This window comes from Xylocopa sonorina, unplaced genomic scaffold (assembly GCF_050948175.1).
Source record: "Xylocopa sonorina isolate GNS202 unplaced genomic scaffold, iyXylSono1_principal scaffold0255, whole genome shotgun sequence".
NCBI lineage: Eukaryota > Metazoa > Arthropoda > Insecta > Hymenoptera > Apidae > Xylocopa > Xylocopa sonorina.
In genome coordinates, this window is record NW_027490326.1 from 127,903 (window position 1) to 199,991 (window position 72,089).

Consider the following 72,089-nt stretch of genomic DNA (forward strand, 5'->3'; position numbering starts at 1 on the left):
ATAGCGTTTGCAGTTGTCTACGTATCGTAGCAATAGAGTTCTTATGATTCTTAAAACGCGATATCGCATCTCATTTCTATGTTTCATGGTAAGACATTATATGATTTGCGAAGTGTTATGTATTCCTCGTCTACACTTCAAAAGAATGTAAATGCGGCACTTCCTTGCTAGGAAATAGCGTCTGCAGATGTCTAGGTATCGTAGCAATAGAGTTCAAATGCTTCTTAAAACGAGATATAGCCTCTCATATCTATGTTTCATGATAAGATATAATATTCATTGCGAAGTGTTATACATTCCTCGTCTACGATTCAAATGAATGTAAATGCGACACTTCCTTCCAAGGAAATAGCGTTTGTAGCTGTCTACGTATCGTAGCAATAGAGTTCATATGATACTTAAGACGCGATATCGCATCTCATTTCTATGTTTCATGGTAAGATATAATATGATTTGCGAAGTGTCATGTATTCCTCGTCTACACTTCAAATGAATGTAAATGCGACACTTCCTTGCAAGGAAATAGCGTTTGCAGATGTCTACCTATCGTAGCAACAGAGTTCTAATGCTTCTTAAAACGCGATATCGCATCTCATTTTTATGTTTCATGGTAAGATATTATATGATTTGCGAAGTGTTATGTATTCCTCGTCTACACTTCAAATGAATGTAAATGCGACACTTCCCCGCTAGGAAATAGCGTTTGCAGATATCTACGTATCGTAGCAATAGAGTTCTTATAATACTTAAGACGCGATATCGCATCTCATTTCTATGTTTCATGGTAAGATATAATATGATTTGCGAAGTGTCATGTATTCCTCGTCTACACTTCAAATGAATGTAAATGCGACACTTCCTTGCTAGGAAATAGCGTCTGCAGATGTCTAGGTATCGTAGCAATAGAGTTCTAATGCTTCTTAAAACGCGATATCGCATCCCATTTTTATGTTTCATGGTAAGATATTATATGATTTGCGAAGTGTTATGTATTCCTCGTCTACACTTCAAATGAATGTAAATGCGACACTTCCTCGCTAGGAAATAGCGTTTGCAGATATCTACGTATCGTAGCAATAGAGTTCTTATGATTCTTAAAACGCGATATCGCATCTCATTTCTATGGTTCATGGTAAGATATAATATGATTTGCGAAGTGTTATGTATTCCTCGTCTACACTTCAAATGCATGTAAATGCCACACTTCCTTGCAAGGAAATAGCGTTTGCAGATGTCTACCTATCGTAGCAATAGAATTCTAATGCTTCTTAAAACGCGATATCGCATCTCATTTCTATATTTCATGGTAAGATATAATATGATTTGCGAAGTGTTATGTATTCCTCGTCTACACTTCAAATGAATGTAAATGCGACACTTCCTCGCAAAGAAATAGCGTTTGCAGACGTCTACGTATCGTAGCAATAGATTTATAATGCTTGTTAAAACGCGATATCGCATCTCATTTCTATGCTTCATGGTAAGATATAACATGATTTGCGAAGTGTCATGTATTCCTCGTCTACACTTCAAAAGAATGTAAATGCGGCACTTCCTTGCTAGGAAATAGCGTCTGCAGATGTCTAGGTATCGTAGCAATAGAGTTCAAATGCTTCTTAAAACGAGATATAGCATCTCATATCTATGTTTCATGATAAGATATAATATTCATTGCGAAGTGTTATGCATTCCTCGTCTACGATTCAAATGAATGTAAATGCGACACTTCCTTCCAAGGAAATAGCGTTTGCTGTTGTCGACGTATCGTAGCAATATAGTTCTTATGATTCTTAAGACGCGATATCGCATCTCATTTCTATGTTTCATGGTAAGATATAATATGATTTGCGAAGTGTCATGTATTCCTCGTCTACACTTCAAATGAATGTAAATGCGACACTTCCTTGCTAGGAAATAGCGTCTGCAGATGTCTAGGTATCGTAGCAATAGTGTTCTAATGCTTCTTAAAACGCGATATCGCATCTCATTTTTAAGTTTCATGGTAAGATATTATATGATTTGCGAAGTGTTATGTATTCCTCGTCTACACTTCAAATGAATGTAAATGCGACACTTCCTTGCTAGGAAATAGCGTCTGCAGATGTCTAGGTGTCGTAGCAATAGAGTACTAATGCTTCTTAAAACGCGATATCGCATCTCATTTTTATGTTTCATGGTAAGATATTATATGATTTGCGAAGTGTTATGTATTCCTCGTCTACACTTCAAATTAATGTAAATGCGACACTTCCTCGCTAGGAAATAGCGTTTGCAGATATCTACGTATCGTAGCAATAGAGTTCTTATGATTCTTAAAACGCGATATCGCATCTCATTTCTATGTTTCATGGTAAGACATTATATGATTTGCGAAGTGTTATGTATTCCTCGTCTACACTTCAAATGAATGTAAATGCGACACTTGCTCGCTAGGAAATAGCGTTTGCAGATGTCTACGTATCGTAGCAATAGATTTCTAATGCTTCTTAATACGCGATATCGCATCTGATTTCTTTGTTTCATGGTAAGATATAATATGATTTGCGAAGTGTCATGTATTCCTCGTCTACACTTCAAATGAATGCAAATGCGACACTTCCTTGCTAGGAAATAGCGTCTGCAGATGTCTTGGTATCGTCGCAATAGGGTTCAAATGCTTCTTAAAACGAGATATTGCTTCTCATACCTATGTTTCATGATAAGATATAATATCCATTGCGAAGTGTTATGCACTCCTCGTATACGATTCAAATGAATGTAAATGCGACACTTCCTTCCAAGGAAATAGCGTTTGCCCTTGTCTACGTATCGAAGCAATAGGGTTCTTATGATTCTTAAAACGCGATATCACATTTCATTTCTATGTTTCATGGTAGGATATAACATGATTTGCGAAGTATTATGTATTCTTCGTCTACACTTCAAATGAAAGTAAATGCGACACTTCCTTGCAAGGAAATAGCGATTGCAGATGTCTACGTATCGTAGCAATAGAGTTCATATGATTCTTAAAACGCGATATCGCATCTCATATTTATGTTTCATGATAAGATATAATATTCATTGCGAAGTGTTATGCATTCCTCGTCTACGATTCAAATGAATGTAAATGCGACACTTCCGTACAAGGAAATAGCGTTTGCAGATGTCTACGTATCGAAGCAATAGAGATCAAATGCTTCTTAAAACGCGATATCGCATCTCATTTCTGTGTTTCATGGTAAGATAGAATATGATTTGCGAAGTGTCACGTATTCCTCGCCTACACTTCAAATGAATGTAAATGCGACACTTCTGTACAAGGAAGTAGCGTTTGCAGATGTCTACGTATCGTAGCAATAGATTTCTAATGCTTCTTAAAGCGCGATATCGCATCTCATTTCTATGTTTCATGGTAAGATATAACATGATTTGCGAAGTGTTATGTATTCCTCGTCTACACTTCAAATGAATGTGAATGCGATACTTCCTCGCTAGGAAATAGCGTTTGCAGATGTCTACGTATCGTAGCAATAGCTTTCTAATGCTTCTTAAAACGCGATATCGCATCTCATTTCTATGCTTCACGGTAAGATATAATATGATTTGGGAAGTGTTATGTATTCCTCCTCTACACTTCAAATGAATGTAAATGCGACACTCCCTTGCAAGGGAATAGCGTTTGCTGATGTCTACGTATAGAAGCGATAGAGTTCAAATGCTTCTTAAAACGAGATATTGCATCTCATATCTATGTTTCATGATAAGATATAATATTCATTGCGAAGTGTTACGCACTCCTCGTCTACGATTCAAATGAATGTAAATGGGACACTTCCTTTCAAGGAAATAGCGTTTGCAGATGTCTACGTATCGTAGCAATAGAGTTCTTATGATTCTTAAAACGCGATATCGCATCTCATTTCTATGTTTCATGGTAAGATATAATATGATTTGTGAAGTGTTATGTATTCCTCGTCTACACTTCAAATGAATGTGAATGCGACACTTCCTCGCTAGGAAATAGCGATTGCAGATGTCTACGTATCGTAGCAATAGATATATAATGCTTTTTAAAACGCGATATCGCATCTCATTTCTATGTTTCATGGTAAGATATAACATGATTTGCGATGTGTTATGTATTCCTCGTCTACACTTCAAATGAATGTGAATGCGACACTTCCTCGCTAGGAAATAGCGTTTGCAGATGTCTACGTATCGTAGCAATAGAGTTCTTATGATTCTTAAAACGCGATATCGCATCTCATTTCTATGTTTCATGGTAAGATATAATATTCATTGCGATGTGTTATGCATTCCTCGTCTACGATTCAAATGAATGTAAATGCGACACTTCCTTGCAAGGAAATAGCGTTTGCAGATGTCTACGTATCGTAGCAATAGATTTCTAATGCTTCTTAAAACGCGATATCGCATCTCATTTCTATGTTTCATGGTGAGATATAATATGATTTGCGAGGAGTTATGTATTCCTCGTCTACACTTCAAATGAATGTAAATGCGACACTTCCTTGGAAGGAAATAGCGTTTGCAGATTTCTACGTATCGTAGCAATAGAGTTCTTATGATACTTAAAACACGATATCGCATCTCATTTCTATGTTTCATGGTAAGATATAATATGATTTGCGACGTGTTATCTACTCCTCGTCTACACTTCAAATGAATGTAAATGCGACACTTCCTTGAAAGGAAATAGCGTTTGCAGATGTCTACGTATCGTAGCAATAGATTTCTAATGCTTCTTAAAACGCGATATCGCATCTGATTTCTTTGTTTCATGGTAAGATGTAATATGATTTGCGAAGTATCATGTATTCCTCGTCTACACTTCAAATGAATGCAAATGCGACACTTCCTTGCTAGGAAATAGCGACTGCAGATGTCTAGGTATCGTAGCAATAGAGTTCAAATGCTTCTTAAAACGAGATATTGCATCTCATATCTATGTTTCATGATAAGATATAATATCCATTGCGAAGTGTTATGCACTCCTCGTATACGATTCAAATGAATGTAAATGCGACACTTCCTTCCAAGGAAATAGCGTTTGCCCTTGTCTACGTATCGAAGCAATAGGGTTCTTATGATTCTTAAAACGCGATATCACATTTCATTTCTATGTTTCATGGTAGGATATAACATGATTTGCGAAGTATTATGTATTCTTCGTCTACACTTCAAATGAAAGTAAATGCGACACTTCCTTGCAAGGAAATAGCGATTGCAGATGTCTACGTATCGTAGCAATAGAGTTCATATGATTCTTAAAACGCGATATCGCATCTCATATTTATGTTTCATGATAAGATATAATATTCATTGCGAAGTGTTATGCATTCCTCGTCTACGATTCAAATGAATGTAAATGCGACACTTCCGTACAAGGAAATAGCGTTTGCAGATGTCTACGTATCGAAGCAATAGATTTCTAATGCTTCTTAAAACGCGATATCGCATCTCATTTCTATGTTTCATGGTGAGATATAATATGATTTGCGAGGAGTTATGTATTCCTCGTCCACACTTCAAATGAATGTAAATGCGACACTTCCTTGGAAGGAAATAGCGTTTGCAGATTTCTACGTATCGTAGCAATAGAGTTCTTATGATACTTAAAACACGATATCGCATCTCATTTCTATGTTTCATGGTAAGATATAATATGATTTGCGACGTGTTATCTACTCCTCGTCTACACTTCAAATGAATGTAAATGCGACACTTCCTTGAAAGGAAATAGCGTTTGCAGATGTCTACGTATCGTAGCAATAGATTTCTAATGCTTCTTAAAACGCGATATCGCATCTGATTTCTTTGTTTCATGGTAAGATGTAATATGATTTGCGAAGTATCATGTATTCCTCGTCTACACTTCAAATGAATGCAAATGCGACACTTCCTTGCTAGGAAATAGCGACTGCAGATGTCTAGGTATCGTAGCAATAGAGTTCAAATGCTTCTTAAAACGAGATATTGCATCTCATATCTATGTTTCATGATAAGATATAATATTCTTTGCGAAGTGTTATGCACTCCTCGTATACGATTCAAATGAATGTAAATGCGACACTTCCTTCCAAGGAAATAGCGTTTGCAGTTGTCTACGTATCGTAGCAATAGATATATAATGCTTTTTAAAACGCGATATCGCATCTCATTTCTATGTTTCATGGTAAGATATAACATGATTTGCGAAGTGTTATGTATTCCTCGTCTACACTTCAAATGAATGTGAATGCGACACTTCCCCGCTAGGAAATAGCGTTTGCAGATGTCTACGTATCGTAGCAATAGAGTTCTTATGATTCTTAAAACGCGATATCGCATCTCATTTCTATGTTTCATGGTAAGATATAATATTCATTGCGAAGTGTTATGCATTCCTCGTCTACGATTCAAATGAATGTAAATGCGACACTTCCTTGCAAGGAAATAGCGTTTGCAGATGTCTACGTATCGTAGGAATAGAGTTCAAATGCTTCTTAAAACGAGATATTGCATCTCATATCTATGTTTCATGATAAGATATAATATTCATTGCGAAGTGTTATGCATTCCCCGTCTACGAATCAAATGAAAGTAAATGCGACACTTACTTGCAAGGAAATAGCGTTTGCAGATGTCTACGTATCGTAGCAATAGAGTTCTTATGATACTTAAAACACGATATCGCATCTCATTTCTATGTTTCATGGTAAGATATAATATGATTTGCGAAGTGTTATGTATTCCTCGTCTACAATTCATATGAATGTAAATGCGACACTTCCTTGCAAGGAAATAGTGTTTGCAGATGTCTACCTATCGTAGCAATAGAGTTCTAATGCTTCTTAAAACACGATATCGCATCTCATTTCTATGTTTCATGGTAAGATATAATATGATTTGCGAAGTGTTATGTATTCCTCGTCTACACTTCAAATGAATGTGAATGCGACACTTCAGCGCTAGGAAATAGCGTTTGCAGATGTCTACGTATCGTAGCAATAGTGTTCCTATGATTCTTAAAACGCGATATCGTATCTCATTTCCGTTTCATGGTAAGATATAATATGATTTGCGAAGTGTTATGTATTCCTCGTCTACACTTCTAATGAATGTAAATGCGACACTTCCTTGCTAGGAAATGGCGTTTGCAGTTGTCTACGTATCGAAGCAATAGGGTTCTTATGATTCTTAAAACGCGATATCGCATCTCATTTCTATGTTTCATGGTAAGATATAACATGATTTGCGAAGTGTTATGTATTCCTCGTCTACACTTCAAATGAAAGTAAATGCGACACTTCCTTGCAAGGAAACAGCGATTGCAGATGTCTACGTATCGTAACAATAGAATTCTAATGCTTCTTAAAACGCGATATCGCATCTCATTTCTATGTTTCAGGGTAAGATATAATATGATTTGCGAAGTGTCACGTATTCCTCGCCTACACTTCAAATGAATGTAAATGCGACACTTCTGTACAAGGAAGTAGCGTTTGCAGATGTCTACGTATCGTAGCAATAGATTTCTAATGCTTCTTAAAGCGCGATATCGCATCTCATTTCTATGTTTCATGGTAAGATATAATATGATTTGCGAAGTGTTATGTATTCCTCGTCTACACTTCAAATGAATGTGAATGCGACACTTCAGCGCTAGGAAATAGCGTTTGCAGATGTCTACGTATCGTAGCAATAGTGTTCCTATGATTCTTAAAACGCGATATCGTATCTCATTTCCGTTTCATGGTAAGATATAATATGATTTGCGAAGTGTTATGTATTCCTCGTCTACACTTCTAATGAATGTAAATGCGACACTTCCTTGCTAGGAAATGGCGTTTGCAGTTGTCTACGTATCGAAGCAATAGGGTTCTTATGATTCTTAAAACGCGATATCGCATCTCATTTCTATGTTTCATGGTAAGATATAACATGATTTGCGAAGTGTTATGTATTCCTCGTCTACACTTCAAATGAAAGTAAATGCGACACTTCCTTGCAAGGAAACAGCGATTGCAGATGTCTACGTATCGTAACAATAGAATTCTAATGCTTCTTAAAACGCGATATCGCATCTCATTTCTATGTTTCAGGGTAAGATATAATATGATTTGCGAAGTGTCACGTATTCCTCGCCTACACTTCAAATGAATGTAAATGCGACACTTCTGTACAAGGAAGTAGCGTTTGCAGATGTCTACGTATCGTAGCAATAGATTTCTAATGCTTCTTAAAGCGCGATATCGCATCTCATTTCTATGTTTGATGGTAAGATATTACATGATTTGCGAAGTGTTATGTATTCCTCGTCTACACTTCAAATGAATGTGAATGCGATACTTCCTCGCTAGGAAATAGCGTTTGCAGATGTCTACGTATCGTAGCAATAGCTTTCTAATGCTTCTTAAAACGCGATATCGCATCTCATTTCTATGCTTCACGGTAAGATATAATATGATTTGCGAAGTGTTATGTATTCCTCCTCTACACTTCAAATGAATGTAAATGCGACACTCCCTTGCAAGGGAATAGCGTTTGCTGATGTCTGCGTATCGAAGCGATAGAGTTCAAATGCTTCTTAAAACGAGATATTGCATCTCATATCTATGTTTCATGATATGATATAATATTCATTGCGAAGTATTATGCATTCCCCCTCTACGATTCAAATGAATGTAAATGCGACACTTCCTTACAAGGAAATAGCGTTTGCAGATGGCTAGGTATCGTAGCGATAGAGTTCAAATGCTTCTTAAATCGAGATATTGCATCTCATATCTATGTTTCATGATAAGATATAATATTCATTGCGAAGTGTTATGCACTCCTCGTCTACGATTCAAATGAATGTAAATGCGACACTTCCTTTCAAGGAAATAGCGTTTGCAGATGTCTACGTATCGTAGCAATAGAGTTCTTATGATTCTTAAAACGCGATGTCGCATCCCATTTCTGTGTTTCATGGTAAGATATAATATTCATTGCGAAGTGTTATGCATTCCTCGTCTACACATCAAATGAACGTGAATGCGACACTTCCTCGCTAGGAGATAGCGTTTGCAGATGTCTACGTATCGTAGCAATAGATTTCTAATGCTTCTTAAAGCGCGATATCGCATCTCATTTCTATGTTTCATGGTGAGATGTAATATTCATTGCGAAGTGTTATGCATTCCTCGTCTACGATTCAAATGAAAGTAAATGCGACACTTCCTTGCAAGGAAATAGCGATTGCAGATGTCTACGTATCGTAGCAATAGAGTTCATATGATCCTTAAAACGCGATATCGCATCTGGTTTCTATGTTTCATGGTAAGATATATCATGATTTGCGAAGTGTTATGTATTCCTCGTCTACACTTCAAATGATTGTGAATGCGATACTTCCTCGCTAGGAAATAGCGTTTGCAGATGTCTACGTATCGTAGCAATAGCTTTCTAATGCTTCTTAAAACGCGATATCGCATCCCATTTCTATGTTTCATGGTAAGATATAATATGATTTGCGAAGTGTCATGTATTCCTCGTCTACACTTCAAATGAATGTAAATGCGACACTTCCTTGCAAAGAAATAGCGTTTGCAGATGTCTACGTATCGAAGCAATAGAGTTCAAATGCTTCTTGAAACGAGATATTGCATCTCATTTCTATGTTTCATGGTAAGATATAACATGATTTGCGAAGTGTTATGTATTCCTCGTCTACACTTCAAATGAATGTGAATGCGATTCTTCCTCGCTAGGAAATAGCGTTTGCAGATGTCTACGTATCGTAGCAATAGCTTTCTAATGCTTCTTAAAACGCGATATCGCATCTCATTTCTATGATTCATGGTTAGATATAATATGATTTGCGAAGTGTCATGTATTCCTCGTCTACACTTCAAATGAATGTAAATGCGACACTTCCTTGCAAAGAAATAGCGTTTGCAGATGTCTACGCATCGAAGCAATAGAGTTCAAATGCTTCTTAAAACGAGATATTGCATCTCATTTCTATGCTTCATGGTAAGATATAACATGATTTGCGAAGTGTTATGTATTCCTCGTCTACACTTCAAATGAATGTGAATGCGATTCTTCCTCGCTAGGAAATAGCGTTTGCAGATGTCTACGTATCGTAGCAATAGCTTTCTAATGCTTCTTAAAACGCGATATCGCATCTCATTTCTATGTTTCATGGTAAGATATAATATGATTTGCGAAGTGTCATGTATTCCTCGTCTACACTCCAAATGAATGTAAATGCGATACTTCCTTGCTAGGAAATAGCGTCTGCAGATGTCTAGGTATCGTAGCAATAGAGTTCTAATGCTTCTTAAAACGAGATATTGCATCTCATATCTATGTTTCATGATAAGATATAATATTCTTTGCGAAGTGTTATGCACTCCTCGTATACGATTCAAATGAATGTAAATGCGACACTTCCTTCCAAGGAAATAGCGTTTGCAGTTGTCTACGTATCGTAACAGTAGAGTTCTTATGATTCTTAAAACGCGATATCGCATCACATTTCTATGTTTCATGGTAAAATATAATATGATTTGCGAAGTGTTATGTATTCCTCGTCTACACTTCAAATGAATGTGAATGCGACACTTCCTCGCTAGGAAATAGCGATTGCAGATGTCTACGTATCGTAGCAATAGATATATAATGCTTTTTAAAACGCGATATCGCAACTCATTTCTATGTTTCATGGTAAGATATAACATGATTTGCGAAGTGTCATGTATTCCTTGTCTACACTTCAAAAGAATGTAAATGCGGCACTTCCTTGCTAGGAAATAGCGTCTGCAGATGTCTAGGTATCGTAGCAATAGAGTTTAAATGCTTCTTAAAACGAGATATAGCATCTCATATCTATGTTTCATGATAAGATATAATATTCATTGCGAAGTGTTATGCATTCCTCGTCTATGATTCAAATGAATGTAAATGCGACACTTCCTAGCAAGGAAATAGCGTATGCAGATGTCTACGTATCGTAGCAATAGAGTTCTAATGCTTCTTAAAACGCGATATCGCATCTCATTTCTATGTTTCATGGTAAGATATAATATGATTTGCGAAGTGTTATGTATTCCTCGTCTACACTTCAAAGGAATGTGAATGCGACACTTCCTCGCTAGGAAATAGCGTTTGCAGATGTCTACGTATCGTAGCAATAGAGTTCTTATGATTCTTAAAACGCGATATCGCATCTCATTTCTATGTTTCATGGTAAGATATAATATTCATTGCGAAGTGTTATGCATTCCTCGTCTACGATTCAAATGAATGTAAATGCGACACTTCCTTGCAAGGAAATAGCGTTTGCAGATGTCTACGTATCGTAGGAATAGAGTTCAAATGCTTCTTAAAACGAGATATTGCATCTCATATCTATGTTTCATGATAAGATATAATATTCATTGCGAAGTGTTATGCATTCCCTGTCTACGAATCAAATGAATGTAAATGCGACACTTCCTTGCAAGGAAATAGCGTTTGCAGATGTCTACGTATCGTAGGAATAGAGTTCAAATGCTTCTTAAAACGAGATATTGCATCTCATATCTATGTTTCATGATAAGATATAATATTCATTGCGAAGTGTTATGCATTCCCCGTCTACGAATCAAATGAATGTAAATGCGACACTTCCTTGCAAGGAAATAGCGTTTGCAGATGTCTACGTATCGTAGCAATAGATTTCTAATTCTTCTTAAAACGCGACATCGCATCTCATTTCAATGTTTCATGGTAAGATATAATATGATTTGCGAAGTGTTATGTATTCCTCGTCTACACTTCAAATGAATGTGAATGCGACACTTCAGCGCTAGGAAATAGCGTTTGCAGATGTCTACGTATCGTAGCAATAGTGTTCCTATGATTCTTAAAACGCGATATCGTATCTCATTTCTATGTTTCATGGTAAGATATAATATGATTTGCGAAGTGTTATGTATTCCTCGTCTACACTTCAAATGAATGTAAATGCGACACTTCCTTGCTAGGAAATAGCGTTTGCAGTTGTCTACGTATCGAAGCAATAGGGTTCTTATGATTCTTAAAACGCGATATCGCATCTCATTTCTATGTTTCATGGTAAGATATAACATGATTTGCGAAGTGTTATGTATTCCTCGTCTACACTTCAAATGAAAGTAAATGCGACACTTCCTTGCAAGGAAACAGCGATTGCAGATGTCTACGTATCGTAACAATAGAGTTCTAATGCTTCTTAAAACGCGATATCGCATCTCATTTCTATGTTTCAGGGTAAGATATAATATGATTTGCGAAGTGTTATGTATTCCTCGTCCACACTTCAAATGAATGTAAATGCGACACTTCCTTGCAAAGAAATAGCGATTGCAGATATCTACGTATCGTAGCAATAGAGTTCATATGATTCTTAAAACGCGATATCGCATCTCATATTTATGTTTCATGATAAGATATAATATTCATTGCGAAGTGTTATGCATTCCTCGTCTACACTTCAAAGGAATGTGAATGCGACACTTCCTCGCTAGGAAATAGCGTTTGCAGATGTCTACGTATCGTAGCAATAGATTTCTAATGCTTCTTAAAACGCGATATCGCATCTCATTTCTATGTTTCATGGTAAGATATAATATGATTTGCGAAGTGCCATGTATTCCTCGTCTACACTTCAAATGAATGTAAATGCGACACTTCCTTGCAAAGAAATAGCGTTTGCAGATGTCTACGTATCGAAGCAATAGAGTTCAAAGGCTTCTTAAAACGAGATATTGCATCTCATTTCTATGTTTCACGGTAAGATATAACATGATTTGCGAAGTGTTATGTATTCCTCGTCTACACTTCAAATGAATGTGAATGCGATACTTCCTCGCTAGGAAATAGCGTTTGCATATATCTACGTATCGTAGCAATAGCTTTCTAATGCTTCTTAAAACGCGATATCGCATTTCATTTCTATGATTCATGGTAAGATATAATATGATTTGCGAAGTGTTATGTATTCCTCGTCTACACTTCATATGAATGTAAATGTGACACTTCCCTGCAAGGAAATAGCGTTTGCAGATGTCTACCTATCGTAGCAATAGAGTTCTAAAGCTTCTTAAAACGCGATATCGCATCTCATTTCTATGATACATGGTAAGATATAATATGATTTGCGAAGTGTTATGTATTCCTCGTCTACACTTCAAATGAATGTGAATGCGATACTTCCTCGCTAGGAAATAGCGTTTGCAGATGTCTACGTATCGTAGCAATAGCTTTCTAATGCTTCTTAAAACGCGATATCGCATCTCATTTCTATGTTTCATGGTAAGATATAATATGATTTGCGAAGTGTCATGTATTCCTCGTCTACACTTCAAATGAATGTAAATGCGACACTTCCTTGCTAGGAAATAGCGTCTGCAGATGTCTAGGTATCGTAGCAATAGAGTTCTAATTCTTCTTAAAACGCGATATCGCATCTCACTCATATGCTACATGATAATATATAATGCTCATTGCGATGTGTCATGTATACCTCGTATTCACCTCCAAATAATGTAAATGCGAATCTTCCTTGCTAGGAAATAGCGCTTGCAGATGTCCACGTCTCGTAGCAATGGTGTTCTAATGCTTCTCAAAACGCGATATCGCATCTCATTTCTATGCTTCATGATAAGATATAGTATTCATTGCGAAGTGTCATGTCTACCTCGTATTCACATCAAAAGAATGTAAATGCGACTATTCCTTGCTAGGGCATAGCGTTTGCAGATGCCTACGTATCATAGCAATGGAGTTCTAATGCTACTTAAATTGCGATATCACATCTCATTTATATGTTTCGTGATAAGATATAATATTCATTGCGAAGTGTCATGTATACCTCGTATTCAATTCAAAAGTATGTAAATGCGACTATTCCTTGCTAGGAAATAGCGTTTGCAGATGTCTACGTATCGTAGCAACAGCGTTCTAATGCTACTTAAATCGCGATTTCGTATCTCATTTCTATGTTTCGTGATAAGATATAATATTCATTGCGAAGTGTCATGTATACCTCGTATTCACTTCAAAAGAATGTAAATCCGACTATTCCTTGCTAGGAAATGGCGTTTGCAGATGTCTACGTATCGTAGCAATAGCGTTCTAATGCTACTTAAATTGCGATATCACATCTCATTTGTATGTTTCGTGATAAGATATGATATTCATTGCGAAGTGTCATGTATACCTCGTATTCAATTCAAAAGTATGTAAATGCGACTATTGCTTGCTAGGAAATAGCGTTTGCAGATGTCTACGTATCGTAGCAATAGAGTTCTAATGCTTCTCAAAGCGCGATATCGCATCTCATTTCTATGTTTCCTGATAAGATATAGTATTGATTGCGAAGTGTCATGTACAGCTCGTATTGACTTCAAAAGAATGTAAATGCGACACTTCCATGCTGGGGAATAGCCTCTGCAGATGTCTACGCGTCGAGGCAATAGAGTTCTAATGCTTCTTAAAACGCGATATCGCATCACACACCTATGTTTCATGATAAGATATAATATTCATTGCGAAGTGTCATGAATACCATCGTATTCACTTCAAAAGAATGTAAGTGCGACACTTTCATGCTAGGAAATAGCGTTTGCAGATGTCTACGTATCGTAGCAATAGCGTTCTAATGGTTCCTAGATCGCGATACCGCATCTCATTTCTATGTTTCATTATAAGATATAATATTCATTGCGCAGTGACATGTATACCTCGTATTCACATCAAAAGAATGTTAATGCGACTATTCCTTGCTAGGGCATAGCGTTTGCAGATGCCTACGTATCGTAGCAATGGTGTTCTAATGCTACATAAATCGCGATTTCGTATCTCATTTCTATGTTTCGTGATAAGATATAATATTCATTGCGAAGTGTCATGTATACCTCGTATTCACTTCAAAAGAATGTAAATCCGACTATTCCTTGCTAGGAATTAGCGTTTGCAGATGTCATCGCATCGAGGCCATAGGGTTCTAATTCTTCATAAAACGCGATATCGCATCTCTCTTCTATGTCTCATGATAAGATATAATATTCATTGCGAAGTGTCATGTATACCTCGTATTCACTTCAAAAGAATGTAAGTACGACACTTTCGTGCTAGGAAATAGCGTTTGCAGATGTCTACGTATCGTAGCAATAGAGTTCCAATGCTACTCAAAACGCGATATCGCATCTCATTTCTATGCTTCATGATAAGATATAATATTCATGCCGAAGTGTCATGTATACCTCGTATTCACTTCAAAAGAATGTAAGTGCGACACTTTCATGCTAGGAAATAGCGTTTGCCGATGTCTACGTATCGCAGCAATAGAGTTCTAATGCTTCTTAGATCGCCATACCGCATCTCATTTCTATGTTTCCTGATAAGATATAGTATTCATTGCGAAGTGTCATGTACACCTCGTATTGACTTCAAAAGAATGTAAATGCGACACTTCCATGCTGGGGAATAGCCTCTGCAGATGTCTACGCGTCGAGGCAATAGAGTTCTAATGCTTCTTAAAACGCGATATCGCATCACACATCTATGTTTCATGATAAGATATAATATTCATTGCGAAGTGTCATGAATACCATCGTATTCACTTCAAAAGAATGTAAGTGCGACACTTTCATGCTAGGAAATAGCGTTTGCAGATGTCTACGTATCGTAGCAATTGCGTTCTAATGGTTCCTAGATCGCGATACCGCATCTCATTTCTATGTTTCATTATAAGATATAATATTCATTGCGCAGTGTCATGTATACCTCGTATTCACATCAAAAGAATGTTAATGCGACTATTCCTTGCTAGGGCATAGCGTTTGCAGATGCCTACGTATCGTAGCAATGGTGTTCTAATGCTACATAAATCGCGATTTCGTATCTCATTTCTATGTTTCGTGATAAGATATAATATTCATTGCGAAGTGTCATGTATACCTCGTATTCACTTCAAAAGAATGTAAATCCGACTATTCCTTGCTAGGAATTAGCGTTTGCAGATGTCATCGCATCGAGGCCATAGGGTTCTAATTCTTCATAAAACGCGATATCGCATCTCTCTTCTATGTCTCATGATAAGATATAATATTCATTGCGAAGTGTCATGTATACCTCGTATTCACTTCAAAAGAATGTAAATCCGACTATTCCTTGCTAGGAAGTAGCGTTTGCAGATGTCTACGTATCGTAGCAATAGAGTTCTAATGCTTCTCAAAGCGCGATATCGCATCTCATTTCTATGTTTCCTGATAAGATATAGTATTCATTGCGAAGTATCATGTACACCTCGTCTTGACTTCAAAAGAATGTAAGTGCGACACTTCCATGCTGGGGAATAGCCTCGATACTTCCTTGCTAGGAAATAGTGTCTGCAGATGTCTAGGTATCGTAGCAATAGAGTTCTAATGCTTCTTAAAACGCGATATCGCATCTCATTTCTATGTTTCATGGTAAGATGTAATATGATTTGCAAAGTGTTATGTATTCCTCCTCTACACTTCACATGAATGTAAATGCGACACTCCCTTGCAAGGGAATAGCGTTTGCTGATGTCTACGTATCGAAGCGATAGAGTTCAAATGCTTCTTAAAACGAGATATTGCATCTCATATCTATGTTTCATGATAAGATATAATATTCATTGCGAAGTGTTATGCATTCCTCGTCTACGATTCAAATGAATGTAAATGCGACACTTCCTTGCAAGGAAATAGCTTTTGCAGATGTCTACGTATCGCAGTAATAGAGTTCTTATGATTCTTAAAACGCGATATTGCATCTCATATCTATGTTTCATGATAAGATATAATATTCATTGCGAAGTGTTATGCATTCCTCGTCCACGATTCAAATGAATGTAAATGCGACACTTCCTCGCTAGGAGATAGCGTTTGCAGATGTCTACGTATCTTAGCAATAGATCTCTAATGCTTCTTAAAGCGCGATATCGCATCTCATTTCTATGTTTCATGGTAAGATATAATATTCATTGCGAAGTGTTATGCATTCCTCGTCTACGATTCAAATGAAAGTAAATGCGACACTTCCTTGCGAGGAAATAGCGTTTGCAGATGTCTACGTATCGTAGCAATAGAGTTCACATGATTCTTAAAACGCGATATTGCATCTCATTTCTATGTTTCATGGTAAGATATAATATGATTTGCGAAGTGTTATGTATTCCTCGTCTACACTTCAAATGAATGTGAATGCGACACTTCCTCGCTAGGAAATAGCGTTTGCAGATGTCTACGTATCGTAGCAATAGCTTTCTAATGCTTCTTAAAACGCGATATCGCATTTCATTTCTATGTTTCATGGTAAGATATAATATGATTTGCGAAGTGTTATGTATTCCTCGTCTACACTTCATATGAATGTAAATGTGACACTTCCCTGCAAGGAAATAGCGTTTGCAGATGTCTACCTATCGTAGCAATAGAGTTCTAAAGCTTCTTAAAACGCGATATCGCATCTCATTTCTATGATTCATGGTAAGATATAATATGATTTGCGAAGTGTTATGTATTCCTCGTCTACACTTCAAATGAATGTGAATGCGATACTTCCTCGCTAGGAAATAGCGTTTGCAGATGTCTACGTATCGTAGCAATAGCTTTCTAATGCTTCTTAAAACGCGATATCGCATCTCATTTCTATGTTTCATGGTAAGATATAATATGATTTGCGAAGTGTCATGTATTCCTCGTCTACACTTCAAATGAATGTAAATGCGACACTTCCTTGCTAGGAAATAGCGTCTGCAGATGTCTAGGTATCGTAGCAATAGAGTTCTAATGCTTCTTAAAACGCGATATCGCATCTCACTCATATGCTACATGATAATATATAATGCTCATTGCGATGTGTCATGTATACCTCGTACTCACCTCCAAATAATGTAAATGCGAATCTTCCTTGCTAGGAAATAGCGCTTGCAGATGTCCACGTCTCGTAGCAATGGTGTTCTAATGCTTCTCAAAACGCGATATCGCATCTCATTTCTATGCTTCATGATAAGATATAGTATTCATTGCGAAGTGTCATGTATACCTCGTATTCACATCAAAAGAATGTAAATGCGACTATTCCTTGCTAGGGCATAGCGTTTGCAGATGCCTACGTATCATAGCAATGGAGTTCTAATGCTACTTAAATTGCGATATCACATCTCATTTATACGTTTCGTGATAAGATATAATATTCATTGCGAAGTGTCATGTATACCTCGTATTCACTTCAAAAGAATGTAAATCCGACTATTCCTTGCTAGGAAATAGCGTTTGCAGATGTCTACGTATCGTAGCAACAGCGTTCTAATGCTACTTAAATCGCGATTTTGTATCTCATTTCTATGTTTCGTGATAAGATATAATATTCATTGCGAAGTGTCATGTATACCTCGTATTCACTTCAAAAGAATGTAAATCCGACTATTCCTTGCTAGGAAATAGCGTTTGCAGATGTCTACGTATCGTAGCAATAGCGTTCTAATGCTACTTAAATTGCGATATCACATCTCATTTATATGTTTCGTGATAAGATATGATATTCATTGCGAAGTGTCATGTATACCTCGTATTCAATTCAAAAGTATGTAAATGCGACTATTGCTTGCTAGGAAATAGCGTTTGCAGATGTCTACGTATCGTAGCAATAGAGTTCTAATGCTTCTCAAAGCGCGATATCGCATCTCATTTCTATGTTTCCTGATCAGATATAGTATTCATTGCGAAGTGTCATGTACACCTCGTATTGACTTCAAAAGAATGTAAATGCGACACTTCCATGCTGGGGAATAGCCTCTGCAGATGTCTACGCGTCGAGGCAATAGAGTTCTAATGCTTCTTAAAACGCGATATCGCATCACACATCTATGTTTCATGATAAGATATAATATTCATTGCGAAGTGTCATGAATACCATCGTATTCACTTCAAAAGAATGTAAGTGCGACACTTTCATGCTAGGAAATAGCGTTTGCAGATGTCTACGTATCGTAGCAATGGTGTTCTAATGCTTCTCAAAACGCGATATCGCATCTCATTTCTATGCTTCATGATAAGATATAGTATTCATTGCGAAGTGTCATGTATACCTCGTATTCACATCAAAAGAATGTAAATCCGACTATTCCTTGCTAGGAAATAGCGTTTGCAGATGTCTACGTATCGTAGCAATAGCGTTCTAATGCTACTTAAATTGCGATATCACATCTCATTTATATGTTTCGTGATAAGATATGATATTCATTGCGAAGTGTCATGTATACCTCGTATTCAATTCAAAAGTATGTAAATGCGACTATTGCTTGCTAGGAAATAGCGTTTGCAGATGTCTACGTATCGTAGCAATAGAGTTCTAATGCTACTCAAAACGCGATATCGCATCTCATTTCTATGCTTCATGATAAGATATAATATTCATGCCGAAGTGTCATGTATACCTCGTATTCACTGCAAAAGAATGTAAGTGCGACACTTTCATGCTAGGAAATAGCGTTTGCCGATGTCTACGTGTCGCAGCAATAGAGTTCTAATGCTTCTTAGATCGCCATACCGCATCTCATTTCTATGTTTCCTGATAAGATATAGTATTCATTGCGAAGTGTCATGTACACCTCGTATTGACTTCAAAAGAATGTAAATGCGACACTTCCATGCTGGGGAATAGCCTCTGCAGATGTCTACGCGTCGAGGCAATAGAGTTCTAATGCTTCTTAAAACGCGATATCGCATCACACATCTATGTTTCATGATAAGATATAATATTCATTGCGAAGTGTCATGAATACCATCGTATTCACTTCAAAAGAGTGTAAGTGCGACACTTTCATGCTAGGAAATAGCGTTTGCAGATGTCTACGTATCGTAGCAATAGCGTTCTAATGGTTCCTAGATCGCGATACCGCATCTCATTTCTATGTTTCATTATAAGATATAATATTCATTGCGCAGTGTCATGTATACCTCGTATTCACATCAAAAGAATGTTAATGCGACTATTCCTTGCTAGGGCATAGCGTTTGCAGATGCCTACGTATCGTAGCAATGGTGTTCTAATGCTACATAAATCGCGATTTCGCATCTCATTTCTATGTTTCATTATAAGATATAATATTCATTGCGAAGTGTCATGTATACCTCGTATTCACATCAAAAGAATGTAAATGCGACTATTCCTTGCTAGGGCATAGCGTTTGCAGATGCCTACGTATCATAGCAATGGAGTTCTAATGCAACATAAATCGCGATTTCGCATCCCATTTCTATGTTTCGTGATAAGATATAATATTCATTGCGAAGTGTCATGTATACCTCGTATTCACTTCAAAAGAATGTAAATCCGACTATTCCTTGCTAGGAAATAGCGTTTGCAGATGTCTACGTATCGTAGCAATAGAGTTCTAATGCTTCTCAAAGCGCGATATCGCATCTCATTTCTATGTTTCATGATAAGATATAATATTCATTGCGAAGTGTCATGTATACCTCGTATTCACTTCAATAGAATGCAAGTGCGACACTTTCATGCTAGGAAATAGCGTTTGCAGATGTCTACGTATCGTAGCAATAGCGTTCTAATGCTACTTAAATTGCGATATCACATCTCATTTATATGTTTCGTGATAAGATATAATATTCATTGCGAAGTGTCAGGTATACCTCGTATTCACATCAAAAGAATGTAAATGCGACTATTCCTTGCTAGGGCATAGCGTTTGCAGAAGTCTACGTATCGAAGCAATAAAGTTCTAATGCTTCTTAGAACGAAATATCGCATCTCATTTCCATGTCTCTTGATAAGGTATAATATTCATTGCGAAGTGTCATGAATACCTCGTATTCACTTCAAAAGAAGGTAAATGCGACACTTCCTTGCCAGGAAATAGCGTTTGCAGATGTCTATGTATCGAAGCAATAGATATCTGATGCTTCATAAATCGCCATATCACATCTCATTTCTATGTTTCATGATAAGATATAATATTCATTGCGAAGTGGCACCTATACCTCACATTCCTTTCAAAAGAATGTAAATACGACACTTCCTTGCTAGGAAGTAGCGTTTGCAGATGTCTACGTATCGTAGCATTAGAATTCTAATGCTCCTCTATACGCGATATCGCTACACATTACTGTGTTTCATGATAATATATAATATTCATTGTGGAGTGTTATGTATACCTCGTATTCACTTCAAAATAATGTAAATGCGACACTTCCTTGCCAGGAAGTAGCGTTTGCAGATGTCTACGTATCGTGGCATTAGAGCTCTAATGCTTCTCAAAACGCGATATCGCTTCTCATTTCTTTGTTTCATGATAGTATATAATATTCATTGCGAAGTGTCATGTATACCTCGCAAACACTTAAGGTGAATGCAAATGCGACACTTCCTTGCTAGGAAATAGCGTTTGCAGATGTCTACTCATCGAAGCAGTAGATATCTGATGCTTCATAAATCGCCATATCACATCTCATTTCTATGTTTCATGATAAGATATAATATTCATTGCGAAGTGCCACGTATACCTCGCATACACTTCAATTGAATGTAAATGCGACACTTCCTTGCTAGGAAATAGCGTTTGCAGAAGTCTACGTATCGAAGCAATAAAGTTCTAATGCTTCTTAAAACGAAATATCGCATCTCATTTCCATGTCTCTTGATAAGGTATAATATTCATTGCGAAGTGTCATGAATACCTCGTATTCAATTCAAAAGAAGGTAAATGCGAATCTTCCATGCCAGGAAATAGCGTTTGCAGATGCCTATGTATCGAAGCAATAGATATCTGATGCTTCATAAATCGCCATATCACATCTCATTTCTATGTTTCATGATAAGATATAAAATTCATTGCGAAGTGGCACCTATACCTCACATTCCTTTCAAAAGAATGTAAATACGACACTTCCTTGCTAGGAAGTAGCGTTTGCAGATGTCTACGTATCGTAGCATTAGAATTCTAATGCTCCTCTATACGCGATATCGCTACACATTACTGTGTTTCATGATAATATATAATATTCATTGCGGAGTGTCATGTATACCTCGTATTCAATTCAAAAGTATGTAAATGCGACACTTCCTTGCCAGGAAATAGCGTTTGCAGATGTCTATGTATCGAAGCAATAGATATCTGATGCTTCATAAATCGCCATATCACATCTCATTTCTATGTTTCATGATAAGATATAATATTCATTGCGAAGTGGCACCTATACCTCACATTCCTTTCAAAAGAATGTAAATACGACACTTCCTTGCTAGGAAGTAGCGTTTGCAGATGTCTACGTATCGTAGCATTAGAATTCTAATGCTCCTCTATACGCGATATCGCTACACATTACTGTGTTTCATGATAATATATAATATTCATTGTGGAGTGTTATGTATACCTCGTATTCACTTCAAAATAATGTAAATGCGACACTTTCTTGCCAGGAAGTAGCGTTTGCAGATGTCTACGTATCGTGGCATTAGAGCTCTAATGCTTCTCAAAACGCGATATCGCTTCTCATTTCTTTGTTTCATGATAGTATATAATATTCATTGCGAAGTGTCATGTATACCTCGCAAACACTTAAGGTGAATGCAAATGCTACACTTCCTTGCTAGGAAATAGCGTTTGCAGATGTCTACTCATCGAAGCAATAGATATCTGATGCTTCATAAATCGCCATATCACATCTCATTTCTATGTTTCATGATAAGATATAATATTCATTGCGAAGTGCCACGTATACCTCGCATACACTTCAATTGAATGTAAATGCGACACTTCCTTGCTAGGAAATAGCGTTTGCAGAAGTCTACGTATCGAAGCAATAAAGTTCTAATGCTTCTTAAAACGAAATATCGCATCTCATTTCCATGTCTCTTGATAAGGTATAATATTCATTGCGAAGTGTCACGAATACCTCGTATTCACTTCAAAAGAAGGTAAATGCGAATCTTCCATGCTAGGAAATAGCGTCTGCAGATGTCTGCGTACCGTAGCAATATAGTTCTAATGCTTCTTCAAACGCGATATGGCATCTCATTTCTATGTTTCATGATAAGTTATGATATTCACTGCGTCATGTGTACCTCGTATTCACGTCAAAAGAATGCAAATGCGACACTTCCTTGCTAGGAAGTGGCGTTTGCAGATGTCTACGTATCGTAGCATTAGAGTTCTAATGCTTCTTAAATCGCGATATCGAATCTCATCTCTATGTTTCATGATAAGATGTAATATTCATTGCGAAGTGTCATGTGTGCCTCGTATTCACTTCAAAAAGATGTAAATGCGACAATTCCTTGCAAGGAAGTAGCGTTTGCAGATGTCTACGTATCGTAACATTGGATTTCTAATGCTTCTTATATAGCGATATCGCATCCCATTTCTAAGTTACATGATAAGATATAATATACATTGTGCAGTGTTTTGTATACCTCGTATTCACTTCAAAGGAATGAAAATGCGACACTTCCTTGCTAGGAAATATTGTTCTCAGATGTCTTGGTATCGAAGCAATAGAGTTCTAATGCTCCTTAAAACGCGAAATCGCTACTCATTACTATGTTTCATGATAATATATAATATTCATTGTGGAGTGTTATGTATACTTCATATTCACTTCAAAAGAATGCAAATGCGACACTTCCTTGCTAGGAAACAGCGTTTGCAGATGTCTACGTATCGATGCAATAGAGTTCAAATTCTTCCTTTAAAAACGCGATATCAATACACATTATTATGCTTCATGATAATATATAATATTCTTTACGAACTTTCATGTATGCCTCGCATTCACTTCAAATGAATGTAAATGCGACACTTCCTTGCTAGGAAATAGCGTTTGCAAATGTCTACGTATCGTGGCATTAGAATTCTAATGCTTCACAAAACGCGAAATCGCTTCTCATTTCTATGTTTCATGATAATATATAATATTCATTGCGAAGTGTCATGTATACCTTGCATACACTTCAAGTGAATGTAAATGCGACACTTCCTTGCTAGGAAATAGCGTTTGCAGAAGTCTACGTATCGAAGCAATAAAGTTCTAATGCTTCTTAAAACGAAATATCGCATCTCATTTCCATGTCTCTTGATAAGGTATAATATTCATTGCGAAGTGTCACGAATACCTCGTATTCACTTCAAAAGAAGGTAAATGCGAATCTTCCATGCTAGGAAATAGCGTCTGCAGATGTCTGCGTACCGTAGCAATATAGTTCTAATGCTTCTTCAAACGCGATATGGCATCTCATTTCTATGTTTCATGATAAGTTATGATATTCACTGCGTCATGTGTACCTCGTATTCACGTCAAAAGAATGCAAATGCGACACTTCCTTGCTAGGAAGTGGCGTTTGCAGATGTCTACGTATCGTAGCATTAGAGTTCTAATGCTTCTTAAATCGCGATATCGAATCTCATCTCTATGTTTCATGATAAGATGTAATATTCATTGCGAAGTGTCATGTGTGCCTCGTATTCACTTCAAAAAGATGTAAATGCGACAATTCCTTGCAAGGAAGTAGCGTTTGCAGATGTCTACGTATCGTAACATTGGATTTCTAATGCTTCTTATATAGCGATATCGCATCCCATTTCTAAGTTACATGATAAGATATAATATACATTGTGCAGTGTTTTGTATACCTCGTATTCACTTCAAAGGAATGAAAATGCGACACTTCCTTGCTAGGAAATATTGTTCTCAGATGTCTTGGTATCGAAGCAATAGAGTTCTAATGCTCCTTAAAACGCGAAATCGCTACTCATTACTATGTTTCATGATAATATATAATATTCATTGTGGAGTGTTATGTATACTTCATATTCACTTCAAAAGAATGCAAATGCGACACTTCCTTGCTAGGAAACAGCGTTTGCAGATGTCTACGTATCGATGCAATAGAGTTCAAATTCTTCCTTTAAAAACGCGATATCAATACACATTATTATGCTTCATGATAATATATAATATTCTTTACGAACTTTCATGTATGCCTCGCATTCACTTCAAATGAATGTAAATGCGACACTTCCTTGCTAGGAAATAGCGTTTGCAAATGTCTACGTATCGTGGCATTAGAATTCTAATGCTTCACAAAACGCGAAATCGCTTCTCATTTCTATGTTTCATGATAATATATAATATTCATTGCGAAGTGTCATGTATACCTTGCATACACTTCAAGTGAATGTAAATGCGACACTTCCTTGCAAGGAAATAGCGTTTACAGATGTCTACGTATCGAAGCAATAGTGTTCCAATGCTTCTTCGAACGCGAGATCGAAACTCATATCTATGTTTCATGATAAGATATAATATTCATTGCGAAGTGTCATGTATACCTCGTATTCACTTGAGAAGAATGTAAATGCGACACTTCCTTCCTAGGAAATAGCGTTGGTAGATTTCTGCGAATCGAAGCAATAGAGTTCTAATGCTTCTTAAACCGCCATATCGCATCTAATTTCTATGTTTCACGATAAGATATAATATTCATTGTGCAGTGATATGTATACCCCGTATTCACTTAAAAAGAATGCAAATGCGACACTTCCTTGCTAGGGAATAGCGTTTGCAGATATCTACGGATCGAAGCAATAGAGTTCTAATGCTTCTCAAAACGCGATATCGCTTCTCATTTCTATGTTTCATGACAATATATAATATTCATTGCCAAGTGTCATGTATACCTCGCATACACTTTAATTGAATGTAAATGCGACACTTCCTTGCTAGGAAATAGCGTTCGCAGATGTCTACGTATCGAAGCAATGGAATTCTAATGCTTCTTAAATCGTCATATCGCATCATATTTCTATGTTTCATGATAAGATATAATATTCATTTCTAAGTGTCATGTATACCTCGTATTCCTTTCAAAAGAATGTAAATGCGACACTTCCTTGTTAGGAAGAAGCGTTTGCAGATGTTTACTTATCGAAGCAATAGAGTTCTAGTGCTTCTTAAATAGCCATATCGCATCTCATTTCTATGTTTTATGATAAGATATAATATTCATTGTGCAGTGTTATGTATATCTCGTCTGTACTTCAAATGAATGTAAATGCGGCACTTCCTTGCTAGGAAATAGCGTTTGCAGATGCCTACGAATCGAAGCAATAGAATTCTAGAGCTTCTTAAATCGTCATATCGCATCTCATTTCTATGTTTCATGATGAGATATAATATTCATTGCGAAGTGCTATGTATACCTCGCATTCCTTTCAAAAGAATGTAAATGCGACTCATCCTTGTTAGGAAGTAGCGTTAGCAGATGTCTACGTATCGAAGCAATAGAGTTCTAGTGCTTCTTAAATCGCCATATCGCATCTCATTTCTATATTTCATGATAAGATATAATATTCATTGTGCAGTGTCATGTATACCTCGTATTCACCTCAAACGAATGTAAATGCGACACTTCCGTGCTAGGAAGTTGCGTTTGGAGATGTCTACGTATCGAAGCAATAGAATTCTAATGCTTCTTAAATCGTCGTATCGCATCTCATTTCTATGGTTCATGATAAGATATAATATTCATTGCGAAGTGCTATGTATACCTCGCATTCCTTTCAAAAGAATGTAAATGCGACTCATCCTTGTTAGGAAGTAGCGTTAGCAGATGTCTACGTATCGAAGCAATAGAGTTCTAGTGCTTCTTAAATCGCCATATCGCATCTCATTTCTATATTTCATGATAAGATATAATATTCATCGTGCAGTGTTATGTATACCTCGTATTCACCTCAAAAGAATGTAAATGCGACTCTTCCTTGCTAGGAAATAGCGTTTGCAGATGTCTACGTATCGAGGCAATAGAGTTCTAAACTTGTTAATTCGCGATATTGCATCTCATTTCTATGTTTCATGATAATATATAATATTAATTGCGAAGTGCTATGTATACCTCGCATATACTTCAAATGAATGTAAATGCGACACTTCCTTGCTAGGAAATACCGTTTGCAGATGTCTACGTATCGTAGCAATAGAGTTCTAATGCTTCTCAAATCGCGATGTCGCTTCTCATTTCTGTGTTTCATGATAAGATATAACATTCAATGTGCAGTGTTATGTACTCCTCGTATTCACTTCAAAAGGTAGTAAGTGCGACAATACCTTGCTAGGACATAGCGTTTGTGTGTCGTATTTACATTCATTTGAAGTGTAGACGAGGAATACATAACACATCGCAAATCATATTATATCTTACCATGAAACATAGAAATGGGATGCGATATCGCGTTTTAAGAATCACAAGAACACTATTGCTACGATAGGTAGACATCTGCAAACGTTATTTCCTTGCAAGGAAGTGTCGCATTCACATTCATTTGAAGTGTAGACGAGGAATACATAACACTTCGCAAATCATATTATATCTTACCATGAAACATAGAAATGGGATGCGATATCGCGTTTTAAGAAGCATTAGAACTCTATCGCTACGATACCTAGACATCTGCAGACGCTATTTCCTAGCAAGGATGTGTCGCATTTACATTCATTTGAAGTGTAGACGAGGAATACATAACACTTCGCAACTCATATTATATCTTACCATAAAACATAGAAATGAGATGCGATATCGCGATTTAAGAATCACAAGAACACTATTGCTACGATAGGTAGACATCTGCAAACGCTATTTCCTAGCGAGGAAGTGTCGCATTCACATTCATTTGAAGTGTAGACGAGGAATACATAACACTTCGCAAATCATATTATATCTTACTATGAAACATAGAAATGAGATGCGATATCGCGTTTTAAGAAGCACTAGAACCCTATCGCTACGATACCTAGACATCTGCAAACGTTATTTCCTTGCAAGGAAGTGTCGCATTTACATTCATTTAAAGTGCAGACGAGGAATACATAACACTTCACAAATCATATTATATCTTACCATGAAACATAGAAATGAGATGCGATATCGCGTTTTAAGAAGCATTAGAACTATATTGCTACGATACCTAGACATCTGCAAACGTTATTTCCTTGCAAGGAAGTGTCGCATTTACATTCATTTGAAGTGTAGACGAGGAATACATCACAATTCGCAAATCATATTATATCTTACCATGAAACATAGAAATGAGATTCGATATTGTGTTTTGAGAAGCATTAGAACTCTATCGCTACGATACCTAGACATCTGCAGACGCTATTTCCTTTCAAGGAAGTGTCGCATTTACATTCATTTGAAGTGTAGACGAGGAGTACATAACACTTCGCAAATCATATTATATCTTACCATGAAACATAGAAATGAGATGCGATATCGCGTTTTAAGAAGCATTAGAAATCTATTGCTACCATACTTAGACATCTGCAAACGCTATTTCCTTGCTAGGAAGTGTCGCATTTACATTCATTTGAAGTGTAGACGAGGAATACATAACACTTTGCAAATCATATTATATCTTACCATGAAACATAGAAATGAGATGCGATATCGCGTATTAAGAAGCATTAGATATCTATTGCTACGATACGTAGACATCTGCAAACGCTATTTCTTTGCAAGGAAGTGTCGCATTTACATTCATTTAAAGTGTAGACGAGGAATACATAACACTTCGCAAATCATATTATATCTTACCATGAAACATAGAAATGAGATGCGATATCGCGTTTTAAGGATCATAAGAACACTATTGCTACGATACGTAGACATCTGCAAACGCTATTTCCTAGCGAGGAAGTATCGCATTCACATTCATTTGAAGTGTAGACGAGGAATACAGAACACTTCGTAAATCATGTTATATCTTACCATGAAACATAGAAATCAGATGCGATATCGCGTTTTAAGAATCATATGAACTCTATTGCTACGATACGTAGACATCTGCAATCGCTATTTCCTTGCAAGGAAGTGTCGCATTTTCTTTCATTTGAATCGTAGACGAGGAATGCATAACACTTCGCTATGAATATTACATCTTACCATGAAACATAGAAATGAGATGCGATATCGCGTTTTAAGAAGCATTAGAACTCTATTGCTACGATACCTAGACATCTGCAAACGCTATTTCATTGCAAGGAAGTGTAGCATTTACATTCATTTGAATCGTAGACGAGAAATGCATAACACTTCGCAATGAATATTATATCTTATCATGAAACATAGATATGAGATGCGATATCGCGTTTTAAGAAGCATTAGAAAGCTATTGCTACGATACGTAGACATCTGCAAACGCTATTTCCTAGCGAGGAAGTATCGCATTCACGTTCATTTGAAGTGTAGACGAGGAATACATAACACTTCGTAAATCATGTTATATCTTACCATGAAACATAGAAATCAGATGCGATATAGCGTTTTAAGAATCATATGAACTCTATTGCTACGATACGTAGACATCTGCAATCGCTATTTCCTTGCAAGGAAGTGTCGCATTTAATTTCATTTGAAGTGTAGACGAGGAATACATAACACTTCGCAAATCATGTTATATCTTACCATGAAACATAGAAATGAGATGCGATATCGCGTTTTAAGAATCATATGAACTCTATTGCTACGATACGTAGACATCTGCAAACGCTATTTCCTTGCAAGGAAGTGTCGCATTTACTTTCATTTGAATCGTAGACGAGGAATGCATAGCACTTCGCAATGAATATTACATCTTACCATGAAACATAGAAATGGGATGCGATATCGCGTTTTAAGAAGCATTAGAACTATATTGCTACGATACCTAGACATCTGCAAACGTTATTTCCTTGCAAGGAAGTGTCGCATTTACATTCATTTGAAGTGTAGACGAGGAATACATAACACTTCCCAAATCATATTATATCTTACCATGAAACATAGAAATGAGATGCGATATCGCGTTTTAAGAAGCATTAGATATCTATTGCTACGATACGTAGACATCTGCAAACGCTACTTCTTTGCAAGGAAGTGTCGCATCTACATTCATTTGAAGTGTAGACGAGGAATACATAACACTTCGCAAATCATATTATATCTTACCATGAAACATAGAAATGAGATGCGATATCGCGTTTTAAGAAGCACTAGAACTCTATCGCTACGATACCTAGACATCTGCAGACGCTATTTCCTAGCAAGGAAGTGTCGCATTTACATTCATTTGAAGTGTAGACGAGGAATACATAACACTTCGCAAATCATATTATATCTTACCATGAAACATAGAAATGAGATGCGATATCGCGTTTTAAGAAGCATTAGATATCTATTGCTACGATACGTAGACATCTGCAAACGCTATTTCTTTGCAAGGAAGTGTCGCATTTACATTCATTTGAAGTGTAGACGAGGAATACATAACACTTCGCAAATCATATTATATCTTACCATGAAACATAGAAATGAGATGCGATATCGCGTTTTAAGAATCACAAGAACACTATTGCTACGATAGGTAGACATCTGCAAACGCTATTTCCTAGCGAGGAAGTGTCGCATTCACATTCATTTGAAGTGTAGACGAGGAATACATAACACTTCGCAAATCTGCAGACGCTATTTCCTAGCAAGGAAGTGTCGCATTTACATTCATTTGAAGTGTAGACGAGGAATACATGACACTTCGCAAATCATATTATATCTTACTATGAAACATAGAAATGAGATGCGATATCGCGTTTTAAGAAGCATTAGAAAGCTATTGCTACGATACGCAGACATCTGCAAACGCTATTTCCTAGCGAGGAAGTATCGCATTCACATTCACTTAAAGTGTAGACGAGGAATACATAACACTTCGCAAATCATGTTATATCTTACCATGAAACATAGAAATGAGATGCGATATCGCGTTTTAAGAATCATATGAACTCTATTGCTACGATACGTAGTCATCTGCAAACGCTATTTCCTTGCAAGGAAGTGTCGCATTTACTTTCATTTGAATCGTAGACGAGGAATGCATAACACTTCGAAATGAATATTATATCTTATCATGAAACATAGATATGAGATGCAATATCTCGTTTTAAGAACCATTAGAACTCTATTGCTACGATACCTAGACATCTGCAGACGCTATTTCCTAGCAAGGAAGTGTCGCATTTACATTCATTTGAAGTGTAGACGAGGAATACAGAACACTTCGTAAATCATGTTATATCTTACCATGAAACATAGAAATCAGATGCGATATCGCGTTTTAAGAATCATATGAACTCTATTGCTACGATACGTAGACATCTGCAATCGCTATTTCCTTGCAAGGAAGTGTCGCATTTTCTTTCATTTGAATCGTAGACGAGGAATGCATAACACTTCGCAATGAATATTATATCTTATCATGAAACATAGATATAAGATGCATTATCTCGTTTTAAGAAGCATTTGAGCTCTATTGCTACGATACCTAGTCATCTGCAGACGCTATTTCCTAGCAAGGAAGTGTCGCATTTACATTCATTTGAAGTGTAGACGAGGAATACATGACACTTCGCAAATCATATCATATCTTACCATGAAACATAGAAATGAGATGCGATATCCCGTTTTAAGAATCATAAGAACTCTATTGCTACGATACGTAGACATCTGCAAACGCTATTAATTGCAAGGTAGTGTCGCATTTACATTCATTTGAAGTGTAGACGAGGAATACATAACACTTCGCAAATCATATTATATCTTACCATGAAACATAGAAATGAGATGCGATATCGCGTTTTAAGAATCATAAGAACTCTATTGCTACGATACCTAGTCATCTGCAGACGCTATTTCCTAGCGAGGAAGCGTCGCATTCACATTCATTTGAAGTGTAGACGAGGAATACGTGACACTTCGCAAATCATATTATATCTTACCATGAAACATAGAAATGAGATGCGATATCGCGTTTTAAGAAGCATTTGATCTCTATTGCTTCGATACGTAGACATCTGCAAACGCTATTTCCTTGTAAGGAAGTGTCGCATTTACATTCATTTGAATCGTAGACGAGGAATGCATAACACTTCGCAAATCATATTATATCTTACCATGAAACATAGAAATGAGATGCGATATCGCGTTCTAAGAAGCGTTAGAACTCTATTGCTACGATACCTAGACATCTGCAGACGCTATTTCCTAGCAAGGAAGTGTCGCATTTACATTCATTTGAAGTGTAGACGAGGAATACATGACACTTCGCGAATCATATTATATCTTACAATGAAACATCGAAATGAGATGCGAAATCGCGTTTTAAGAAGCATTAGAAAGCTATTGCTACGATACGCAGACATCTGCAAACGCTATTTCCTAGCGAGGAAGTATCGCATTCACATTCACTTGAAGTGTAGACGAGGAATACATAACACTTCGGAAATCATGTTATATCTTACCATGAAACATAGAAATGAGATGCGATATCACGTTTTAAGAATCATATGATCTCTATTGCTACGATACGTAGACATCTGCAAACGCTATTTCCTAGCGAGGAAGTATCGCATTCACGTTCATTTGAAGTGTAGACGAGGAATACATAACACTTCGTAAATCATGTTATATCTTACCATGAAACATAGAAATCAGATGCGATATCGCGTTTTAAGAATCATATGAACTCTATTGCTACGATACGTAGACATCTGCAATCGCTATTTCCTTGCAAGGAAGTGTCGCATTTAAATTCATTTGAAGTGTAGACGAGGAATACATAACACTTCGCAAATCATGTTATATCTTACCATGAAACATAGAAATGAGATGCGATATCGCGTTTTAAGAATCATATGAACTCTATTGCTACGATACGTAGACATCTGCAAACGCTATTTCCTTGCAAGGAAGTGTCGCATTTACTTTCATTTGAATCGTAGACGAGGAATGCATAACACTTCGCAATGAATATTACATCTTACCATGAAACATAGAAATGAGATGCGATATCGCGTTTTAAGAAGCATTAGAACTATATTGCTACGATACCTAGACATCTGCAAACGTTATTTCCTTGCAAGGAAGTGTCGCATTTACATTCATTTGAAGTGTAGACGAGGAATACATCACAATTCGCAAATCATATTATATCTTACCATGAAACATAGAAATGAGATTCGATATTGTGTTTTGAGAAGCATTAGAACTCTATCGCTACGATACCTAGACATCTGCAGACGCTATTTCCTTTCAAGGAAGTGTCGCATTTACATTCATTTGAAGTGTAGACGAGGAGTACATATCACTTCGCAAATCATATTATATCTTACCATGAAACATAGAAATGGGATGCGATATCGCGTTTTAAGAATCATAAGAACTCTATTGCTACGATACGTAGAAATCTGCAAACGCAATTTCCTTGCAAGGAAGTGTCGCATTTACATTCATTTGAAGTGTAGACGAGGAATACATGACACTTCGCAAATCATATTATATCTTACCATGAAACATAGAAATGAGATGCGATATCGCGTTTTAAGAAGCATTAGAAATCTATTGCTACCATACTTAGACATCTGCAAACGCTATTTCCTTGCTAGGAAGTGTCGCATTTACATTCATTTGAAGTGTAGACGAGGAATACATAACACTTCGCAAATCATATTATATCTTACCATGAAACACAGAAATGAGATGCGATATCGCGTTTTAAGAAGCATTACATATATATTGCTACGATACGTAGACATCTGCAAACGCTATTTCTTTGCAAGGAAGTGTCGCATTTACATTCATTTGAAGTGTAGACGAGGAATACATAACACTTCGCAAATCATATTATATCTTACCATGAAACATAGAAATGAGATGCGATATCGCGTTTTAAGAAGCACTAGAACTCTATCGCTACGATACCTAGACATCTGCAGACGCTATTTCCTAGCAAGGAAGTGTCGCATTTACATTCATTTGAAGTGTAGACGAGGAATACATAACACTTCGCAACTCATATTATATCTTACCATAAAACATAGAAATGAGATGCGATATCGCGTTTTAAGAATCACAAGAACACTATTGCTACGATAGGTAGACATCTGCAAACGCTAATTCCTAGCGAGGAAGTGTCGCATTCACATTCATTTGAAGTGTAGACGAGGAATACATAACACTTCGCAAATCTGCAGACGCTATTTCCTAGCAAGGAAGTGTCGCATTTACATTCATTTGAAGTGTTAACGAGGAATACATGACACTTCGCAAATCATATTATATCTTACCATGAAACATAGAAATGAGATGCGATATCGCGTTTTAAGAAGCATTAGAAAGCTATTGCTACGAAACGCAGACACCTGCAAACGCTATTTCCTAGCGAGGAAGTATCGCATTCACATTCACTTAAAGTGTAGACGAGGAATACATAACACTTCGCAAATCATGTTATATCTTACCATGAAACATAGAAATGAGATGCGATATCGCGTTTTAAGAATCATATGAACTCTATTGCTACGATACGTAGACATCTGCAAACGCTATTTCCTTGCAAGGAAGTGTCGCATTTACTTTCATTTGAATCGTAGACGAGGAATGCATAACACTTCGCAAATCATATTATATCTTACCATGAAACATAGAAATGAGATGCGATATCGCGTTTTAAGAATCATAAGAACTCTATTGCTACGATACGTAGACATCTGCAAACGCTATTTCCTTGCAAGGAAGTGTCGCATTTACATTCATTTGAAGTGTAGACGAGGAATACATAACACTTCGCAAATCATATTATATCTTACCATGAAACATAGAAATGAGATGCGATATCGCGTTTTAAGAATCATATGAACTCTATTGCTACGATACGTAGACATCTGCAAACGCTATTTCCTTGCAAGGAAGTGTCGCATTTACTTTCATTTGAATCGTAGACGAGGAATGCATAACACTTCGAAATGAATATTATATCTTATCATGAAACATAGATATGAGATGCAATATCTCGTTTTAAGAACCATTAGAACTCTATTGCTACAATACCTAGACATCTGCAGACGCTATTTTCTTGCAAGGAAGTATCGCATTTACATTCATTTCAAGTGCAGACGAGGAATACATAACACTTCGCAAATCATATTATATCTTACCACGAAACTTAGAAATGAGATGCGATATCGCCTTTGAAGAAGCATTAGAACACTATCGCTACGATACCTAGACATCTGCAGACGCTATTTCCTAGCAAGGATGTGTCGCATTTACATTCATTTGAAGTTTAGACGAGGAATGCATAACACATCGCAAATCATATTATATCTTACTATGAAACATAGAAATGAGATGCGATATCGCGTTTTAAGAATCATAAGAACACTATTGCTACGATACGTAGACATCTGCAAACGCTATTTCCTAGCGAGGAAGTATCGCATTCACATTCATTTGAAGTGTAGACGAGGAATACAGAACACTTCGTAAATCATGTTATATCTTACCATGAAACATAGAAATCAGATGCGATATCGCGTTTTAAGAATCATATGAACTCTATTGCTACGATACGTAGACATCTGCAGACGCTATTTCCTAGCAAGGAAGTGTCGCATTTACATTCATTTGAAGTGTAGACGAGGAATACATGACACTTCGCAAATCATATTATATCTTACCATGAAACATAGAAATGAGATGCGATATCGCGTTTTAAGAAGCATTAGAAATCTATTGCTACTGTACGTAGACATCTGCAAACGCTATTTCCTTGCAAGGAAGTGTCGCATTTACATTCATTTGAAGTGTAGACGAGGAATAAATAACACTTCGCAAATCATATTATATCTTACCATGAAACATAGAAATGAGATGCGATATCGCGTTTTAAGAATCATAAGAACTCTATTGCTACGATACGTAGACATCTGCAAACGCTATTTCCTTGCAAGGAAGTGTCGCATTTACATTCATTTGAAGTGTAGACGAGGAATACATAACACTTCGCAAATCATATTATATCTTACCATGAAACATAGAAATGAGATGCGATATCGCGTTTTAAGAAGCATTAGAAATCTATTGCTACGGTACGTAGACATCTGCAAACGCTATTTCCTAGCGAGGAAGTGTCGCATTTACTTTCATTTGAAGTGTAGACGAGGAATACATAACACTTCGCAAGGAATATTATATCTTATCATGAAACATAGATATGAGATGTAATATCTCGTTTTAAGAAGCATTTGAACTCTATTGCTACGATACGTAGACATCTGCAAACGCTATTTCCTTGCAAGGAAGTGTCGCATTTACATTCATTTGAATCGTAGACGAGGAATGCATAACACTTCGCACACCATATTATATCTTACCATGAAACATAGAAATGAGATGCGATATCGCGTTTTAAGAATCATAAGAACCCTATTGCTACGATACGTAGACATCTGCAGACGCTATTTCCTAGCAAGGAAGTGTCGCATTTACATTCATTTGAAGTGTAGACGAGGAATACATGACACTTCGCAAATCATATTATATCTTACCATGAAACATAGAAATGAGATGCGATATCGCGTTTTAAGAAGCATTAGAAAGCTATTGCTACGATAAGTAGACATCTGCAAACGCTATTTCCTAGCGAGGAAGTATCGCATTCACATTCATTTGAAGTGTAGACGAGGAATACATAACACTTCGCAAATCATATTATATCTTACCATGAAACATAGAAATGAGATGCGATATCGCGTTTTAAGAAGCATTAGAAATCTATTGCTACTATACGTAGACATCTGCAAACGCTATTTCCTTGCTAGGAAGTGTCGCATTTACATTCATTTGAAGTGTAGACGAGGAATACATGACACTTCGCAAATCATATTATATCTTACCATGAAACATAGAAATGAGATGCGATATCGCGTTCTAAGAAGCATTAGATATCTATTGCTACGATACGTAGACATCTGCAAACGCTATTTCCTAGCAAGGAAGTGTCGCATTTACATTCATTTGAATCGTAGACGAGGAATGCATAACACTTCGCAAGGAATATTATATCTTATCATGAAACATGGATATGAGATGTAATATCTCGTTTTAAGAAGCATTTGAACTCTATTGCTACGATACGTAGACATCTGCAAACGCTATTTCCTTGCAAGGAAGTGTCGCATTTACATTCATTTGAATCGTAGACGAGGAATGCATAACACTTCGCACACCATATTATATCTTACCATGAAACATAGAAATGAGATGCGATATCGCGTTTTAAGAATCATAAGAACTCTATTGCTACGATACGTAGACATCTGCAAACGCTATTTCCTAGTGAGGAAGTGTCGCATTCACATTCATTTGATGTGTAGACCAGGAATACATAACACTTCTCAAATCATATTATACCTTACCATGAAACATAGAAATGAGATGCGATATCGCGTTTTAAGAATCATAAGAACCCTATTGCTACGATACGTAGACATCTCCAGACGCTATTTCCTAGCAAGGAAGTGTCGCATTTACATTCATTTGAAGTGTAGACGAGGAATACATGACACTTCGCAAATCATATTATATCTTACCATGAAACATAGAAATGAGATGCGATATCGCGTTTTAAGAAGCATTAGAAATCTATTGCTACTATACGCAGACATCTGCAAACGCTATTTCCTTGCAAGGAAGTGTCGCATTTACATTCATTTGAAGTGTAGACGAGGAATAAATAACACTTCGCAAATCATATTATATCTTACCATGAAACATAGAAATGAGATGCGATATCGCGTTTTAAGAATCATAAGAACTCTATTGCTACGATACGTAGACATCTGCAAACGCTATTTCCTTGCAAGGAAGTGTCGCATTTACATTCATTTGAAGTGTAGACGAGGAATACATAACACTTCGCAAATCATATTATATCTTACCATGAAACATAGAAATGAGATGCGATATCGCGTTTTAAGAATCATAAGAACCCTATTGCTACTATACGTAGACATCTGCAAACACTATTTCCTTGCTAGGAATTGTTGCATTTACATTCATCTGAAGTGTAGACGAGGAATACTTGACACTTCGCAAATCATATTATATCTTACCATAAAACATAGAAATGAGATGCGATATCGCGTTTTAAGAAGCATTAGATATCTATTGCTACGATACGTAGACATCTGCAAACGCTATTTCCTTGCAAGGAAGTGTCGCATTTACATTCATTTGAAGTGTAGACGAGGAATACATAACACTTCGCAAATCATATTATATCTTACCATGAAACATAGAAATGAGATGCGATATCGCGTTTTAAGAATCATAAGAACTCTATTGCTACGATACGTAGACATCTGCAAACGCTATTTCCTTGCAAGGAAGTGTCGCATTTACATTCATTTGAAGTGTAGACGAGGAATACATAACACTTCGCAAATCATATTATATCTTACCATGAAACATAGAAATGAGATGCGATATCGCGTTTTAAGAATCATAAGAACCCTATTGCTACGATACGTAGACATCTGCAAACGCTATTTCCTTGCAAGGAAGTGTCGCATTTACATTCATTTGAAGTGTAGACGAGGAATACATAACACTTCGCAAATCATATTATATCTTACCATGAAACATAGAAATGTGATGCGATATCGCGTTTTAAGAAGCATTAGAAATCCATAGCTACGATACGTAGACATCTGCAAACGCTATTTCCTTGCAAGGAAGTGTCGCATTTACATTCATTTGAATCGTATACGAGGAATGCATAACACTTCGCAATGAATATTATATCTTATCATGAAACATAGATATGAGATGCAATATCTCGTTTTAAGAAGCATTTGAACTCTATTGCTACGATACGTAGACAACTGCAAACGCTATTTCCTTGGAGGGAAGTGTTGCATTTACATTCATTTGAATCGCAGACGAGGAATGCATAACACTTCGCAATGAATATTATATCTTATCATGAAACATAGATATGAGATGCTATATCTCGTTTTAAGAAGCATTTGAACTTTATTGCTACGATACCTAGACATCTGCAGACTCTATTTCCTAGCAAGGAAGTGCCGCATTTACATTCTTTTGAAGTGTAGACGAGGAATACATGACACTTCGCAAATCATGTTATATCTTACCATGAAACATAGAAATGAGATGCGATATCGCGTTTTAAGAAGCATTATAAATCTATTGCTACGATACGTAGACGTCTGCAAACGCTATTTCTTTGCGAGGAAGTGTCGCATTTACATTCATTCGAAGTGTAGACGAGGAATACATAACACTTCGCAAACCATATTATATCTTACCATGAAAAATAGAAATGAGATGCGATATCGCGTTTTAAGAAGCATTAGAATTCTATTGCTACGATAGGTAGACATCTGCAAACGCAATTTCCTTGCAAGGAAGTGTCGCATTTACATTCATTAGAAGTGTTGGCGAGGAATACATAACACTTCGCAAATCATATTATATCATACCATGAAACATAGAAATGAGATGCGATATCGCATTTTAAGAAGTATTAGAACTCGATCGCTACGATACCTAGACATCTGCAGACGCTATTTCCTAGCAAGGAAGTGTCGCATTTACATTCATTTGAAGTGTAGACGAGGAATACATAACACTTCGCAAATCATATTATATCTTACCATGAAACATAGAAATGAGATGCGATATCGCGTTTTAAGAATCATAAGAACCCTATTGCTACGATACGTAGACATCTGCAAACGCTATTTCCTTGCAAGGAAGTGTCGCATTTACATTCATTTGAAGTGTAGACGAGGAATACATAACACTTCGCAAATCATATTATATCTTACCATGAAACATAGAAATGTGATGCGATATCGCGTTTTAAGAAGCATTAGAAATCCATAGCTACGATACGTAGACATCTGCAAACGCTATTTCCTTGCAAGGAAGTGTCGCATTTACATTCATTTGAATCGTATACGAGGAATGCATAACACTTCGCAATGAATATTATATCTTATCATGAAACATAGATATGAGATGCAATATCTCGTTTTAAGAAGCATTTGAACTCTATTGCTACGATACGTAGACAACTGCAAACGCTATTTCCTTGGAGGGAAGTGTTGCATTTACATTCATTTGAATCGCAGACGAGGAATGCATAACACTTCGCAATGAATATTATATCTTATCATGAAACATAGATATGAGATGCTATATCTCGTTTTAAGAAGCATTTGAACTTTATTGCTACGATACCTAGACATCTGCAGACTCTATTTCCTAGCAAGGAAGTGCCGCATTTACATTCTTTTGAAGTGTAGACGAGGAATACATGACACTTCGCAAATCATGTTATATCTTACCATGAAACATAGAAATGAGATGCGATATCGCGTTTTAAGAAGCATTATAAATCTATTGCTACGATACGTAGACGTCTGCAAACGCTATTTCTTTGCGAGGAAGTGTCGCATTTACATTCATTCGAAGTGTAGACGAGGAATACATAACACTTCGCAAACCATATTATATCTTACCATGAAAAATAGAAATGAGATGCGATATCGCGTTTTAAGAAGCATTAGAATTCTATTGCTACGATAGGTAGACATCTGCAAACGCAATTTCCTTGCAAGGAAGTGTCGCATTTACATTCATTAGAAGTGTTGGCGAGGAATACATAACACTTCGCAAATCATATTATATCATACCATGAAACATAGAAATGAGATGCGATATCGCATTTTAAGAAGTATTAGAACTCGATCGCTACGATACCTAGACATCTGCAGACGCTATTTCCTAGCAAGGAAGTGTCGCATTTACATTCATTTGAAGTGTAGACGAGGAATACATAACACTTCTCAAATCATATTATATCTTACCATGAAACATAGAAATGAGATGCGATATCGCGTTTTAAGGATCATAAGAACCCTATTGCCACGATATGTAAGACATCTGCGAACGCTATTTCCTTGCAAGGAAGTGTCGCATTTACATTCATTTGTAGTGTAGACGAGGAATACATAACACTTCGCAAATTATATAATAACTTACCATGAAACATAGAAATGAGATGCGATATCGCGTTTTAAGAAGCATTAGAAATCTATTGCTACGCTACGTAGACATCTGCAAACGCTATTTCCTAGCGAGGAAGTGTCGCATTTACATTCATTTGAAGTGTAGACGAGGAATACATAACACTTCGCACATCATATTATATCTTACCATGAAACATAGAAATGAGATGCGATATCGCGTTTTAAGAATCATAAGAACTCTATTGCTACGATACGTAGACAACTGCAAACGCTATTTCCTTGGAGGGAAGTGTCGCATTTACATTCATTTGAATCGTAGACGAGGAATGCATAACACTTCGCAATGAATATTATATCTTATCATGAAACATAGATATGAGATGCTATATCTCGTTTTAAGAAGCATTTGAACTCTATTGCTACGATACCTAGACATCTGCAGACTCTATTTCCTAGCAAGGAAGTGCCGCATTTACATTCTTTTGAAGTGTAGACGAGGAATACATGACACTTCGCAAATCATGTTATATCTTACCATGAAACATAGAAATGAGATGCGATATCGCGTTTTAAGAAGCATTATAAATCTATTGCTACGATACGTAGACGTCTGCAAACGCTATTTCTTTGCGAGGAAGTGTCGCATTTACATTCATTTGATGTGTAGACGAGGAATACATAACACTTCGCAAACCATATTATATCTTACCATGAAAAATAGAAATGAGATGCGATATCGCGTTTTAAGAAGCATTAGAATTCTATTGCTACGATAGGTAGACATCTGCAAACGCTATTTCCTAGCGAGGAAGTGTCGCATTTACATTCATTTGAAGTGTTGGCGAGGAATACATAACACTTCGCAAATCATATTATATCTTAAAATGAAACATAGAAATGAGATGCGATATCGCATTTTAAGAAGCATTAGAACTCGATCGCTACGATACCTAGACATCTCCAGACGCTATTTCCTAGCAAGGAAGTGTCGCATTTACATTCATTTGAAGTGTAGACGAGGAATACATAACACTTCGCAAATCATATTATATCTTACCATGAACCATAGAAATGAGATGCGATATCGCGTTTTAAGATGCATTAGAATTCTATTGCTACGATAGGTAGACATCTGCAAACGCTATTTCCTTGCAAGGAAGTGTCGCATTTACATTCAATTGAAGTGTTGGCGAGGAATACATAACACTTCGCAAATTATATAATATCTTACCATGAAACATAGAAATGAGATGCGATATCGCGTTTTAAGAATCATAAGAACTCTATTGCTACGATACGTAGACAACTGCAAACGCTATTTCCTTGGAGGGAAGTGTCGCATTTACATTCATGTGAATCGTAGACGAGGAATGCATAACACTTCGCAATGAATAATATATCTTATCATGAAACATAGATATGAGATGCTATATCTCGTTTTAAGAAGCATTTGAACTCTATTGCTACGATACCTAGACATCTGCAGACTCTATTTCCTAGCAAGGAAGTGCCGCATTTACATTCCTTTGAAGTGTAGACGAGGAATACATAACACTTCGCAAATCATATTATATCTTACCATGAAACATAGAAATGAGATGCGATATCGCGTTTTAAGAATCATAAGAACTCTATTGCTACGATACGTAGACATCTGCAAACGCTATTTCCTTGCAAGGAAGTGTCGCATTTACATTCACTTGAAGTGTAGACGAGGAATACATAACACTTCGCAAATCATATTATATCTTACCATGAAACATAGAAATAAGATGCGATATCGCGTTTTAAGAACCATAAGAACCCTATTGCTACGATACGTAGACATCTGCAAACGCTATTTCCTTGCAAGGAAGTGTCGCATTTACATTCATTTGTAGTGTAGATGAGGAATACATTACACTTCGCAAATTATATAATATCTTACCATGAAACATAGAAATGAGATGCGATATCGCGTTTTAACAAGCATTAGAAATCTATTGCTACGATAGGTAGACATCTGCAAACGCTATTTCCTTGCAAGGAAGTGTCGCATTTACATTCAATTGAAGTTTTGGCGAGGAATACATAACACTTCGCAAATCATATTATATCTTACCATGAAACATAGAAATGAGATGCGATATCGCGTTTTAAGAAGCATTAGAACACTACAGCTACGATAGGTAGACATTTGCAAACGCTATTTCCTTGCAAGGAAGTGTCGCATTTACATTCATTTGAAGTGTAGACGAGGAATACATAACACTTCGCAAATCATATTATATCTTACCATGAAACATAGAAATGAGATGCGATATCGCGTTTTAAGAATCATAAGAACTCTATTGCTACGATACGTAGACATCTGCAAACGCTATTTCCTTGCAAGGAAGTGTCGCATTTACATTCATTTGAATCGTAGACGAGGAATGCATAACACTTCGCACACCATATTATATCTTACCATGAAACATAGAAATGAGATGCGATATCGCGTTTTAAGAATCATAAGAACTCTATTGCTACGATACGTAGACATCTGCAAACGCTATTTCCTAGTGAGGAAGTGTCGCATTCACATTCATTTGTTGTGTAGACCAGGAATACATAACACTTCTCAAATCATATTATATCTTACCATGAAACATAGAAATGAGATGCGATATCGCGTTTTAAGGATCATAAGAACCCTATTGCTACGATATGTAGACATCTGCGAACGCTATTTCCTTGCAAGGAAGTGTCGCATTTACATTCATTTGTAGTGTAGACGAGGAATACATAACACTTCGCAATGAATATTATATCTTATCATGAAACATAGATATGAGATGTAATATCTCGTTTTAAGAAGCATTTGAACTCTATTGCTACGATACCTAGACATCTGCAGACTCTATTTCCTAGCAAGGAAGTGCCGCATTTACATTCTTTTGAAGTGTAGACGAGGAATACATGACACTTCGCAAATCATGTTATATCTTACCATGAAACATAGAAATGAGTTGCGATATCGCGTTTTAAGAAGCATTATAAATCTATTGCTACGATACGTAGACGTCTGCAAACGCTATTTCTTTGCGAGGAAGTGTCGCATTTACATTCATTTGAAGTGTAGACGAGGAATACATAACACTTCGCAAACCATATTATATCTTACCATGAAAAATAGAAATGAGATGCGATATCGCGTTTTAAGAAGCATTAGAATTCTATTGCTACGATAGGTAGACATCTGCAAACGCTATTTCCTTGCAAGGAAGTGTCGCATTTACATTCATTTGAAGTGTTGGCGAGGAATACATAACACTTCGCAAATCATATTATATCTTACCGTGAAACATAGAAATGAGATGCGATATTGCATTTTAAGAAGCATTAGAACTCGATCGCTACGATACCTAGACATCTGCAGACCCTATTTCCTAGCAAGGAAGTGTCGCATTTACATTCATTTGAAGTGTAGACTAGGAATACATAACACTTCGCAAATCATATTATATCTTATCATGAAACATAGATATGAGATGCTATATCTCGTTTTAAGAATCATAAGAACTCTATTGCTACGATACGTAGACATCTGCAAACGCTATTTCCTCGCGAGGAAGTGTCGCACTCACATTCATTTGAAGTGTAGACGAGGAATACATAACACTTCGCACATCATGTTATATCTTACCATGAAACATAGAAATGAGATGCGATATCGCGTTTTAAGATGCATTAGAATTCTATTGCTACGATAGGTAGACATCTGCAAACGCTATTTCCTAGCGAGGAAGTGTCGCATTTACATTCATTTGAAGTGTAGACGAGGAATACATAACACTTCGCAAATCATATCATATCTTACCATGAAACATAGAAATGAGATGCGATATCGCGTTTTAAGAATCATAAGAACTCTATTGCTACGATACGTAGACATCTGTAAACGCTATTTCCTAGCGAGGAAGTGTCGCATTTACATTCATTTGAAGTGTAGACGAGGAATACATAACACATCGCACATCATATTATATCTTACCATGAAACATAGAAATGAGATGCGATATCGCGTTTTAAGATGCATTAGAATTCTATTGCTACGATAGGTAGACATCTGCAAACGCTATTTCCTAGCGAGGAAGTGTCGCATTTACATTCATTTGAAGTGTAGACGAGGAATACATAACACTTCGCAAATCATATCATATCTTACCATGAAACATAGAAATGAGATGCGATATCCCGTTTTAAGAATCATTAGAACTCTATTGCTACGATACGTAGACATCTGCAAACGCTATTAATTGCAAGGTAGTGTCGCATTTACATTCATTTGAAGTGTAGACGAGGAATACATAACACTTCGCAAATCATATTATATCTTACCATGAAACATAGAAATGAGATGCGATATCGCGTTTTAAGAATCATAAGAACTCTATTGCTACGATACCTAGACATCTGCAGACTCTATTTCCTAGCAAGGAAGTGCCGCATTTACATTCTTTTGAAGTGTAGACGAGGAATACATGACACTTCGCAAATCATGTTATATCTTACCATGAAACATAGAAATGAGATGCGATATCGCGTTTTAAGAAGCATTATAAATCTATTGCTACGATACGTAGACGTCTGCAAACGCTATTTCCTTTGCGAGGAAGTGTCGCATTTACATTCATTTGAAGTGTAGACGAGGAATACATAACACTTCGCAAACCAAATCATATCTTACCATGAAAAATAGAAATGAGATGCGATATCGCGTTTTAAGAAGCATTAGAATTCTATTGCTACGATAGGTAGACATCTGCAAACGCTATTTCCTTGCAAGGAAGTGTCGCATTTACATTCATTTGAAGTGTTGGCGAGGAATACATAACACTTCGCAAATCATATTATATCTTACCATGAAACATAGAAATGAGATGCGATATCGCATTTTAAGAAGCATTAGAACTCGATCGCTACGATACCTAGACATCTGCAGACGCTATTTCCTAGCAAGGAAGTGTCGCATTTACATTCATTTGAAGTGTAGACGAGGAATACATAACACTTCGCAAATCATTTTATATCTTACCATGTACCATAGAAATGAGATGCGATATCGCATTTTAAGAATCATAAGAACTCTATTGCTACGATACGTAGACATCTGCAAACAATATTTCTTAGCGAGGAAGTGTCGCATTCACATTCATTTGAAGTGTAGACGAGGAATACATAACACTTCGCACATCATATTGTATCTTACCATGAATCATAGAAATGAGATGCGATATCGCGTTTTAAGATGCATTAGAATTCTATTGCTACGATGGGTAGACATCTGCAAACGCTATTTCCTAGCGAGGAAGTGTCGCATTTACATTCATTTGAAGTGTAGACGAGGAATACATAACACATCGCACATCATATTATATCTTACCATGAAACATAGAAATGAGATGCGATATCGCGTTTTAAGATGCATTAGAATTCTATTGCTACGATAGGTAGACATCTGCAAACGCTATTTCCTAGCGAGGAAGTGTCGCATTTACATTCATTTGAAGTGTAGACGAGGAATACATAACACTTCGCAAATCATATCATATCTTACCATGAAACATAGAAATGAGATGCGATATCCCGTTTTAAGAATCATAAGAACTCTATTGCTACGATACGTAGACATCTGCAAACGCTATTAATTGCAAGGTAGTGTCGCATTTACATTCATTTGAAGTGTAGACGAGGAATACATAACACTTCGCAAATCATATTATATCTTACCATGAAACATAGAAATGAGATGCGATATCGCGTTTTAAGAATCATAAGAACTCTATTGCTACGATACCTAGACATCTGCAGACTCTATTTCCTAGCAAGGAAGTGCCGCATTTACATTCTTTTGAAGTGTAGACGAGGAATACATGACACTTCGCAAATCATGTTATATCTTACCATGAAACATAGAAATGAGATGCGATATCGCGTTTTAAGAAGCATTATAAATCTATTGCTACGATACGTAGACGTCTGCAAACGCTATTTCCTTTGCGAGGAAGTGTCGCATTTACATTCATTTGAAGTGTAGACGAGGAATACATAACACTTCGCAAACCATATCATATCTTACCATGAAAATAGAAATGAGATGCGATATCGCGTTTTAAGAAGCATTAGAATTCTATTGCTACGATAGGTAGACATCTGCAAACGCTATTTCCTTGCAAGGAAGTGTCGCATTTACATTCATTTGAAGTGTTGGCGAGGAATACATAACACTTCGCAAATCATATTATATCTTACCATGAAACATAGAAATGAGATGCGATATCGCGTTTTAAGAAGCACTAGAACTCGATCGCTACGATACCTAGACATCTGCAGACGCTATTTCCTAGCAAGGAAGTGTCGCATTTACATTCATTTGAAGTGTAGACGTGGAATACATAACACTTCGCAAATCATTTTATATCTTACCATGAACCATAGAAATGAGATGCGATATCGCGTTTTAAGAATCATAAGAACTCTATTGCTACGATACGTAGACATCTGCAAACAATATTTCTTAGCGAGGAAGTGTCGCATTCACATTCATTTGAAGTGTAGACGAGGAATACATAACACTTCGCACATCATATTGTATCTTACCATGAATCATAGAAATGAGATGCGATATCGCGTTTTAAGATGCATTAGAATTCTATTGCTACGATGGGTAGACATCTGCAAACGCTATTTCCTAGCGAGGAAGTGTCGCATTTACATTCATTTGAAGTGTAGACGAGGAATACATAACACATCGCACATCATATTATATCTTACCATGAAACATAGAAATGAGATGCGATATCGCGTTTTAAGATGCATTAGAATTCTATTGCTACGATAGGTAGACATCTGCAAACGCTATTTCCTAGCGAGGAAGTGTCGCATTTACATTCGTTTGAAGTGTAGACGAGGAATACATAACACTTCGCAAATCATATCATATCTTACCATGAAACATAGAAATGAGATGCGATATCGCGTTTTAAGAATCATAAGAACTCTATTGCTACGATACGTAGACAACTGCAAACGCTATTTCCTTGGAGGGAAGTGTCGCATTTACATTCATTTGAATCGTAGACGACGAATGCATAACACTTCGCGATGAATATTATATCTTATCATGAAACATAGATATGAGATGCTATATCTCGTTTTAAGAAGCATTTGAACTCTATTGCTACGATACCTAGACATCTGCAGACTCTATTTCCTAGCAAGGAAGTGCCGCATTTACATTCTTTTGAAGTGTAGACGAGGAATACATGACACTTCGCAAATCATGTTATATCTTACCATGAAACATAGAAATGAGATGCGATATCGCGTTTTAAGAAGCATTATAAATCTATTGCTACGATACGTAGACGTCTGCAAACGCTATTTCTTTGCGAGGAAGTGTCGCATTTACATTCATTTGAAGTGTAGACGAGGAATACATAACACTTCGCAATCCATATTATATCTTACCATGAAAAATAGAAATGAGATGCGATATCGCGTTTTAAGAAGCATTAGAATTCTATTGCTACGATAGGTAGACATCTGCAAACGCTATTTCCTTGCAAGGAAATGTCGCATTTACATTCATTTGAAGTGTTGGCGAGGAATACATAACACTACGCAAATCATATTATATCTTACCATGAAACATAGAAATGAGATGCGATATCGCATTTTAAGAAGCATTAGAAATCGATCGCTACGATACCTAGACATCTGCAGACGCTATTTCCTAGCAAGGAAGTGTCGCATTTACATTCATTTGAAGTGTAGACGAGGAATACATAACACTTCGCAAATCATATTATATCTTACCATGAACCATAGAAATGTGATGCGATATCGCGTTTTAAGAATCATAAGAACTCTATTGCTACGATACGTAGACATCTGCAAACGCAATTTCCTAGCGAGGAAGTGTCGCATTCACATTCACTTGAAGTGTAGACGAGGAATACATAACACTTCGCACATCATATTATATCTTACCATGAAACATAGAAATGAGATGCGATATCGCGTTTTAAGGATCATAAGAACCCTATTGCTACGATACGTAGACATCTGCAAACGCTATTTCCTTGCAAGGAAGTGTCGCATTTACATTCATTTGAAGTGTAGACGAGGAATACATGACACTTGGCAAATCATATTATATCTTACCATGAAACATAGAAATGGGATGCAATATCGCGTTTTAAGAAGCACTAGAACTCTATTGCTACGATACGTAGACATCTGCAAACGCTATTTCCTTGCAAGGAAGTGTCGCATTTACATTCATTTGAATCGTATACGAGGAATGCATAACACTTCGCAATGAATATTATATCTTATCATGAAACATAGATATGAGATGCAATATCTCGTTTTAAGAAGCATTTGAACTCTATTGCTACGATACCTAGACATCTGCAGACGCTATTTCCTAGCAAGGAAGTGTCGCATTTACATTCATTTGAAGTGTAGACGAGGAATACATGACACTTCGCAAATCATATTATATCTTACCATGAAACATAGAAATGAGATGCGATATCGCGCTTTAAGAAGCATTAGAAATCTATTGCTTCGATACGTAGACATCTGCAAACGCTATTTCCTAGCGAGGAAGTGTCGCATTTACAATCATTTGAAGTGTAGACGAGGAATACATAACACTTCGCACATCATATTATATCTTACCATGAAACATAGAAATGAGATTCGATATCGCGTCTTAAGAATCATAAGAACTCTATTGCTACGATACGTAGACAACTGCAAACGCTATTTCCTTGGAAGGAAGTGTCGCATTTACATTCATTTGAATCGTAGACGAGGAATACATAACACTTCGCAAATCATATTATATCTCACCATGGAACATAGAAATGAGATGCGATATCGGGTTTTAAGAAGCATTAGAAATCTATTGCTACGATACGTAGACATCTGCAAACGCTATTTCCTTGCAAGGAAGTGTCGCATTTACATTCATTTGAAGTGTAGACGAGGAATACATAACACTTCGCAAATCATATTATATCTTACCCTGAAACATAGAAATGAGATGCGATATCGCGTTTTAAGAAGCATTAGAACTCTATCGCTACGATACCTAGACATCTGCAGACGCTATTTCCTAGCAAGGAAGTGTCGCAATTACAGTCATTTGAATCGTAGACGAGGAATGCATAACACTTCGCAATGAATATTATATCTTATCATGAAACATAGATATAAGATGCATTATCTCGTTTTAAGAAGCATTTGAGCTCTATTGCTACGATACCTAGTCATCTGCAGACGCTATTTCCTAGCAAGGAAGTGTCGCATTTACATTCATTTGAAGTGTAGACGAGGAATACATGACACTTCGCAAATCATATCATATCTTACCATGAAACATAGAAATGAGATGCGATATCCCGTTTTAAGAATCATAAGAACTCTATTGCTACGATACGTAGACATCTGCAAACGCTATTAATTGCAAGGTAGTGTCGCATTTACATTCATTTGAAGTGTAGACGAGGAATACATAACACTTCGCAAATCATATTATATCTTACCATGAAACATAGAAATGAGATGCGATATCGCGTTTTAAGAATCATAAGAACTCTATTGCTACGATACCTAGACATCTGCAGACTCTATTTCCTAGCAAGGTAGTGCCGCATTTACATTCTTTTGAAGTGTAGACGAGGAATACATGACACTTCGCAAATCATGTTATATCTTACCATGAAACATAGAAATGAGATGCGATATCGCGTTTTAAGAAGCATTATAAATCTATTGCTACGATACGTAGACGTCTGCAAACGCTATTTCCTTTGCGAGGAAGTGTCGCATTTACATTCATTTGAAGTGTAGACGAGGAATACATAACACTTCGCAAACCAAATCATATCTTACCATGAAAAATAGAAATGAGATGCGATATCGCGTTTTAAGAAGCATTAGAATTCTATTGCTACGATAGGTAGACATCTGCAAACGCTATTTCCTTGCAAGGAAGTGTCGCATTTACATTCATTTGAAGTGTTGGCGAGGAATACATAACACTTCGCAAATCATATTATATCTTACCATGAAACATAGAAATGAGATGCGATATCGCATTTTAAGAAGCATTAGAACTCGATCGCTACGATACCTAGACATCTGCAGACGCTATTTCCTAGCAAGGAAGTGTCGCATTTACATTCATTTGAAGTGTAGACGAGGAATACATAACACTTCGCAAATCATTTTATATCTTACCATGAACCATAGAAATGAGATGCGATATCGCATTTTAAGAATCATAAGAACTCTATTGCTACGATACGTAGACATCTGCAAACAATATTTCTTAGCGAGGAAGTGTCGCATTCACATTCATTTGAAGTGTAGACGAGGAATACATAACACTTCGCACATCATATTGTATCTTACCATGAATCATAGAAATGAGATGCGATATCGCGTTTTAAGATGCATTAGAATTCTATTGCTACGATGGGTAGACATCTGCAAACGCTATTTCCTAGCGAGGAAGTGTCGCATTTACATTCATTTGAAGTGTAGACGAGGAATACATAACACATCGCACATCATATTATATCTTACCATGAAACATAGAAATGAGATGCGATATCGCGTTTTAAGATGCATTAGAATTCTATTGCTACGATAGGTAGACATCTGCAAACGCTATTTCCTAGCGAGGAAGTGTCGCATTTACATTCATTTGAAGTGTAGACGAGGAATACATAACACTTCGCAAATCATATCATATCTTACCATGAAACATAGAAATGAGATGCGATATCCCGTTTTAAGAATCATAAGAACTCTATTGCTACGATACGTAGACATCTGCAAACGCTATTAATTGCAAGGTAGTGTCGCATTTACATTCATTTGAAGTGTAGACGAGGAATACATAACACTTCGCAAATCATATTATATCTTACCATGAAACATAGAAATGAGATGCGATATCGCGTTTTAAGAATCATAAGAACTCTATTGCTACGATACCTAGACATCTGCAGACTCTATTTCCTAGCAAGGAAGTGCCGCATTTACATTCTTTTGAAGTGTAGACGAGGAATACATGACACTTCGCAAATCATGTTATATCTTACCATGAAACATAGAAATGAGATGCGATATCGCGTTTTAAGAAGCATTATAAATCTATTGCTACGATACGTAGACGTCTGCAAACGCTATTTCCTTTGCGAGGAAGTGTCGCATTTACATTCATTTGAAGTGTAGACGAGGAATACATAACACTTCGCAAACCATATCATATCTTACCATGAAAAATAGAAATGAGATGCGATATCGCGTTTTAAGAAGCATTAGAATTCTATTGCTACGATAGGTAGACATCTGCAAACGCTATTTCCTTGCAAGGAAGTGTCGCATTTACATTCATTTGAAGTGTTGGCGAGGAATACATAACACTTCGCAAATCATATTATATCTTACCATGAAACATAGAAATGAGATGCGATATCGCGTTTTAAGAAGCATTAGAACTCGATCGCTACGATACCTAGACATCTGCAGACGCTATTTCCTAGCAAGGAAGTGTCGCATTTACATTCATTTGAAGTGTAGACGTGGAATACATAACACTTCGCAAATCATTTTATATCTTACCATGAACCATAGAAATGAGATGCGATATCGCGTTTTAAGAATCATAAGAACTCTATTGCTACGATACGTAGACATCTGCAAACAATATTTCTTAGCGAGGAAGTGTCGCATTCACATTCATTTGAAGTGTAGACGAGGAATACATAACACTTCGCACATCATATTGTATCTTACCATGAATCATAGAAATGAGATGCGATATCGCGTTTTAAGATGCATTAGAATTCTATTGCTACGATGGGTAGACATCTGCAAACGCTATTTCCTAGCGAGGAAGTGTCGCATTTACATTCATTTGAAGTGTAGACGAGGAATACATAACACATCGCACATCATATTATATCTTACCATGAAACATAGAAATGAGATGCGATATCGCGTTTTAAGATGCATTAGAATTCTATTGCTACGATAGGTAGACATCTGCAAACGCTATTTCCTAGCGAGGAAGTGTCGCATTTACATTCGTTTGAAGTGTAGACGAGGAATACATAACACTTCGCAAATCATATCATATCTTACCATGAAACATAGAAATGAGATGCGATATCGCGTTTTAAGAATCATAAGAACTCTATTGCTACGACACGTAGACATCTGCAAACGCTATTTCCTTGCAAGGTAGTGTCGCATTTACATTCATTTGAAGTGTAGACGAGGAATACATAACACTTCGCAAATCATATTATATCTTACCATGAAACATAGAAATGAGATGCGATATCGCGTTTTAAGAATAATAAGAACTCTATTGCTACGATACCTAGACATCTGCAGACTCTATTTCCTAGCAAGTAAGTGCCGCATTTACATTCTTTTGAAGTGTAGACGAGGAATACATGACACTTCGCAAATCATGTTATATCTTACCATGAAACATAGAAATGAGATGCGATATCGCGTTTTAAGAAGCATTATAAATCTATTGCTACGATACGTAGACGTCTGCAAACGCTATTTCTTTGCGAGGAAGTGTCGCATTTACATTCATTTGAAGTGTAGACGAGGAATACATAACACTTCGCAAACCATATTATATCTTACCATGAAAAATAGAAATGAGATGCGATATCGCGTTTTAAGAAGCATTAGAATTCTATTGCTACGATAGGTAGACATCTGCAAACGCTATTTCCTTGCAAGGAAGTGTCGCATTTACATTCATTTGAAGTGTTGGCGAGGAATACATAACACTTCGCAAATCATATTATATCTTACCATGAAACATTGAAATGAGATGCGATATCGCATTTTAAGAAGCATTAGAACTCGATCGCTACGATACCTAGACATCTGCAGACGCTATTTCCTAGCAAGGAAGTGTCGCATTTACATTCATTTGAAGTGTAGACGAGGAATACATAACACTTCGCAAATCATTTTATATCTTACCATGAACCATAGAAATGAGATGCGATATCGCGTTTTAAGAATCATAAGAACTCTATTGCTACGATACGTAGTCATCTGCAAACAATATTTCCTAGCGAGGAAGTGTCGCATTCACATTCATTTGAAGTGTAGACGAGGAATACATAACACTTCGCACATCATATTGTATCTTACCATGAATCATAGAAATGAGATGCGATATCGCGTTTTAAGATGCATTAGAATTCTATTGCTACGATAGGTAGACATCTGCAAACGCTATTTCCTAGCGAGGAAGTGTCGCATTTACATTCATTTGAAGTGTAGACGAGGAATACATAACACATCGCACATCATATTATATCTTACCATGAAACATAGAAATGAGTTGCGATATCGCGTTTTAAGATGCATTAGAATTCTATTGCTACGATACGTAGACATCTGCAAACGCTATTTCCTTGCAAGGAAGTGTCGCATTTACATTCATTTGAAGTGTAGACGAGGAATACATAACACTTCGCAAATCATATTATATCTTACCATGAAACATAGAAATGAGATGCGATATCGCGTTTTAAGAATCATAAGAACTCTATTGCTACGATACGTAGACAACTGCAAACGCTATTTCCTTGGAGGGAAGTGTCGCATTTACATTCATTTGAATCGTAGACGACGAATGCATAACACTTCGCGATGAATATTATATCTTATCATGAAACATAGATATGAGATGCTATATCTCGTTTTAAGAAGCATTTGAACTCTATTGCTACGATACCTAGACATCTGCAGACTCTATTTCCTAGCAAGGAAGTGCCGCATTTACATTCTTTTGAAGTGTAGACGAGGAATACATGACACTTCGCAAATCATGTTATATCTTACCATGAAACATAGAAATGAGATGCGATATCGCGTTTTAAGAAGCATTATAAATCTATTGCTACGATACGTAGACGTCTGCAAACGCTATTTCTTTGCGAGGAAGTGTCGCATTTACATTCATTTGAAGTGTAGACGAGGAATACATAACACTTCGCAATCCATATTATATCTTACCATGAAAAATAGAAATGAGATGCGATATCGCGTTTTAAGAAGCATTAGAATTCTATTGCTACGATAGGTAGACATCTGCAAACGCTATTTCCTTGCAAGGAAATGTCGCATTTACATTCATTTGAAGTGTTGGCGAGGAATACATAACACTACGCAAATCATATTATATCTTACCATGAAACATAGAAATGAGATGCGATATCGCATTTTAAGAAGCATTAGAAATCGATCGCTACGATACCTAGACATCTGCAGACGCTATTTCCTAGCAAGGAAGTGTCGCATTTACATTCATTTGAAGTGTAGACGAGGAATACATAACACTTCGCAAATCATATTATATCTTACCATGAACCATAGAAATGTGATGCGATATCGCGTTTTAAGAATCATAAGAACTCTATTGCTACGATACGTAGACATCTGCAAACGCAATTTCCTAGCGAGGAAGTGTCGCATTCACATTCACTTGAAGTGTAGACGAGGAATACATAACACTTCGCACATCATATTATATCTTACCATGAAACATAGAAATGAGATGCGATATCGCGTTTTAAGGATCATAAGAACCCTATTGCTACGATACGTAGACATCTGCAAACGCTATTTCCTTGCAAGGAAGTGTCGCATTTACATTCATTTGAAGTGTAGACGAGGAATACATGACACTTGGCAAATCATATTATATCTTACCATGAAACATAGAAATGGGATGCAATATCGCGTTTTAAGAAGCACTAGAACTCTATTGCTACGATACGTAGACATCTGCAAACGCTATTTCCTTGCAAGGAAGTGTCGCATTTACATTCATTTGAATCGTATACGAGGAATGCATAACACTTCGCAATGAATATTATATCTTATCATGAAACATAGATATGAGATGCAATATCTCGTTTTAAGAAGCATTTGAACTCTATTGCTACGATACCTAGACATCTGCAGACGCTATTTCCTAGCAAGGAAGTGTCGCATTTACATTCATTTGAAGTGTAGACGAGGAATACATGACACTTCGCAAATCATATTATATCTTACCATGAAACATAGAAATGAGATGCGATATCGCGTTTTAAGAATCATAAAAACTCTATTGCTACGATACGTAGACACCTGCAAGCGCTATTTCCTTGCAAGGGAGTGTCGCATTTACATTCATTTGAAGTGTAGGCGAGGAATACATAACACTTCGCAAATCATATTATATCTTACCATTAAACATAGAAATGAGATGCGATATCGCGTTTTAAGAAGCATTAGAATTCTATTGCTACGATAGGTAGACATCTGCAAACGCTATTTCCTTGCAAGGAAGTGTCGCATTTACATTCATTTGAATCGTATACGAGGAATGCATAACACTTCGCAATGAATATTATATCTTATCATGAAACATAGATATGAGATGCAATATCTCGTTTTAAGAAGCATTTGAACTCTATTGCTACGATACCTAGACATCTGCAGACGCTATTTCCTAGCAAGGAAGTGTCGCATTTACATTCATTTGAAGTGTAGACGAGGAATACATGACACTTCGCAAATCATATTATATCTTACCATGAAACATAGAAATGAGATGCGATATCGCGCTTTAAGAAGCATAAGAAATCTATTGCTTCGATACGTAGACATCTGCAAACGCTATTTCCTAGCGAGGAAGTGTCGCATTTACATTCATTTGAAGTGTAGACGAGGAATACATAACACTTCGCACATCATATTATATCTTACCATGAAACATAGAAATGAGATTCGATATCGCGTCTTAAGAATCATAAGAACTCTATTGCTACGATACGTAGACAACTGCAAACGCTATTTCCTTGGAAGGAAGTGTCGCATTTACATTCATTTGAATCGTAGACGAGGAATACATAACACTTCGGAAATCATATTATATCTTACCATGAAACATAGAAATGAGATGCGATATCGCGCTTTAAGAAGCATTAGAAATCTATTGCTTCGATACGTAGACATCTGCAAACGCTATTTCCTAGCGAGGAAGTGTCGCATTTACATTCATTTGAAGTGTAGACGAGGAATACATAACACTTCGCACATCATATTATATCTTACCATGAAACATAGAAATGAGATGCGATATCGTGTTTTAAGAAGCATTAGAATTCTATTGCTACGACAGGTAGACATCTGCAAACGCTATTTCCTTGCAAAGAAGTGTCGCATTTACATTCATTTGAATCGTATACGAGGAATGCATAACACTTCGCAAATTATATAATATCTTACCATGAAACATAGAAAAGAGATGCGATATCGGGTTTTAAGATGCATTAGAAATCTATTGCTACGATACGTAGACATCTGCAAACGCTATTTCCTAGCGAGGAAGTGTCGCATTTACATTCATTTGAAGTGTAGACGAGGAATACATATCACTTCGCACATCATATTATATCTTACCATGAAACATAAAAATGAGATGCGATATCGTGTTTTAAGAAGCATTAGAATTCTATTGCTACGATAGGTAGACACCTGCAAACGCTATTTCCTTGCAAGGAAGTGTCGCAATTACAGTCATTTGAATCGTAGACGAGGAATGCATAACACTTCGCAATGAATATTATATCTTATCATGAAACATAGATATAAGATGCAATATCTCGTTTTAAGAAGCATTTGAGCTCTATTGCTACGATACCTAGACATCTGCAGACGCTATTTCCTAGCAAGGAAATGTCGCATTTACATTCATTTGATATGTAGACGAGGAATACATGACACTTCGCAAATCATATTATATCTTACCATGAAACACAGAAATGAAATGCGATATCGCGTTTTAAGAAGCATTAGAACACTATTGCTACGATAGGTAGACATCTGCAAACGCTATTTCCTTGCAAGGGAGTGTCGCATTTACATTCATTTGTAGTGTAGACGAGGAATTCATAACACTTCGCAAATCATATTATATCTTACCATGAACCATAGAAATGAGATGCGATATCGCGTTTTAAGAATCATAAAAACTCTATTGCTACGATACGTAGACACCTGCAAGCGCTATTTCCTTGCAAGGGAGTGTCGCATTTACATTCATTTGAAGTGTAGGCGAGGAATACATAACACTTCGCAAATCATATTATATCTTACCATGAAACATAGAAATGAGATGCGATATCGCGTTTTAAGAAGCATTAGAATTCTATTGCTACGATAGGTAGACATCTGCAAACGCTATTTCCTTGCAAGGAAGTGTCGCATTTACATTCATTTGAATCGTATACGAGGAATGCATAACACTTCGCAAATTATATAATATCTTACCATGAAACATAGAAATGAGATGCGATATCGGGTTTTAAGAAGCATTAGAAATCTATTGCTACGATACGTAGACATCTGCAAACGCTATTTCCTTGCAAGGAAGTGTCGCATTTACATTCATTTCAATCGTATACGACGAATGCATAACACTTCGCAATGAATATTATATCTTATCATGAAACATAGATATGAGATGCAATATCTCGTTTTAAGAAGCATTTGAACTCTATTGCTACGATACCTAGACATCTGCAGACGCTGTTTCCTAGCAAGGAAGTGTCGCATTTACATTCATTTGAAGTGTAGACGAGGAATACATGACACTTCGCAAATCATATTGTATCTTACCATGAATCATAGAAATGAGATGCGATATCGCGTTTTAAGATGCATTAGAATTCTATTGCTACGATAGGTAGACATCTGCAAACGCTATTTCCTAGCGAGGAAGTGTCGCATTTACATTCATTTGAAGTGTAGACGAGGAATACATAACACTTCGCACATCATATTATATCATACCATGAAACATAGAAATGAGATTCGATATCGCGTCTTAAGAATCATAAGAACTCTATTGCTACGATACGTAGACAACTGCAAACGCTATTTCCTTGGAAGGAAGTGTCGCATTTACATTCATTTGAATCGTAGACGAGGAATACATAACACTTCGCAAATCATATTATATCTTATCATGAAACATAGATATGAGATGCAATATCTCGTTTTAAGAAGCATTTGAACTCTATTGCTACGATACCTAGACATCTGCAGACGCTATTTCCTAGCAAGGAAGTGTCGCATTTACATTCATTTGAAGTGTAGACGAGGAATACATGACACTTCGCAAATCATATTATATCTTACCATGAAACATAGAAATGAGATGCGATATCGCGTTTTAAGAATCATAAAAACTCTATTGCTACGATACGTAGACACCTGCAAGCGCTATTTCCTTGCAAGGGAGTGTCGCATTTACATTCATTTGAAGTGTAGGCGAGGAATACATAACACTTCGCAAATCATATTATATCTTACCATTAAACATAGAAATGAGATGCGATATCGCGTTTTAAGAAGCATTAGAATTCTATTGCTACGATAGGTAGACATCTGCAAACGCTATTTCCTTGCAAGGAAGTGTCGCATTTACATTCATTTGAATCGTATACGAGGAATGCATAACACTTCGCAATGAATATTATATCTTATCATGAAACATAGATATGAGATGCAATATCTCGTTTTAAGAAGCATTTGAACTCTATTGCTACGATACCTAGACATCTGCAGACGCTATTTCCTAGCAAGGAAGTGTCGCATTTACATTCATTTGAAGTGTAGACGAGGAATACATGACACTTCGCAAATCATATTATATCTTACCATGAAACATAGAAATGAGATGCGATATCGCGCTTTAAGAAGCATAAGAAATCTATTGCTTCGATACGTAGACATCTGCAAACGCTATTTCCTAGCGAGGAAGTGTCGCATTTACATTCATTTGAAGTGTAGACGAGGAATACATAACACTTCGCACATCATATTATATCTTACCATGAAACATAGAAATGAGATTCGATATCGCGTCTTAAGAATCATAAGAACTCTATTGCTACGATACGTAGACAACTGCAAACGCTATTTCCTTGGAAGGAAGTGTCGCATTTACATTCATTTGAATCGTAGACGAGGAATACATAACACTTCGGAAATCATATTATATCTTACCATGAAACATAGAAATGAGATGCGATATCGCGCTTTAAGAAGCATTAGAAATCTATTGCTTCGATACGTAGACATCTGCAAACGCTATTTCCTAGCGAGGAAGTGTCGCATTTACATTCATTTGAAGTGTAGACGAGGAATACATAACACTTCGCACATCATATTATATCTTACCATGAAACATAGAAATGAGATGCGATATCGTGTTTTAAGAAGCATTAGAATTCTATTGCTACGACAGGTAGACATCTGCAAACGCTATTTCCTTGCAAAGAAGTGTCGCATTTACATTCATTTGAATCGTATACGAGGAATGCATAACACTTCGCAAATTATATAATATCTTACCATGAAACATAGAAAAGAGATGCGATATCGGGTTTTAAGATGCATTAGAAATCTATTGCTACGATACGTAGACATCTGCAAACGCTATTTCCTAGCGAGGAAGTGTCGCATTTACATTCATTTGAAGTGTAGACGAGGAATACATATCACTTCGCACATCATATTATATCTTACCATGAAACATAAAAATGAGATGCGATATCGTGTTTTAAGAAGCATTAGAATTCTATTGCTACGATAGGTAGACACCTGCAAACGCTATTTCCTTGCAAGGAAGTGTCGCAATTACAGTCATTTGAATCGTAGACGAGGAATGCATAACACTTCGCAATGAATATTATATCTTATCATGAAACATAAATATAAGATGCAATATCTCGTTTTAAGAAGCATTTGAGCTCTATTGCTACGATACCTAGACATCTGCAGACGCTATTTCCTAGCAAGGAAATGTCGCATTTACATTCATTTGATATGTAGACGAGGAATACATGACACTTCGCAAATCATATTATATCTTACCATGAAACACAGAAATGAAATGCGATATCGCGTTTTAAGAAGCATTAGAACACTATTGCTACGATAGGTAGACATCTGCAAACGCTATTTCCTTGCAAGGGAGTGTCGCATTTACATTCATTTGTAGTGTAGACGAGGAATTCATAACACTTCGCAAATCATATTATATCTTACCATGAACCATAGAAATGAGATGCGATATCGCGTTTTAAGAATCATAAAAACTCTATTGCTACGATACGTAGACACCTGCAAGCGCTATTTCCTTGCAAGGGAGTGTCGCATTTACATTCATTTGAAGTGTAGGCGAGGAATACATAACACTTCGCAAATCATATTATATCTTACCATGAAACATAGAAATGAGATGCGATATCGCGTTTTAAGAAGCATTAGAATTCTATTGCTACGATAGGTAGACATCTGCAAACGCTATTTCCTTGCAAGGAAGTGTCGCATTTACATTCATTTGAATCGTATACGAGGAATGCATAACACTTCGCAAATTATATAATATCTTACCATGAAACATAGAAATGAGATGCGATATCGGGTTTTAAGAAGCATTAGAAATCTATTGCTACGATACGTAGACATCTGCAAACGCTATTTCCTTGCAAGGAAGTGTCGCATTTACATTCATTTCAATCGTATACGACGAATGCATAACACTTCGCAATGAATATTATATCTTATCATGAAACATAGATATGAGATGCAATATCTCGTTTTAAGAAGCATTTGAACTCTATTGCTACGATACCTAGACATCTGCAGACGCTGTTTCCTAGCAAGGAAGTGTCGCATTTACATTCATTTGAAGTGTAGACGAGGAATACATGACACTTCGCAAATCATATTATATCTTACCATGAAACATAGAAATGAGATGCGATATCGCGCTTTAAGAAGCATTAGAAATCTATTGCTTCGATACGTAGACATCTGCAAACGCTATTTCCTAGCGAGGAAGTGTCGCATTTACATTCATTTGAAGTGTAGACGAGGAATACATAACACTTCGCACATCATATTATATCATACCATGAAACATAGAAATGAGATTCGATATCGCGTCTTAAGAATCATAAGAACTCTATTGCTACGATACGTAGACAACTGCAAACGCTATTTCCTTGGAAGGAAGTGTCGCATTTACATTCATTTGAATCGTAGACGAGGAATACATAACACTTCGCAAATCATATTATATCTCACCATGGAACATAGAAATGAGATGCGATATCGCGTTTTAAGAAGCATCAGAAATCTATCGCTACGATACCTATATATCTGCAGACGCTATTTCCTAGCAAGGAAGTGTCGCATTTACATTCATTTGAAGTGTAGACGAGGAATACATAACACTTCGCAAATTATATAATATCTTACCATGAAACATAGAAATGAGATGCGATATCGCGCTTTAAGAAGCATTAGAAATCTATTGCTTCGATACGTAGACATCTGCAAACGCTATTTCCTAGCGAGGAAGTGTCGCATTTACATTCATTTGAAGTGTAGACGAGGAATACATAACACTTCGCACATCATATTATATCTTACCATGAAACATAGAAATGAGATGCGATATCGTGTTTTAAGAAGCATTAGAATTCTATTGCTACGACAGGTAGACATCTGCAAACGCTATTTCCTTGCAAAGAAGTGTCGCATTTACATTCATTTGAATCGTATACGAGGAATGCATAACACTTCGCAAATTATATAATATCTTACCATGAAACATAGAAATGAGATGCGATATCGGGTTTTAAGAAGCATTAGAAATCTCTTGCTACGATACGTAGACATCTGCAAACGCTATTTCCTAGCGAGGAAGTGTCGCATTTACATTCATTTGAAGTGTAGACGAGGAATACATATCACTTCGCACATCATATTATATCTTACCATGAAACATAAAAATGAGATGCGATATCGTGTTTTAAGAAGCATTAGAATTCTATTGCTACGATAGGTAGACATCTGCAAACGCTATTTCCTTGCAAGGAAGTGTCGCATTTACATTCATTTGAATCGTATACGAGGAATGCATAACACTTCGCAATGAATATTATATCTTATCATGAAACATAGAAATGAGATGCGATATCGCGTTTTAAGAAGCATTAGAACTCTATCGCTACGATACCTAGACATCTGCAGACGCTATTTCCTAGCAAGGAAGTGTCGCATTTACATTCATTTGAAGTGTAGACGAGGAATACATAACACTTCGCAAATCATATTATATCTTACCATGAACCATAGAAATGAGATGCGATATCGCGTTTTAAGAATCATAAAAACTCTATTGCTACGATACGTAGACACCTGCAAACGCTATTTCCTTGCAAAGAAGTGTCGCAATTACAGACATTTGAATCGTAGACGAGGAATGCATAACACTTCGCAATGAATATTATATCTTATCATGAAACATAGATATAAGATGCAATATCTCGTTTTAAGAAGCATTTGAGCTCTATTGCTACAATACCTAGTCATCTGCAGACGCTATTTCCTAGCAAGGAAGTATCGCATTTACATTCATTTGAAGTGTAGACGAGGAATACATGACACATCGCAAATCATATTATATCTTACCATGAAACATAGAAATGAGATTCGATATAGCGTCTTAAGAATCATAAGAACTCTATTGCTACGATACGTAGACAACTGCAAACGCTATTTCCTTGGAAGGAAGTGTCGCATTTACATTCATTTGAGTCGTAGACGAGGAATACATAACACTTCGCAAATCATATTATATCTTACCATGAAACATAGAAATGAGATCCGATATCGCGTTTTAAGAAGCATTAGAAATCTATCGCTACGATACCTATGTATCTGCAGACGCTATTTCCTAGCAAGGAAGTGTCGCATTTACATTCATTTGAAGTGTAGACGAGGAATACATAACACTTCGCAAATTATATAATATCTTACCATGAAACATAGAAATGAGATGCGATATCGCGTTTTAAGAATCATAAGAACTCTATTGCTACGATACGTAGACATCTGCAAACGCTATTTCCTTGCAAGGAAGTGTCGCATTTACATTCATTTGAAGTGTAGACGGGGAATACATAACACTTCGGAAATCATATTATATCTTACCATGAAACATAGAAATGGGATGCGATATCGCGTTTTAAGAATCATAAGAACTCTATTGCTACGATACGTAGACAACTGCAAACGCTATTTCCTAGCGAGGAAGTGTCGCATTTACATTCATTTGAAGTGTAGAAGAGGAATACATAACACTTCGCACATCATATTATATCATACCATGAAACATAGAAATGTGATGCGATATCGCGTTTTAAGAAGCATTAGAACTCTATTGCTACTGTCGCGTCCCGGGGTGTGATTTCACTGGAAACTATGACACGACGTCGTAGCCGTTCCCGAAACGAACGCGAATTGCGCCTGGACCGGGTTCGTTGGCGTTCTGGACTCTAATTACCGAATATTTAACGCTGCACTTACCTTTCGATGTCTTGATTTTACCGCTGTGACTCTCGTTCCAGGTATCGAGTGCGCCTTGGATCCGTGACCGGTATTGCTGCGGCGTACGGCTGGAACGGTTGTACGGTCACAGGGACGAGTTTCCAGACAGGCTGACCCTGGCTGGCAGGTACGGGCGCTGGGACAGGACGATCCTGGACACGAACGGGCCGGACGGCGGAAAAGGTATCCTTCGCAGGAACAGGAACTCGAGTGCAGAGATCGATGTATCCAGGAACACTGCCCACGTATTCGCGAATGAGACGACGCATGAACTCCTTCCTCCCCGCGCGTCGTGTACGCCTTTTCGGAGTCTCGAAGTTCATCAAGAGCACTTGTACTTCGGAAGATAACGGCACGGCTAAGCGTTGGTTCGCTCTAGCAGTACAGTGTCAACCTGGGCGCAAGATGCTCGATTACGGCAGGACTGAAGTAAGAGCGGCTAAGCGTTGGTTCGCTCTAGCTGTCTACCTTCAGGACTATCGCAGATGAATTGTAGAAACGTGTAATATTCGCGAGCGTACCCGTGGAATTGAGTTGAGGAACTTGTAATTGAAATAAAGAAGGTTTGTATCTGGTATAAACTACGTATATTCTTTAAACTTCCCTAAGCTACTACACTTGACTAATTCTAAGTTATTAGACTAAGATTATAACAAGAAATTGAAATGGACTAAGTTAAGTTACTGACTCCGCTAACGGAGATGAGATAGAGACGAAGGCATTGAGCTGGTAGCTCGTTGCTTATGAGCCAATTGCTCGAGTCGGAGAGAACTCCTCGGTTCGGAGTCGAGACTAGAAGTGTCTCGTTCGGAGGCGCGATTAGAAGTGACTGTCAGATCTCGCATCCGCGACCTCCTCGGGTCGCGCGGCGCGCGAGTCGCTGGGCCCTCGCGGTGGGGCGGACGGTTGGAGTAGGGCAGCCGCTCGGCCCTAGCGGTGGGGCGGCCGGTCGGAGTGGGGAGCGGCTCGCGTTGAGCGTGAGCCGCGAGCGTCGAGTGCGCGCGCGAGCGCATCGCAACTTATCTCTAGAGTAACGACTAGGCGGCGTATGTACATGTATGTATTTAAATCTAGATGTGTGTTGTGGTGTATGTACAGAGATGAGTAGTGTACTTATACTAGGATCGCATATACGAGAAGAGGGTGTACGGGTGCGTGATCGCCGGTGACTCGATGCGGTACGTGGTGTGGTGCTCCTCGCCCTCGTAACGTGGGGTGAGATCTTCCCTGACGTGTGTCGAGTACCCTTCCTCTCTCTCGTATCGTCGTCTCTGAATACTGGAGCGGCGTGTCGGCGGGTGGCCCTCGTACAGGGGCTCTGGATACGGATGCCGCTGGAGAAGAGGTTGACGCCGGAGGGTGGCAGGCGGTATGCCTGACGTCACACTACGGTAGGTAGACATCTGCAAACGCTATTTCCTTGTAAGGAAGTGTCGCATTTACATTCATTTGAAGTGTAGACGAGGAATACATAACACTTCGCAAATCATATTATATCTTACCATGAAACATAGAAATGAGATGCGATATCGCGTTTTAAGAAGCATTAGAACTCTATCGCTACGATACCTAGTCATCTGCAGTCGCTATTTCCTAGCAAGGATGTGTCGCATTTACATTCATTTGAAGTGTAGACGAGGAATACATAACACTTCGCAAACCATATTATATCTTACCATGAAACATAGAAATGAGATGCGATATCGCGTTTTAAGAATAATAAGAACTCTATTGCTACGATACGTAGACATCTGCAATCGCTATTTCCTTGCAAGGAAGTGTCGCATTTACATTCATTTGAAGTGTAGACGAGGAATACATAACACTTCGCAAAAAATATTATATCTTACCATGAAACATAGAAATGTGATGCGATATCGCGTTTTAAGAATCAAAAGAACTCTATTGCTACGATACGTAGACAACTGCAAACGCTATTTCCTTGGAAGGAAGTGTCGCATTTATATTCATTTGAATCGTATACGAGTAATGCATAACACTTCGCAATGAATATTATATCTTAACATGAAACATAGATATAAGATGCAATATCTCGTTTTAAGAAGCATTTGAACTCTATTGCTACGATACCTAGACATCTGCAGACGCTATTTCCTAGCAAGGAAGTGTCGCATTTAAATTCATTTGAAGTGTAGACGAGGAATACATGACACTTCGCAAATCATATTATATCTTACCATGAAACATAGAAATGAGATGCGATATCGCGTTTTAAGAAGCATTAGAAATCTATTGCTACGATACGTAGACATCTGCAAACGCTATTTCCTTGCAAGGAAGTGTCGCATTTACATTCATTTGAAGTGTAGACGAGGAATACATAACACTTCGCAAATCATATTATATCTTACCATGAAACATAGAGATGAGATGCGATATAGCGTTTTAAGAAGCATTAGAACTCTATTGCTACGATACGTAGACATCTGCAAACGCTATTTCCTTGCAAGGAAGTGTCGCATTTACATTCATTTGTAGTGTAGATGAGGAATACATAACACTTCGCAAATTATATAATATCTTACCATGAAACATAGAAATGAGATGCGATATCGCGTTTTAAGAAGCATTAGAAATCTATTGCTACGATACGTAGACATCTGCAAACGCTATTTCCTAGCGAGGAAGTGTCGCATTTACATTCATTTGAAGTGTAGACGAGGAATACATAACACTTCGCAAATCATATTATATCTTACCATGAAACATAGAAATGAGATGCGATATCGCGTTTTAAGAATCATAAGAAATCTATTGCTGCGATACGTAGACATCTGCAAACGCTATTTCCTTGGAAGGAAGTGTCGCATTTATATTCATTTGAATCGTATACGAGGAATGCATAACACTTCGCAATGAATATTATATCTTATCATGAAACATAGATATGAGATGCAATATCTCGTTTTAAGAAGCATTTGAACTCTATTGCTACGATACCTAGACATCTGCAGACGCTATTTCCTAGCAAAGAAGTGTCGCGTTTAAATTCATTTGAAGTATAGACGAGGAATACATGACACTTTGCAAATCGTATTATATCCTACCGTGAAACATAGAAATGAGATGCGATATCTCGTTTTAAGGAGCATTTGAACTCTATTGCTTCGATAGGTAGACATCTGCAAACGCTATTTCCTTGCAAGGAAGTGTCGCATTTACATTCTTTTGAAGTGAATAATAGGTATACATATCACTTCGCAATGAATACTATACCATGTCATGAAACGTAGAAGTGAGATGCGATATCACATTTTAAGAAGCATAAGAACTCTATTGCTTCGATGCGTAGACATCTGCAGACGCTATTTCCTAGCAAGGAAGTGTCGCATTTACATTCGTCTGGAGTGAATAGGAGGTATACATGACACTTCGCAATGAATATTATATCTTATCACGAAACAGAAATGAAATGCTACATCTCGTTTTAAGAAGCATTAGGACTCTATTGCTACGATACGTAGACATCTGCGAACTATATTTTCTAGGATGGAAACGTCGCATTTACATTCTTTTGAAGAGAATACGAGGTATACATGACACTTCGCAATGAACATTATATCTTAACATGTAACATAGAAATGAGATGCGATATGGCAATCTAAGAAGCATTAGAACTCTATTGCTACGATACGTAGGCATCTGCAAACGCTATTTCCTAGCAAGGAATAGTCGCATTTACATTCATTTGAAGTGAATACGAGGTATACATGACACTTCGCAATGAATGTTATATCTTATCATGAATCATAGAAGTGACATGCGATATCGCGTTTTAAGAAGCATTAGAACTCTATTGCCTCGACGCGTAGACATCTGCAGACGCTATTTCCCAGCATGGAAGTGTCGCATTTACATTCTTTTGAACTGAATACGAGGTGTACATGACACTTTGCAATGAATATTATATCTTATCAGGAAACATAGAAATGAGATGCGATATCGTGTTCTGAGAGGCATTAGAACTCTATTGCTACGTTACGTAGACATCTGCAAACGCTATTTCCTAGCAAGCAATAGTCGCATTTACATTCTTTTGAAGTGAATACGAGGTGTACATGACACCTCGCAATGAATATTATATCTTATCATGAAACATAGAAGTGAGATGCGATATCGCGTTTTAACAAGCATTAGAACCGTATTGCCTCGATGCGGAGATATCTGCAAAGGCTATTTCCTAGCATGGATATGTCGCATTTACATTCTTTTGAACTGAATACGAGGTGTACATGACACTTCGCAATGAATATTATATCTTATCAGGAAACATAGAAATGAGATGCGATATCGCGTTTTGAGAAGCATTAGAACTCTATTGCTACGATACGTAGACATCTGCAAACGCTATTACCTAGCAACCAATAGTCGCATTTACATTCTTTTGAATTGAATACGAGGTATACATGACACTTCGCAATGAATATTATATCTTATCATGAAACATATAAATGAGATGCAATATCGCGATTTAAGTAGCATTAGAACTCTATTGCTACGGTACGCAGGCATCTGCAAACGCTATTTCCTAGCAAGGAATTGTCGCAATTACATTCTTTTGAAGTGAAAACGAGGTATACATGACACTCCGCAATGAATATTATATCTTATCATGAAACATAGAAGTGAGATGCTATATCGCGTTTTAAGAAGCATTAGAACTCTATTGCCTCGACGCGTAGACATTTGCAGACGCTATTTCCCAGCATGGAAGTGTCGCATTTACATTCTTTTAAAGTGAGTACGAGGTGTACATGACACTTCGCAATGAATATTATATCTTATCAGGAAACATAGAAATGAGATGCGATATCGCGTTTTGAGAAGCATTAGAACTCTATTGCTACGATACGTAGACATCTGCAAACGCTATTTCCTAGCAAGCAATAGTCGCATTTACATTCTTTTGAAGTGTATTTGAGGTTTACATGACACTTCGGTATGAATATTATAATTTATCACGAAACATAGAAATGAGATGCGGTATCGCGATCTAAGAAGCATTAGAACGCTACTGCTACGATACGTAGACATCTGCAAACGCTATTTCCTAGCCAGCAATAGTCGCATTTACATTCTTTTGAAGTGAATACGAGGTATACATGACACTTCGCTATGAATAATATATCTTATCAGGAAACATAGAAATGAGATGCGATATCGCGTTTTGAGAAGCATTAGAACTCTATTGCTACGATACGTAGACATCTGCAAACGCTATTACCTAGCAACCAATAGTCGCATTTACATTCTTTTGAAGTGAATACGAGGTATACATGACACTTCGCAATGAATATTATATCTTATCATGAAGCATAGGAATGAGATGCGATATCGCGTTTTGAGAAGCATTAGAACTCCATTGCTACGATACGTAGACATCTGCAAACGCTATTTAATAGCAAGGAAGTGTCGCATTTACATTCTTTTGAAGTGAAAACGAGGTATACATGACGCTTCGGAATGAATATTATAACTTATCACGAAACATGGAAATGAGATGCGATATCGCGATCTAAGAAGCATTAGAACTCTATTGCTACGATACGTAGACATCTGCAAACGCTATTTAATAGCAAGGAAGTGTCGCATTTACATTCATTTGAATTGTAGACGAGGAGTACATAACACTTCGCAACGAATCTTATATCTTATCATGAGGCATATAAATGAGACGCGATATCGCGTTTTAAGAAGCATTAGAACTCTATTGCTTCGATACGTAGACATCTGCAATTGCTATTTCCTGGCATGGAAGTGTCGCATTTACATTCTTTTGAAGTGAGTACGAGGTATACATGACACTTTGCAATGAATATTATACCTTATCATGAAACATAGGAGTGAGATGCGATATCGCGTTTTAAGAAGCATTAGAACACTATTGCTACGATAGGTAGACATTTGCAAACGCTATTTCCTTGCAAGGAAGTGTCGCATTTACATTCATTTGAAGTGTAGACGAGGAATACATAACACTTCGCAAATCATATTATATCTTACCATGAAACATAGAAATGAGATGCGATATCGCGTTTTAAGAAGCATTAGAACACTATTGCTACGATACCTAGACATCTGCAGACGCTATTTCCTAGCAAGGAAGTGTGGCATTTACATTCATTTGAAGTGTAGACGAGGAATACATGACACTTCGCAAATCATATTATATCTTACCATGAAACATAGAAATGAGATGCGATATCGCGTTTTAAGAAGCATTAGAAATCTATTGCTACGATACGTAGACATCTGCACACGCTATTTCCTTGCAAGGAAGTGTCGCATTTACATTCTTCTGAAGTGAATACGAGGTATACATAACACTTTACAATGAATATTATATCTTATCATGCAACATAGTAATGAGATGCGATATCGCGTTTTAAGAAGCATTAGAACTCTATTGCTACGATAGGTAGACATCTGCAAACGCTATTTCCTTGCCAGGAAGTGTCGCATTTGCATTCATTTGAAGTGTAGACGAGGAATACATAACACTTCGCAAATCATATTATATCTTACCATGAAACATAGATATGAGATGCAATGCCGCGTCTTAAGAAGCATAAGAACTCTATTGTTACGATACGTAGACATCTGCAAACGCTATTTCCTTGCAAGAAAGTGTCGCATTTACATTCGTCTGAAGTGAATACGAGGTATACATAACACTTTACAATGAATATTATATCTTATCATGCGACATAGTAATGAGATGCGATATCGCGTTTTAAGAATCATAAGAACTCTATTGCTACGATACGTAGACATCTGAAAACGCTATTTCCTTGCAAGGAAGTGTCGCATTTACATTCATTTGAATCGTAGACTAGGATTGCATAACACTTCGCAATGAATATTATATCTTATCATGAAACATAGATATGAGATGCAATATCTCGTTTTAAGTAGCATTTGAACTCTATTGCTATGATACCTAGACATCTGCAGACGCTATTTCCTAGCAAGCAAGTGTCGCGTTTACATTCATTTGAAGTGTAGACGAGGAATACATGACACTTCGCAAATCATATTATATCTTACCATGAAACATATAAATGAGATGCGATATCGCGTTTTAAGAAGCACTTGAACTCTATTGCTTCGATACGTAGTCATCTGCAAACGCTATTTCCTTGCAAGGAAGTGTCGCATTTACATTCATTTGAAGTGTAGACGAGGAATACATACCACTTCGCATATCATATTATACCTTACCATGAAACATAGAAATGAAATGCGATATCGCGTTTTAAGAAGCACTAGAACACTATTGCTACGATAGGTAGACATCTGCAAACGGTATTTACCTTGCAAGGAAGTGTCGCATTTACATTCATTTGAATCGTAGACAAGGAATGCATAACACTTAGCAATGAATATTATATCTTATCGTGAAACATAGATATGAGATGCGATATCTCGTTTTAAGAAGCATTTGGACTCTATTGCTTCGATACGTAGACATCTGTAAATGCTATTTCCTTGCAAGGAAGTGTCGCATTTACATTCTTCTGAAGTGAATACGAGGTATACATA